At 34.4% G+C, this 72,089-nt stretch overlaps 3 protein-coding genes across 6 annotated transcripts; 2 read left to right on the forward strand and 1 right to left on the reverse strand.

Moving 5' to 3' along the window:
- Positions 1–34,878: 34,878 nt before the first annotated feature.
- LOC112743008 (translocase of chloroplast 120, chloroplastic) lies at positions 34,879–41,457 on the forward strand. Of its 2 annotated transcripts, none has more exons than XM_025792244.3 (3): positions 34,879–35,199; positions 36,158–39,810; positions 41,061–41,457. In XM_025792244.3, exon 2 carries the CDS (start codon positions 36,186–36,188, stop codon positions 39,762–39,764), a length of 3,579 nt encoding a protein of 1,192 aa, XP_025648029.1. In that variant the 5' UTR covers positions 34,879–35,199; positions 36,158–36,185; the 3' UTR covers positions 39,765–39,810; positions 41,061–41,457. The 2 variants fall into 2 exon arrangements, with proteins under 2 accessions (XP_025648029.1, XP_025648037.1); XM_025792252.3 differs by having other exon boundaries at positions 35,046–35,246.
- Positions 41,458–50,137: 8,680 nt separating this feature from the next.
- LOC112743020 (uncharacterized) lies at positions 50,138–53,904 on the forward strand. 3 transcript variants are annotated; one of them, XR_011873341.1, is made up of 5 exons: positions 50,138–51,023; positions 51,225–52,378; positions 52,488–52,675; positions 53,103–53,332; positions 53,422–53,680. XR_011873341.1 is itself a non-coding variant. In XM_025792257.3 (5 exons), the coding sequence occupies exons 1-5, from the start codon at positions 50,405–50,407 to the stop codon at positions 53,470–53,472; spliced, it is 2,079 nt and encodes a 692-aa protein (XP_025648042.1). In that variant the 5' UTR covers positions 50,138–50,404; the 3' UTR covers positions 53,473–53,904. The 3 variants fall into 3 exon arrangements, 2 of the variants coding, with proteins under 2 accessions (XP_025648042.1, XP_072075052.1); XM_025792257.3 differs by having other exon boundaries at positions 53,266–53,332; positions 53,422–53,904; XM_072218951.1 differs by having other exon boundaries at positions 50,212–50,849; positions 53,266–53,332; positions 53,422–53,904.
- Positions 53,905–67,828: 13,924 nt separating this feature from the next.
- On the reverse strand, positions 67,829–68,353 carry LOC112723887 (uncharacterized). The gene has a single exon (XM_025775258.1). The coding sequence runs from the start codon at positions 68,351–68,353 to the stop codon at positions 67,829–67,831; it is 525 nt and encodes a 174-aa protein (XP_025631043.1).
- Between the last annotated feature and the right edge of the window lie 3,736 nt (positions 68,354–72,089).

Raw genomic sequence — 72,089 nt, forward strand, 5'->3', positions numbered from 1 at the left:
ATTTTTGTTAATGTTTAAAAGAAAATATGGGTATCTCAATACCGCAATTGTAACGTCAAATAATATTAAAAGGAATAAAAGCAACAAATAAACATATAAATACAAGGTGTCGGTGGCAAAATAAATTGCAGAAATTGAAACAAACAGGAAATTAAAAAGAATATGAAAGAAGAAACATGAACGTAAAAGAGAAGAAGACGTAAAAGTAGAGAAATTTTATTAATAAAACTGGGAAAAAGCAAAGTACAAGTGTTTGAGTTCAGAGGAATTACTTAAGATTCCCAATTTTACTCTGTGATGCCAAGGGACTAAGAGCGTTTTGATTTTCCAAGTGTTTTCTAAGAAGAACTGAACTGCCTACAATATTTTTCTAAAGCTCTATTTATAGACAAACCTAATGTCAGCTAACAGTTACCATTTGTACACTACTTGTGGAAAATTTGAATTTCTTGTAACCGTTCCCGCACCTCTTGTGAATTTCAAAAATTAAATAGATAGCCAACTGTCAAATGATCTAATTTAATTTAAAATAGATATAAATATTATATATAGAAACATTATCAAGTAACTAATTATTTTTTTTATAATTTTCTTATAAAAGTTATATTTTTTCTAACATTATTATAATCAAAATAGTTCTTGAAAGTCAATACGTAAGTCATTTTCATCCCTAAAATTTTAAAAATTAATCAAACTAGTCCTTAATTATTATTATTGTATATGCTAAACGAATTGCTTTTTAAGCGTAATACGTGCAAAGATCATAATAAACTTTTGTGTGTTTCATATGTTTGAGATAGATTATATAATTTTTCTTATAATTTCACAAATCAATGAGATAAAATAAAATAGAAAATATTATACCTATGCATAACACAGGCTACTCTGTACTAGTACATTATATAAATAGATATGTTTCGTATTAAAATAAAATTCCTTGTGTTTTAAATGAAATATTTAAAAAATTATATTAGAATATCAAGATTCAAAAAGTGATTCCACAAATCAGTTTTTCAATTATTGAGTTTTACTATATGAATTAAACATTAATAAAAATTATGATTTTAAAAAATTTAAAAGATTTAAAATTTAAAATAATTACTATATTATTTAGTAAAATTTAAAATATAAAATTTTTAAATATATAATCAACAATAATTTGATAAACTCATTTAAATAAAAAAATTCTCATTAAAAATTACAATTTGAAAATATAAAATTTTAAAATACAAATGACAAAATAATTTTATAAAAATTTAATTATTTTTATTCTTTTATGTAAAGAGAATTTTGTTTATTAAGGTTTAAAAAATAATATTAAAATTAGTAGTATCAAAAAAATTTTAAATTTAATATTATAAAAAATTCTATAAAGACTAGTTTGATTAATTTTTAAAATTTTAGGGATGAAAATGACTTACATTTGGACTTTCAAGGACTATTTTGATTATAAAAAACTTTCTTACATGTCAAGTGACACGCCACGTGTCACTGTCCTGACACGTCAACCAATCATCTTGTGCCACGTGACACTTAACGTGACATGTCATCATGCCACGTGGCACTTAACGTGACACGTCATCATCCAACTAACGGAAGGACTAATTTGACTTATATTTTATCTTTCAGGGACTAATATGACTAAAAAAATCATTTGAGGACTAATTTGAAGATTGAGTGATCTTTCCAGGACGAATTTGAGTATTAACCCATTAACCCAGTTCGGATTATGGAAACCTCCCGGGTCACTGGTTTTGCTTAAATTCGAACGGACCAAACTGGTGTTTTGCAGATCTGATGTTTAAGCGGTTTAAAAAGTGGCTCGAGTCGATCAGATGACCGAATTTTTGGTCAAACTGGCCAAATCTGATAACTAACTATGAAAGTTGAAGAAAATGATGAGTATAAAAGTACAATATTCATAGGTGTGGGTAATTCGATTATCCGTCCAAAATTGATCCGATCCCATTCTGTTAGTTCTGAACCTACTAATCGGGTCAGACTCGATCAAACACAACTAGAAAATTGCTTAATACAGACGAATTTGATTTTTATTACAGACAGATTTTTGATTACCGACGGATGTTGTCCCTCTGCAAAAGTCTCATCACAAATTATTTACCGACAAATTTTTTTCCATCGATAATTTACCGATAGATTTTTACCAGTTACTGATAGATTTTTCCTCGGTAAATCCTCCCCTCCATTTCCCTGGAACATCGAACTTTCCGATGAATTTTCTGTCGATAATTAGAGACAGATTTTCTGTTGGTAATTAGAGATAGATTTTCTGACGAATTTTTCATCGATAATTGGCAACAGATTTTCGGACAGATTTTCCGGCTGTAATTGGAACCTTGGAAAACCATCCCAAATTCTGAATACAGGCAGAAAATCCATATATAAATCCGTCAGTAAGGTAAAATAAACTTTTTTTAGATTTTTCCATTGCAAAATAAACCTGTTTTCATACAAAATAAATATAAATTTAATAAATAATAAATTGTTTTGACAATCAGCATGCAATCTGTAACACCCTACCACACAGAGCTTTGCACCTAGGATGTAAAACAGAAGTGGCGAGGCGCTACGACCTCTAAAATAAAAATATATATAGTATAATAATTGGAAGGATATAACATATGAGGAGCCTTGAAAATGGGTAAACAAAAATCGCAAAATAAAAAGCGCAACGCTCAGGGAATATAGTTACTTACGTGCTAAGAAACCTAATAAGAAACGATAAAGATAAGCAAGAGAGTAAATGATAGCCAAAGAAACAGCGTATCTAGCTCCTGACTCAGCCTGCGAAGCGAAGGCTGGCCGGAGAATATATATATATATATATATATATATATATATATATATATATATATATATATATATATATATATATATCCCAAAATACTCAAAACTCAAAATAAGGTCCTAGCTCTCCCTTAACCTCTATGAGGAACAAAATAAACAAGTTTCTTGGAGAGCAAGCTAACTATATATATACATATATACAAACAGAAATCCAAAATGAACCCAGGAATTACTTCGCTTCAAAGAATCCAGACGCCTAGTGAGGAGCCTCTCGACCTGCATCTGAAAACAAAAACATAGTACGGAATGAGAACTGGAGATTCTCAGCATGGTAAAAGTGCCACGCGTATAATAAATAAGGTCCTGGGAATGTAGAGGCAATGCTAGAACTTTGTCATAAAATTACAAAACTTAATTTCTAAACAAAAGCCATAATTAGGGGTAGGTACTATAAGCTATTCCTAAACTTACGCAAATTCAAACCTAACATAACCACCAACCCTTTTCACCCTTCCTCCGTTCCTCCGCCAACCATAAATCATGCAAAGACAAGCAACCAGACAAGTTCACGCACAAGTAAGAGGCAGATACTGCAAATAGCAAGAATAGCAGGTAGCAGGATATATAGATTCAATTAGGCAATCTCAAATAATGTATAGTAATCAAAACAAACAAATGCACATGATGCATGCCTGTCTTATGGCTGATGAGGCTCATCTGTCGGTTACCCAGCCAACCCGACAAGTCCGAAAACCTTAGACTGTCCCCCGTCACGCATTCCTAAGAGTCTATGCATAAATTTCAAACTTATTCATCATATAATGACTCAATGGGGGCAATTCATACCCGGGAATTTATACATGTCCGGTCACCCTTATGACGTAGGGTCAACAGAATATCGAGATTCAACCTGGAACACGTGGTGGCAAGCCACGGTTCTTACCCAGGGAAGCTCGTATCTCAGATATCATCATTAACATTTCATAATCATTCATTACTTAGTCATCATGTCATTGCACCTTTATACATAACTCATCATAATCCGGAGCAAGTGGGGCAGAACCACAATTCTTACGTCTACCCGGGGAGACTCTATACTAACTAACCTAGAGCAATTGGGGCGGAACCAGGTACGTTCTCATATGCCCAAGAGGAATAAAGGAAGAAAATGGAGGTTTAGAAGTGAAAATTGGGTTTAAAACACCAAAAATCTAGTTTTGCAGCAAACAGAGGTCACACGTGCGCGTGGCCCCAAGCGAACAGCAAGGCACGTGCACGCATGGCTTCTCACACATGCATCTTCAAAATGTCACGCCACGCGTATGCGTGGATGGGCGTTTTCCAAAAAATTGGCAGAATGCCCAGAAAGCTGCATAACCAGTTTTTAAACCTGCATAACACAGTTTTATGCACCATCATCCATAACTTTTTCTACAAAATTCCTTTTTTCACAAAATTATTATCATTTAAAAGCTTGTAAAACCATCTTCCATTTAAAACAAACCACATTTCCATTCAAAATTTGGGGAGTAAGTTATGGACTTCCAAAGTTCATCAAAATTCACTTTTTACCAAATTATAACCAAACCCCATTTTCACCAATTCATGTTCCTTACCATCAAAACCTGCACTTCCATCATATATCGAGTTTCATGTTATTAATACTATCCACTAACACATTAATATCCACACCAAATCATCAAACCCATACATTATTCAAAGAATCCCCCCTTTCCAACCATAACTTTCATATTAAAATTCATAAATCCATTACCTTCACTCATTAATACCAAATCATAATTCACCTTCACTAATTAAACAAGTCATAACCAGCAAGTTCATTTAACTCATATCAACATCATCATCAATCCAACATTAATAAATTATAATCACACATATTCAACACTCATGCTCATAATTCCAATACTAGCTCAATCACAAGAAACACATATTCAATAACATCAACAACTCATAAATTCCAATATAAGTTCAACCATAAATCCATCCAACAACTTCACAGGACTAATCATTAAATGCATCTAACCAATTCAACTTAACCTATAGTTTTCTAGCCTGTGTTTTCACAACACCTTAAATGTGAAACACGCAAAACCTAAACCATACTTTGGCCGATCACTTTATTCAGTCCAAGGCAGCCACAAGAACACAATCACAGCCCCTCACAAGCTTGAGAAACCAACCCAAGTCTTGACTCCAATCACCAACAAGCTTCCAAATGCTCCAATTTAATTCCAATGCATATATATCCACTTAATCTACACCTATTTCATATACATGTTCCAAATTCAGTTTTCTCATAATAAATGCAAGATTGAGCTAGATTTAGGTTGTCCTTACCGTACCCATACGCCTAATAGCTCAAGCCCAATAAGCTCCGAAAGCTAACTCAAACCTAAAACACCAAATTGGGCAAGATTTCACTATAGGGTTTCAATTTCACCATAAGAAAGGGGGTAGATATTTTGAAACAAAAATGAAGTTTACCGATGAAATTGATCTGGCAGAAATGTAGAACTTGACGCGCTGGACGCGTGGCCGCAAACGGTGTGCCGATCAGAGTTCGAACGGAAAAGTTATGGAAGTGAGAAGATTTGGTGAGGGTTAGGGAAGTTCCTTCTCCTCCCCTTTCTGTTTGGCATCAAGTGCATGTAATGGGGAAGAAGAAGCTGCTGCTTCTTTTAAATTATGGGTTCGATTGGACCCACGGGCCCGGTTTGGGCCCCAGTTCAACCAGTTCGGCTCATCCGGTCCAACTTTGGGCCAAATTTTCGAAATTGGTATAAAAATTCTCGTTTTGACGAGCTCTATCCTATTTTGATATTAGTTTTGAATTTTTAATTTTTCTAATCAAAATTCAATTTATTAACTTATTATTTATCGATTTTGGAAGGATTTATATCCTACCCACCTAATTAGAAATTTTGCCCTCAAAATTCAGACTCAGTTGTCTGAGAAGAGGTGTGGGCAATCCTTTGGCATATTCAGAGTTTCTTGAAGCTGACCCCTTTGATCGAAAAATCCTTCTCCGTTCATTTAGACTGGCTTAGGTTGTAAGACATGAATTTGTCTTAGAAGCATGTTTCAGAATTTACGAAAGTTACGACAGAAAAGTATTTAGCACGCCTCTAACCATCAATACTCTCCAAAAATTAAAATGGGCTAACTTAGCGGGTCTTAACTTCTTAGTTTTTGATTGCTCATCCGATTCTAGTTCGTTGAAGTAATCTTCAGAGATAGGTATCTTCTTCCTTCCAACCTGAGCAGTCTTCTTCTTAGTTCTGCCTAGCTTTTTTGTCGGCTTTCATCTTGAGAATCTCAACTCAAATTTGTGTAACTTTTTCTTCGTTGTCTCGGCTATCAAATTTAGGAACTAAGATGTTTGATGTTCCAGTTTTTTATTAATACAGAGGTGTTTAGCATACTGTGAAATCTCATCTTCTCCCTGATGTATAGCCTTATTAATATCCCCAATAAGTAGTTTGCTCCGATGGCAAAATAAACTTTGTCACTTGATCCACGATTTCCTAGCAGCATCACCTTTTGTCATAGACCTCGACAATTTATTACAGAATCGATAGCTATTCTCTTTTACCTTTGATAAAAAACCTTTGGCGGTTGTAGCAGTGGTTGTATCATTTCGAACGGCTTTTGATGGTCTCTCTTTTCTTTCTCATGTGTTAAACATGTAATCGCACAGATTGCCACTTCGTTCTTTACTTCTGGCTACTCAAGATATCATCTTGGATTCGTGGTACATTTTATTACATTCAGGGCCAATTCGAAAATCCTCTCTTGTAAGATTCGGACAATAGTTTCTCGTCTCAACTTTTCGATTTCGACATATAACTCTCTCTTGGTATTTTCTTGATTCAACAGACTTTAATATTCTTAGTAGCTCCCTAAGTCCTCGACTCTATGATCTCTATTTCGGCATCAGACATGTAAATCTTTTCTTAATTCCCTTTTATTCACCAGACTTCGATACCTTTGGTGGCTCCTTATTGTCTCGTTACGCGTCCCGTACTTCATCGAACCCACGTTGTAACCTAACAATGGATTTAGACCAACACTTCCAACTTAGAACTTTAACTCATCTAATATTTCCTCCTTTGGAAGTAATGTCCAAGAATCTCTTAGAAACTTCTTGCTTAGGGCGTCTACCACAACCTCACGATGTTGCATCAGCACACATTTTAAGTCCTCCAATAATACATCATAGTCATTTCCTAAATGGTTCTTTAGGCTTAAGAGATACGAGCATTGGCAGAAAGATCAATCTTCTTTCCATGGCTTGAAGGCTTCATTGCATCTATTCAGTCATGAACGATACGATCAGCGAGGATTAAGGCTCTAAATTCCCTAGTAATATCGCTGGTTCATTTTCATGTTTAATAGACTTGCCTTAAAGAATCGACACTCTAATAATTGCATCTAAGAATTATGCGCGACGCAAAATCCAATACGATTTTATTTTTCAAAGAAATGTTACGTTCAAAGGAACGAACGAGTAACACGAATGGTGTTTACGAGAATTAAAAAGGGAGTCCTGCATACCGTTAGCTAAAGTTGTACAGAACTAATGGGATGCACGAGAAGAGAAACCTAGTTGCATCTCAGGGGAGAAGTTCAATTCAAAGCTTGAATAGAAAGAATAAGGCATATTGGATTAAATGGGTACTATTTGGCTTTAAAGGAATGCGAGCTTCCACAAGAGGGCAACTCCCGGCACCGCAGGTCTCCAGAATTCAAAGATTAGGTGATTATATTAGGACGAGTTCAAGCTTATTCCAAAAGAGGCAAGCTCTATACGAGGCAAGCTCTATAAGAGCTTTCAATGTAAGTTATAAGAGAAAGGTTAGATTAAGTCGTGAGGATTAGTTCGCACGCTCTTGCAAAGAAACACTTAGATTCTCTCTTCCAGTACTCCCTTCAACTTGGTCTTGAGTCTTACTAACTATAATAATGTCTTCACTTGTGGTGCAATCAACGCTGATCTGGCTTTTGGGTACTAGGTTTGTCGCAACTCACGTTCTCTCTCTCTAAGGTAGGAATTTGGGTACATCTTCAAGAATGGTCTCGAAAACTCTTTCTCTCATATAGGAATTTGGTCTCACTTTGACTCGACTCTTAATCCGTTAGCAACTAAAGGTTGAATTTACTCTAGTCCTCTTCCTCGAAGTCTTAATGTCACTGGATTTCAAATGGTAACTCCGCATAGCTCTCAATGATTCTAATTCCTTAGGTATAATCTACCCTGCTTCCACTGCGTCGGTCTGGCTCTTATCCTTCAGGAACCAAGCCACTCCTCTAAATTAGCTAAATATCGCTCCATCTCAATAATTAATAGTCTTCGACTAATCATCGACTTGGACTTTACGATTATTAACGCTCGTCATACAATACATTACGAATGAATATCACATATTAATGATATACAAGGAAGTTTGAAATTCAACTGCTAGTTCATGGTTACCTCGAGTCTGAGAATCAGATTTGGTTGCATCCCAGCCTTTCCTGTGTGGACAATTTCGAGATACATGTCCTGGCTTCCCGCACTTATAACATACGCCTAATCCGGCCCTGCATGGTCTATTTAGATGGTACTTCTTGCATCTTGGGCACCTTAAGTCATCTAGTTGAGTACTAGTTTGCCCTTCAGAATTCAAATCCAGACGGTTGTAGTTCCTTCGGTCATTGTTTTGGCGTTGAGAGCGTGAAGTAACAGAACGACCCCTCTTAAAGCTTTGGCTCCTAGGTGTAATCCTTGTCTTCTTTTCCTTTTTCTCTATAAAATACTCCTGGCGATTATTCCTTGCCACCCCAGTTCTTCTTGAGCTTTCTCCCGTTGCTTGACCTACGTTAGTTAACTCTGGATAACTCATTATCTCCACTGGTACCACTGCATTTGGAGCATTATTCCTGCCTTACATTCATTTTCCACCATCATTGCCAATTCTAGCTTGTGGCCCCATCCTATCCATCGCTCGACTGGTCACAACAGCAACAGCACCAATGGCAGTAGCAGTACTCATCATTGCGGTCACAAAATTGGTCAAACTGTCCACCGGTATAGTTATCTCATTACCTCTCCGTCCTCGACCTCGATTACGCCCACGACCGCGCCCACGAGACACCATTTGATTCCTGTTCACACCAAACAAGTGATATCAAGGTGATCAGTCCCAATATCGCAAGTCTAGTGTCTCAAAGTCCCAAGTGCATGCTCATGAACATTCATGCCACATATATCAGTTAGATATCCTAATCAGTATGTATAGACACTCAGAGTATGCCCAAAAGCATAATCAGTCCATCCCTCAGGCTCTATAGGAACGAACTACTCTGATACACTGAAGTATATCCTACCACGCAGAGCTTTACACCTAGGATGTAAAACAGAGGTGGCAAAGCGATACGACCTCTAAAATAAAAATATATATAGTATAATAATTGGAAGGATATAACATATGAGGAGCCTTGAAAAATGGGTAAACAAAAATCGTAAAATAAAAAGTGCAATGCTCAGGGAATATAGTTACTTGCGTGCTAAGAAACCTAATAGGAAATGATAAAGATAAGCAAGAGAGTAAAGGATAGCCAAGGAAACAACGTATCTAGCTCCTGACTCAGCCTGCGAAGCCAAGGCTAGCCGGAGAATATATATAAGGTAACTTGGAGGTGAAGTAACTTCGAAAAGGTGGTATATATATATATATATATATATATATATATATACCACCTTTTCGACTTTACTTCACCTCCAAGTTACCTTATTTTCCTAGCTTCAACTAGCTTCTGGACTTAACACTATACCTTGAGTCTAAAGGAAGAAAATGGAGGTTTAGAAGTGAAAATTGGGTTTAAAACACCAAAAACTCAGTTTTGCAGCAAACAGAGGCCACGCGAACGCATGGCTTCTCGCACATACATCGTCAAAATGCCACGCCACACGAACGTGTGGATGGGAGTTCTCCAAAAATTGCAGAATGCCCAGAAAGCTGCATAACCAGTTTTTAAACTTGCATAACACAATTTTATGCACCAATTTTCCATCGTCCGTAACTTTCTCTACAAAATTTTGTTTTTCACAAATTTATTATCGTTTAAAAGCTTGTAAAATCATCTTTCATTTAAAACAAACCACATTTCCATTCAAAATTTGGAGAGTAAGTTATGGACTTCCAAAGTTCACTAAAATTCACTTTTTACCAAATTATAATCAAACCCCATTTTCACCAATTCATGTTCCTTACCTCAAAACCTGCCCCTCCATCATATATCGAGTTTCATGTTATTAATCTATCCACTAACACATTAATATCCACACCAAATCATCAAACCCACACATTATTCAAAGAATCCTCCCTTTCCAACCATAACTTTCATATTAAAATTCATCAATCTATTACCTTCACTCATTAATACCAAATCATAATTCACCTTCACTAATTAAACAAGCCATAGCCAGCAAGTTCATTTAACTCATATCAACATCATCATCAATCCAACATTAATAAATTATAATCACATATATTCAACACTCATGCTCATAATTCCAATACTAGCTCAATTACAAGAAACACATATTCAATAACATCAACAACTCATAAATTCCAATATAAGTTCAACCATAAATCCATCTAATAACTTCACAAGACTAATCATTAAATGCATCTAACCAATTCAACTTAACATATGATTTTCTAGCCTAAGTTTTCACAACACCTTTAATGTTAAACACGCAAAACCTAAACCATACTTTGGCCGATCACTTTATTCAATCCAAGGCAGCCACAAGAACACAATCACAGCCCCTCACAAGCTTGAGAAACCAACCCAAGTCTTGACTCCAATCACCAACAAGCTTCCAAATGCTCCCAATTTAATTCCAATGCATATATATCCACTTAATCTACACCTAATTCATATACATGTTTCAAATTCAGTTTTCTCATAATAAATGCAAGATTGAGCTAGGTTTAGGTTGTCCTTACCATACCCATATGCCTAATAGCTCAAGCCCAATAAGCTCCGGAAGCTAACTCAAACCTAAAACACCAAATTGGGCAAGATATTACTTTAGGGTTTCAATTTCACCATAAGAAAGGGGGTAGAGATTCAAAAACAAAAATAAAGCTTACCAGTAAAATTGATCCGACAGAAATGTAGAACTCGACGCGCTAGATGCGTGGCCACAAACGGCGGCGATCGGAGCTCGAACGGAAAAGTTATGGAAGTGAGAAAATTTGGTGAGGGTTAGGGAAGTTCCTTCTCCTCCCCTTTCTGTTTGGCGTCAAGTGCATGTAATGGGGAAGAAGAAGCTGCTGCTTCTTTTAAATTATGGGTCCGGTTCGACCCACAGGCCCGGTTTGAGCCTCGTTTCAACCAGTTCGGTCCATCCGGGCTAACTTTATGCCAAATTTTTAAAATTGATCAAAATTCTCATTTTGACGAGCTCTATCCTATTTTGATATTAGTTTTGTATTTTTAATTTTTTTAATCAAATTTCAATTTATTAACTAATTATTTACCGATTTTGGTGGGGTTTACACAATCCTATCCAATTCATTCAACTATTGATTTATAATAGTGTTAGTTGCAAAGGGATGGATCAAGAAATTCTCAAAATCATATTGTGACTGCTTTTACAAGATCAACTAGTATTACTCTGCAAAAAAAGATATAGAAAAGAAAAATCTATAAAGCTGATATACAATAACAGGAATACTATGATACAGGATAACAGGAATAGAAGGCTAAATCGAATTACAAGTTGAAAATGTTAATAGACCTAATACAAGCTGAAGTAAACTAAATTATTATCTAATAATTATTGCCTTTTTCCCACACCATATATTTCCTTAACAAGACCCTGCTCAATCATATTGTACCTGTGACAAGAAAGTGCCTTGTAAATGACAAAGATTAAACAAAAATGTTAGCAAAATATTCGATCAAAAGTTTAGATATGGATAGATATCATAGTGGAACTGCTTTTCCAACTACTATCTCTTAGAATCCAAGTCCAACCAAACCATCAAACTTAGCTGCTACAAATGTAACTCCAGGCTCTTTAGTTGCTTAAATGAATTCCTAAAAGGACCAAAACATGATTTATCTCAATTGATTTATCAATATATCATGAAAGAAGCCAATTTAACTGACACCATCATTCTTTGAGGTAAAGGAAAAGATTAAATAAAAAGGTATTGACAATCAATTTTACCTAGTTCTTTATAATTATGACACCAACTTTGACATCATCATAGCTAAAGAATCCAGAAATTGATCCAATACCATATTGAATAGCAGCAGAAGTCCCTAAATAATATATAGAAAGGTAAATTATAAAGGAAAAATGAAAGGACACCATCCTAGTGTAGTCTTCATCAACGTTCAATTGTTTGTATTGATCAAGTAAAGTGCAGACAAAGTAAGAAAGGACCCCAAACAACTCATAAAAAAATTACGAAGCAACATAAATCATGGAATTTATCATAAAGAAATTTCAAATCTCAATCAAAGAAAAGTAACAAACTATTTTCCTTATATGTACTTGATTTGCTAGACTTGTACTTATTATGTAGGTAGCAAGCAACCTGCACAATAATTGGAAATGTTTATGAACAAACCAGCATAAGAAACCACATATTAGAGGTAACAGTATCAAAAATAACAGTGAACTTCTGGGAAGGGGTATCGATGCTTATTTCACCATAGTATCTAGCATCGAAGTAATTCTTTAACGCAACAATATCAGCGTCCCTGGGAGCTTACCATCTCTATCTTTGTAATAAAACCCTATAGATGTTCTCGAGTTATTTTTCAGAAAAATGAATAATAATAATTATCATTAAGATAAAGTTTGCAGGTTTACGCCACACTATAGAAGACAAAATATTGAACTCCAAAGGCTCTTTCCGATATCCCCTTAAGTGAAAATAAATGAAATTCTGATCATAGAACTTACCAATCATGATAAACTCCTATAAGATCTCTGTCAAAGACCAATTTGAAGTAGCTGCAAAACAAAATTGTTTAGAACCAATTGTTTTTCAGGCAGATGTTTAGTGTATAATGGTGTGTTTTAAGTTTTAACATCACAAGACTCAATATATAGGTAAAGGCAGAGGAAGTAGGAACTACCCAAGATGACAGCAACAAAGACAAAGAGAATTCAAGGTACTCACATGATTTGCTAAATTCCACTCCTAAGAGGGACATGAGCTTCAAGAATGATTCAACCCCCTTTTCATCTAAAACAATTCTTTTCTTTTCTTTTCTTTTCTTTTGCTTGAGGACAAACAAAGTATTAAGTTTGGTGTTCTGATGCGTTTGCATTTTTAGTATTTTTCTCGTAGAATTCCATTCAATAAACTAAGAATTATTACAAAATAAGTGATGATTTCATGGTTAATTAAGCAATACTTTGAGTTACTGTGCATTCATTGATTACAGGAGAATTTAGAAAAAAAATTGGTGAAGATTAAAGAAAAAGGAGGCCAGAAATCACTTTGAGCAGGAAAGACCAAGAATAGAAATACAAACAGAAAGCTCTTTGGACTAAACAGAGAGCTCCCTGTGTTGAAATCAAGCTTCATGTGCAACGTGGGAGGGAAAAGTGTACCACGCCAACCAATTATACCCTCCCAGGGGCACTAGGTCCTTCAACGTGCAACGTGGGAGCATTGGCGTCCAATGTCAAAACGGAAGCCATGCGTACGCATGACCCATGCCTATGCACAAGTGGCACAATATGCTCATTCATACGTATGCATGACTCCCATTTCAATGTGGGACGTGAAAGCATCAACATGGGACGTGAAGACATCAACGTGGCATGTGGACTATCATGTGTACGTATGACTCATGTGTACGCACAACAAGAGAATTTTGAGGCATCATGCGTATGCATGATGCTTACATACGCACAACATCTGGTTCATGTCCCATGTGAGATTTTTGACGTGCAACGTGTAGGAGCAAACAGAGGACATAATTGAAGGAAATTAAAGTCACGTTCAATGTGGGTAAGACAGAGAGTGAATTAAATTGAAATTGAGCTTCACGTTGCACATAGATTCTTCACGTGCGATGTGAAATTATGAACACTCTCTAGGGGACTCAAACTAAGCCACTAAGTCTTCAATTGTTTATCACTTGTGTGGTTAATCAAAGGCTCAACTTAGACCCACCAATCACAGCATTAATTGAGAATTTTCAAGAAGAAAAGATTGAAAGATTGGCTGGAGAAAAACATTAATTAGTTAGATTTGATTATATTTTAGTTTGAATTTGAATTCCTTTTAGAGTTAGTATTTAAGAGAAGAAGTGAGACGTTTTGAAGGTTCTCTCTTCTCTCTTCTTTTTTGGCACTTTTAGTTTTCATAATATTAGGTTTTCTCTAAAAACATGAGAAAATAATTCTCCTTGGTTAAGGTTATGAGCTCTTATGATTCCTATGGACTCATATTCTAGCTTTTTCTACCTTTGATTAGTATATTGATATCTTCTTAAGAAAATATTTTCGTTCTTCATCCAAAAGTATTTGAATGTGTTGGGAAATAACTCTTTTCTGACTTGAATTCTTTTAACTTCTTGGAAAAGTTGATTAATTGAATTAAGCTTGAAAATTAATTCTCACAACTCTTAAATTTTGAGACTAAACTTGATAAGTGACATCGAATCAACTAAGGGAGATTCTTAGGAGTTGTGTGGTTTATAAATCAGTGAACATGCTTAACTCTTTTCTTAAATAATGGACTAAAGGATTAGAAATTATTTAAGCTAAAGAGAAATTAAATCACCAAGGGATTGGGATTTGATTATTGATGATTTGCCATGGATGTATCTTTGCATGATCAAGGTAAAAAGTTAAAAGTATTTGATCCTGAAGTTTCAACATCTCTAAAATCTTAACTCTTTTAATCATATTATCTTTCAACACTTACTGTTAGCCTTCGTTTAATTCATTGTTATTGTTAAAGTTTTCTAAAAACCTGTTTTTGATTGTCTGACTAGAATAATCGATTGACTATTGCTTGCTTAATCCGTTAATCCTCGTGGGATCAACACTCATTCACCGTGAGTTTATTACTTAATACAACTCGGTGCACTTGCCAGTAGTTTGTGGTTTGAAAATCCGCATCACCGTTCCATATTTACGGGCATCCTCGCACAATCATTCACATACACAGCCCATGGCTTGTTAACATTTATCCTTTGGCACCATAACCATATTTACCGTCACCCTTTTGTGACCTTCTCATAATTGCACGTATCGATTTATCTTCTCTCTTTTTCTTTAGTATTTTACTTATGTATCTTTAATAGCTCCAACTATCTTCACATTATCCTCTTGCCTTCCACTAAGTATTTTATGGAAAGAAAATCATAAGATTCTTAAATTTATTTTGTATCTCTAAATCTTTTAAGCGAGTACTTCTTTTTATTATATTCTATATTATCATTAATAATATCGATAATAATATTTTTACTAAATAATATTTTTAATAATAATAATTTTTTTAATACAAATAAAATAATTTAAGTAATAAATAAATAGTGTTTATAACTTTCTTGAAGACTTAACTCTTTTAAGTTTTATTTCTAAACTTTTATCAATTACGTTTTAAATCTCAAACTTTTAGTTATTTTATTTTTAACTCAATATTTCATAAAATTATATTTAAAACATCATTTATTTAAATATTTCTAAAGAAACCCTAAAATTTTATAAAATATCCATTTTATCTCTATACTTTATTTATTACCCAAAACACTCAAAAACTTATATAATTACAAATTTTATATCGATCTGTTTATTAAAATACAATTTTACCCTTTAAACTAAAACTCAAACGCTAGTCTCTCTTCTTTCCCAAAATCGAAACCCTTATTCCTTTTCCTTTAAAAATATTTACTTGAAAATTAATCCGTTTCCAAGATTTACGGTTATCAATTTTTCACAACTTTTAATTTAATCTCTCGATCCATTAACCATACAAATTTTACTCAATTTTCAACATAATCACAGCCCCAAATTCTTCAAAATAATTCGGTTCTTGACTGCACTAACACTGGCCAAACCATCATCATCATCATCATTATCAAATAATCAATATATCACAAAAATTTTACATAAATTCAACTAAACTCAAACAATAATCAATCACAACATCAATTCACTTATCCAATGCAGATTTAATCAGTAAAAATTTATCAAAATTATATCTCCTTATGAAATTAAAATAACGAACATTCTAGAAAAGCTTTATAACCAAACAACTGAAGAAGAAAACATCAAAAATCGACTACTCTGTCTAGTTACACCTTTGACCGAACCACAAAGAAGGAAAAATAATTTTACTGTCAACTTTTTTCAAACAAAAGTGACGTCAACATATAGAGGAAAAAGATACAAACACTTTAATGAGATTAGTTTTTTTATTGGAGTTACAAAACTCAAAAAATTAAATGCCAAAGGTCACGGTTTCATGAAGTTCACGTCTTCTTTCTCTTTCGGTCCTCTCTTTTCTTTTTCCCCAAAATTCAGTTTGGTGGTGATGATGATTCGTGATGGTAAACGGTGATTTAAGTGGGTAATAGACACATAGGAGTTAGGTGTCAAAGGGCGATAGATGTTGCATTTTTAGACTGCTAAGTCAGTGATTCAAGTTATAAATATATTAAATGAAATTTATGAAAATGGAGTATATTAAAATACAAGTAATAATATATATAGGATTAAATATATATGAGTTACTAATATAAATGGTATTAGTAACTTAATAAAAAAAATGTATATGATGAATCATTAGCAACTCTAAACTCATCAAAGAGTATCGAAATTTATTTATATCGGCGAATATCGAACTTGATAAGGATAATAATAAAATAATACTATTATCTAAATCTTATTATAACTATGACATATAAAATAAGTAAATAACATAATAATAAAATTATATTATCATTTATTTTATTTACAATGTTCGAAAATGACTAAATAAAATTAATTACTGAAAGATCAAAACATCATTTAATTACGAAAAATCAAGACGTTACACAGCACAACTTAAGAACTTTTGATATTCTATTAGTCTTCTCAAACATGTCTCAGAATAGATACCCACCAATATAAGAATGTTAAATATATTATAAAATAACTAAATAAATAAGGAAGAAGTAACAAATAAAATATGGAAATATAATTAGATAACCCAAGTAGTAATATTTACTAGAATTACTATCTCAATATAATAGAGATGATTAATATATTTACTAATATTAAATATAAAAGTAAGAGAAAAGAGTACTTAAAATACTTGTAAAGAGAGAGAATATAAAAGAGAGAGAGAACGTTGTTATTATTGATTGTGTGTTGTGTGAAATGCATCAGATGATGCCTTCTATTTATACATGTAAAATGTATTCATTTTCAACCTTCATTTAATTAAGTAATCCTTGGTAAAGAGAGGTTCTTTGAAAATGGGCATCCAACTCATCCCTTATCACAACACTCCCCCTTGGATGACTATTTAGGATTATTGCCTCGTTAAAACCTTCCTAAAGAAAAACCCAGTGGGAAAAAACCTTAGTGAAGGAAAAAGAGTACAATATCCTTTAGTAATGGGGACTGCCTCATTAAAAACCTTGTCAAGAAAAATCCAATGGGAAAAGCCCTGACCAAGGAAAAAAGAGTACAGTCTCCCCCTCTTGCCGACATTATTTTATATCTCGAAATCGGCGCATCCCAATCTGATGTATCAATCTTTCAAAAGAAGATTTTGGGAGTGACTTTGTGAATAAATCTGCCAGATTATCACTTGAGTGGATCTGTCGGACATCAATTGTTCCTTGATTTTGAAGATCATGAGTGAAGAAGAATTTGGGAGAAATATGCTTTGTTCTATCACTTTTGATATATCCGCCTTTAAGTTGAGCAATGCATGCTGTATTATCTTCAAACAGGACAGTTGGAGCTATCTTATGATCAATCAGTCCACATGATGACAAAATATATTGAATCAGACTCCTCAGCCAAAAACACTTGCGACTAGCTTCATGAATCGCCAGTATTTCAGCATGATTGGAGGAGGTTGCTGCTATCGTTTGTTTCGTGGACCTCCATGATATAGTTGTTCCACCATATGTAAACAGATATCCTGTTTGAGATCTCCCTTTATGTAGATCAGACAAGTAGCCAGTATCTGCATAGCCAACTAGTTGTGACTTGGATCCATAGGGATAAAGCAATCCCATATCAACCGTTCCATGAAGATATCGAAAGATTTGCTTGATTCCACTCCAATGTCTTCTGGTTGGAGAGGAACTATACCTTGCTAGTAAATTCACCGCGAATGATATGTCAGGTCGCGTATTATTAGCAAGATACATTAGCGCTCTAATTGCACTAAGATATGGTACTTCAGGACCAAGGATATCTTCATTCTCTTCTTTAGGATGAAATTGATCCTTCTCCACATCCAAAGATCTTACGATCATTGGGGTACTTAATGGATGTGATTTATCCATATAAAATCTTTTCAAGATCTTCTCTGTGTATGTCACTTGATGAATAAAGATCTCATTTTTTGTATGCTCGATCTGCAGGCCGAGACAAAATTTAGTCCTTCCAAGATCTTTCATCTCAAACTCTTCTTTCAGAGTTTTTATAATTGTTGGAATCTCTTCAGAAGTCCCAATGATATTTAAATCATCAACTTACACAGCAATTATAATGAATCCAAATGCGATTTTCTTTATGAAAACACATGGACAGATATCATCATTCTTGAATCCATTTTTGGCTAGATACTCAGTAAGACGATTATACCACATTCGTCCAGATTACTTTAGGCCATATAAAGATCTTTGCAATTTGACTGAGTATAACCCTTGCGAATATTCATTGGATGGTTTAGATATCTTTAATCCTTCAGGGACTTTCATATAGATATCCCTATCTAATGAGCCGTATAAATAGGCTATTACCACATCCATTAAATGCATATGTAGTTTATGATATGCAGATAAACTGACCAAATAACGCAATGTTATCGCATCCACTACAGGGGAATACGTTTCTTCATAATCTATACCGGGCCTTTGTGAAAAACCTTGTGCCACAAGTCGGGCTTTATAGCGCACAACTTCATTTTTCTCATTTCGTTTTCTCACAAATACCCATCGGTATCCAACAGGTTTTACATCTTCAAGTGTACGGACTACATGTCCAAAGACTTCACGTTTTGCAAGTGAGTCTAATTCAGCCTTCATGGCTTCTTTCCATTTTGGCCAATCATTCCTTTGTCGACATTCTTTGACTGATCTTGGCTCAAGATCCTTACTTTCATGCATGATATTTAATGCCACATTATATGCAAATATTTCATTGACAATTGTCTTATTTCGGTCCCATTTCTCTCTTGTAAAGACATAATTTATCGAGATCTCGTCATTTTCACAATTTTCAAGTACCTGAACGTCTTCTGGCGTTAACATTATATCAGAATTTTGGGCAACTGCAGGTGTCTCTACTATGTCTTTTTCAACAGGAATAGTATTTACCTCTTTTCGCTTTCGAGAATTTTTATCTTTGGAACCGACAGGCCTGCCACGCTTCTGGCGTGAATTTGCTTCAGTGGCTACTTGTCCTACTGGGACATCAATTCGAATTGGGGCATTTTTCACTGGTATATAAGATTTGGTTATCCTCTTCGTATCGAAAAATACGCCAGGCAATTCATTTGCTATTCTTTGCAAATGTATAATCTTTTGAACTTCTAGTTCACATTGCCCTGATCGAGGATCTAAATGCATTAACGATGATGCATTCCAATTAAGTTCCTTTTCAGGAATCTTATTCTCTCCCCCTAATGCTGGAAATTTTGATTCATCAAAATGACAATCCGCAAACCGAGTTTTAAATACATCTCCAGTTTGTATCTCAAGATACCTCACTATAGAGGGAGAATCATATCCAACATATATCCCCAATTTTCTTTGGGGTCCCATTTTGGTGCGATTAGATGGTGTAATGGGAACATATATCGCACACCCAAATATTCTTAAATGGGAAATATTTGGCTGCTGGCCAAAAGCTAATTGCATAGGAGAGAACTAATGGTAACTCGTTGGCCTCAAACGAATAAGTGCTGCGACATGTAAAACAGCATGCCCCCAAACCGAAGTTGGGAGATTTGTTCTCATAAGTAAAGGTCTAGCAATTAATTGGAGGCGCTTAATAAGTGATTTTGCTAACTCATTTTGTGTGTGAACATAAGCTACTAGATGTTCAACACTTATTCCATTAGCTATACAATAAGCATCAAAAGCTTGGGAAGTAAATTCACCAGCATTATCAAGGCGAATTGCTTTGATTAGATTTTCTGGAAATTGTGCTTTTAATCGAATAATTTGAGCCAGTAATCTCGCAAACGCCAGGTTGTGAGAAGATAATAAGCACACATGTGACCATCTCGAAGATGCATCTATCAACACCATAAAATATCTAAAAGATCCACATGGTGGATAAATAGGTCCACATATATCACCTTGAATCCTTTCTAGGAATTCAGGGGACTCAAATCCAATCTTTACTGGTGATGACTTTAAAATTAACTTCCCTCGAGAACATGCAGCACAACAAAATTCACTAGATTTAAGAATCTTCTGGTTCTTTAGTGAATGTCCATGAGAGTTTTCAATAATTCTCCTCATCATGGTTGTTCCCGGATGACCCAATCTATCATGCCAAGTTATGAATTCATTTGGGCTGGTAAACTTCTGGTTTACAATGGCATGTGATTCAATTGCACTAATCTTGGTATAATACAACCCAGATAAAAGTGGGGGTAACTTTTCTAATATAATCTTTTTATTTAAATCATGAGTTGTGATACATAAATACTCGTGATTTTCCTCATTCATTATTTCAATATGATATCCATTTCGGCGAATATCTTTGAAACTCAACAAGTTCCTCAGAGACTTAGTAGATAATAGTGCATTATTTATTATAAATTTTGTTCCTCCAGGAAACAAAATTATAGCTCTTCCGGAGCCTTCTATCACATTGCCTGAGCCAATAATAGTATTAACATATTCTTCTTTTGGCACAAGATGGGTAAAATATATATCACTTTTAAGAATAGTGTGCGAACTTGCACTATCCGCAAGGCAAATATCTTCAAAATATGTCATTGCCATTTTTCTTCAAAAACAAATGATAATAATAATAAAATGAGTAGAAGTACATGCACGTTAAAATTATTCATATGAATACTTAGCAAACACACATATATATATCAAACTATTCCATCATTGGTCAAATAGTCAATATTTCCTTTAGAATCCTTAAAGAAATTAGATAAATCATAATGAGTGGTGGAATTTTCATCATTTGAAACAAAATTTGTTTCATTTCCTTTGTCATTCTTTTTCAAGGATGCTTGATAAAGATCAACTAGATGCCTTGGGGTACAACAGGTACGTGACCAATGACCCTTTCCACCACAACGGAAGCATTTATCCTCAATTGATATACTTTGCCCATCATTTCTTTATTTATCCCACTTCTGGTGAGATCTTTCTTGTGATCATAATTTTTTTTCCTTCCATAATTTTTCTTATTATCAAAATCTTGCCATTTACCTCTTCTGGGATTAATTGCCGCATTTACTTCAGGAAATGGGGCGGCACCAACTGGGCGTGCTTCATGATTCCTTAAAAGTAACTCATTGTTGCGTTCAGCAATAAGAAAGCAATAAATTAAATCAGAATATTTTTAAATTCTTTTTCTCGATACTGCTGCTGCAGGAGCACATTCGAGACATGGAAGGTCAAGAAAGTTTTCTCTAACATATTGGGCTTGAGGAAGTATCACATGATTGTACATTTCTTCAAAGTCTTTCCACAGATCTGCAGGATCTATTAATGTGGGATATTCATTTTTCAATCACACGTCAAGATGACAATGAAAGAAAATTATGGCTTTGACTTTATCCTTCTGGATATATTATTTTCAGCCTCAATGGTATTTTCAAGATCCATTGAATCAAGATGGATTTCAACATATATATCCATGATAAATAATTATTTCCAAATATATCAAAAGCATTATATTCAAGATGAAAGAGTTTCGACATAATAAAAAATTTGTTACCTGAAGTCTTCCTAAAAATTTGATCAGAGTCTCGTGCTGATAACGTGTTATAAAATAACTAAATAAATAAGGAAGAAGTAACAAATAAAATATGGAAATATAATTAGATAACCCAAGTAGTAATATTTACTAGAATTACTATCTCAATATAATAGAGATGATTAATATATTTACTAATATTAAATATAAAAGTAAGAGAAAAGAGTACTTAAAATACTTGTAAGGAGAGAAAATATAAAAGAGAAAGAGAACGTTGTTATTATTGATTGTGTGTTGTGTGAAATGCATCAGATGATGCCTTCTATTTATACATGTAAAATGTATTCATTTTCAACCTTCATTTAATTAAGTCATCCTTGGTAAAGAGAGGTTCTTTAAAAATGGGCATCCAACTCATCTCTTATCACAACAAAATAGTATTTTCTCAAGCTTTTTTAGAGTTATGAATTGAGTTTATTGGATACTTCACCAACTAAAAACTTTAGATATTCAATTGACCTTCTCAAGACAAGACTTAGATTGAATATCTACCAACTGATGTTAGATTTTATTTTCTTAGGCCTTCTCAGACTAAGAGGTGGCTCCATTGGATATTCCTCCAATTAAGAACCTTTCGATATTTTACTGACTTTTTTAGGCAAGACTCAGATCAAACTACAATTTGACCTAAGAACTCTAGATATTCTTTTTTTAAGCCTTTTTCTAAGAATCACTACTATATCAAGTTTCAATAAGAAATTGTAGAGTTCAAAAAATTGCACTATAAACTTACCGAAAAGACTTTTTCAACTTCTACAATAGAGTCCAAGAATTTTTTTCAGATTCCCTGAGACTATTTAAAAATGTTTTAAATGAACATAAATAAGTTTAAGAATTACAAAAATATAATTTGGTTTAAGATGTAGAATTTTGATCTGCTAATATTACAACTTAAAGAAATGAGATTTCTTTTAAGATAGAAGAACGAAGATGAGAATAAATAGGAACAAATAAAATATGAAACAAAAGAGCAGCATTTCATTCTCTATGGTCGTTCTTATTCTTCAAGGGTTTGGATGACGAAAGATGATAAAAATTAACACTTTTAGCTTGTGTCAGCATCTTTTTCCAAAAATGAAAGCTTCGTATTGTACTATATATTTCATTAAGAGAATAGAAAAAGCTTTTTTTCTAATGATTTAACATTTTGAATATGCTTTAAATTTGAATGTTAAAAGCAAAGATACTTTTTTTTTTTTAAATAAGTAATTTTTCGCTTTCAATTATTTTGTAAGTGAAAGTAAAATAGTTAAATTTTTGAGGTGTGCAATCTCACTTTAAAGCTAGTTAGTCAATTTTTGAGATAGTCAAATACTCAACTTAGCTTTTGATGAAGTTGTTTTCATTTAAATTTTGGTTTTCTCAAGTTAAGAAGACATTTAGTTTATTTTTATTACTTAAGAAAAATTTCTTAATATATCAACACAATTAACTAAATATTAGATATAACATTAATAAAATTATTAAATTATATTTAAATTTGTTAATCGTCAAATATATTCTAAAACATCATAGAACTAATACTTCTTTTGAGCAACATCTTTTTTTCCTTTTTATTCTTCTTCTTAAATTTGGCAAATTGAAAATTAGAAACATTGAGCATTTTGACTTTTGAATTTGAATTGGGTAAAGGTAGCATTGGGTTTGTCGTCATACTCATATTTATAGATCAAGAGAAAGAGAACGGGATGAAGAATTCAGGAGAAAATTTTGAAAAGAAAAAAGGAATGGAGTTTTTTGAGAAACAAGAAAATAATACCAAAAAAAATGTAGAATTTGTGTGTTGCTGTATCTTTTAACTAATTTTTTTTTATGTTGTTTTCGTAGAATTTCTTTTTTATTTTGTCAGAATTTTTGCATTATTTTACTAGAATTTCTATGTTGATTTGAAAATATTTTATATTATTTTAAAAACATATAATATATATATATATATATATATATATTATTTTTTGTGTTAAAAGAAACAGATGAAAAAAGAAAAAAGAAAAGCTTTTTTCCATCTAGTTAAAAATTTGGTTAAAGATTATTTATACCCCTAATAACCTTTCTCTTAAAGAGAATATGCATATGTTAATTTCAAGAATTAATACGAAGATAGTATAATTTTGTCAAATTTATAAATAGATTCTTATATTTTATAAATTTATAATTCAGTTTCATATTTTATAGCGGTTAAAAGGAAGTTAAAAGAAATAAAATATTTCTAGATGTATATTTATAGGGATTAATTTAAAAAAGATTGCAAATAATATTAATGGCTTGATTGTAAACTAGACTTATTGTCATCATATATCAAAGTTTCTTTTTTAAATTAAAGAAAGCTCTAATTGTTTGGTTTTTGTGATAGATTATAAAAAGTATATAAAAGACAATTGTTTTCTTTTTGAGCATAAATTTTTGAAACAGTAAAATATGAATAAAAAATTTTAAAATTTTGAAATTAAGAGGATAGTTTCAAATTTCTAATTATTTTTCTTAAATATATCAATGACCTAAATAAAGTTAATGCATCAATTTTAAAACTTTTATAAGATTAAGCATATTATCTTTTATGTATTATGTTATTTATTCGACACTATGAAAAAGGACAAGTAAATGAAAATTTGTTATTTTTTATATAATTGTAATTTGTTTTTATTTGTAATTAAGTCTTTATTATTTATAAGTTTTTTTTAATTAATTCCTTATAAGAATATATCTAAAAATGATATTTTATTTTTTAACATTATTTTTGTTATAGCAAAGACTTAATATGAACATTCAATTATTTTGTTATAGCAAAGACTTAATAATAAATTATTCTTGCAGTGTGAAAATCTACTTTTCGAGCCTACTTGGTAAGTGTTTGGGCTGAACTTGAGTAGAGCCACGAGCTAATGCTCCCTTTTAGGCGTCCAACGCCAGTTTTAAACCCCTGAATGGGCGTTGGACGCCAGCTACTCCTCTATGGGCATTGAACGCCAGGAATCACTATTACATAATTGACTTTTACTAACATTTAAAAAATGTTATCAAATTATATTAAAATGTTATCTATGTATATTAGTAACATTTTAACAAATGTTAAATATACCCTATGTTACTAAAGAGTTTTACTAACATTTTTCTAAAGATTTAATAACATTTAGTAAAAATGTTACAATAGATAGTTTTTGTAACACTTAAAATAATGTTACCATAGATATTTTTTGTAACACTTAAAAAATATTACAATAGATATTTTATATAACTTTTAGAAAAATATTACCATAGATATTTTTTGTAACACTTAGAAAAATGTTACCATAAATATTTTTTGTAACACTTAAAAAATGTTATAAAAGATCTTTAGTAATATTTTTTTAGTTATATTATACTATTTTTTATTTTATATTATACACAATATAAATATACTAAAATTAATTACTATAACATAAAATATTTCATTAAATTCACAAATTCACAAAATAAAATTTTTATACTCTTTTATTAATCAATAATCATTGTACAAGTTTACTTCGTGATGCAAATAAGATGAGAAAAAAATACTTATAACACTTAAACTCTATTTCCATTGCGAATATCGCATTTGATAACAACTGACAAGTCTCCTACGCGCTCTTCATGCAGAATTGAACTTGGAGAATTTGATTCGTTCTTTATATTGGATTCCATGACATGCTGTATTGCCTTGATGGCCATGAATATCGAGGTATCAACAAATTGATTGTGCAGCAGGAAAGCTTTTCTATCTCTGACCACTCTCTCCTCTTCAGTTTTGCAGGGAAGAGAAGCCAATATTGCAAAATCTAAAGTCCATTGTCTAAACTCATATTCACCATTTCTACCTTGACCACCACCATTACCACCCCACCAGCTTTCGTCCTCAGCAGGAAGGACAGAAAAGTTTGAAGGTGACTCGGCAATAGATGGAGGGACAAGTCAGGTATTTGCTTGGAATCCATATGGAAGATTGCCAAACTGAACAAGATAAATTGTTAGGAAAAGAAAAACACTTTTATTTAAAAAAATAAAATCAGTTGGTATAAATATTACCTTGTTATGTTCAGACGTCAGAAAAAACTTTCATTAAAGATTCATATACCTGCACCAATCAAAAAATTATTTAAAAGGATTTCATTAAAGATTTTAACCTGCATGCCCCAGCACCATTTTCAGCTTCAAAATTACTATTATTGTATGAAATGACAGTTTAATTTCTATGCTAATTGCATCTGAAATATCTGAAATATCAAATTATTGTCAATGTCAGACAACCAAGTAGCCTCCTTTTTCAACTTGTTAAGGAAAATGACTACCTGCGATTCCCCTCTAGCAAGAGCTGGTTTTAATATGTTTGCAGCATCAATCGCCCCTTCAGCTACTCCTACTCCAATTAGAGTGTAGACTTCATCAGTAAATAGTATTATCTCATCACTCTGTTTGATTTCCTCCATTAGTTTCTTCAGCCTCTCTTCAAATTCTCCATGATATTTAGTCCCAGCTACAAGCAGTCCCATATCAAGGGTTATAACCTAAATCATGCAGAACAGAGGGCTGCTCAATAGTGTAAAAATGAAAAGACATATATGGGTAACTAGCACAAGTGACAGTATAACATGTGATCAATTATAAAACGGATCACCATTTACATTCTAAACAAGGCAAAGGATCTTTATCATATTTTGGAGTCTTCTGGATATTATCTTTTAGTACTCTCACTTTTGTATTTTATTTGCCTTAACTTTGAGAGAAATGATGTATATGCTATTTTAGCTTTCAGAACTCTGTATGTCTTTATATAACTAGTCGGCCTAAACTCCACTGGCTGCGGCTAGTACTCTATAACTATTATACTCATATATCTATATATACTTTGCTATTTTGTATCTATATCTTGTGCCTTATTGCTTTTAGCTTCGTGTGAATGATTGCGCTTTTATAACTCTGTTTTTGAGTTTATTTCTTCATCAGGCTTCTAGAATTACTATCTCTTTCTATATATGTATTATTATATAAGCCTTAGAATTGTCGTGACCTTTAATTATCCTTTGCTTTACAACATGAGATAAGATTTAGGGTAATTAGGGTGTTACATAGTGTACTATTGATTGTTTATGATTCCAATTAGAGGAAAGAGTACCACAGTTGCAACAAGCAGAGTGATTGGTTGTTGGAAAATATTTTTTGATAAGGGATTGCAACTGAATTTCAACTTATGACTATGACTATGTATAGGGATTGTTTCTTTTTTTTTATTTGTGTTTTTTGTTCTATTTTTATATGGTTATCGTTATTAGTAGTTGCTATATATTAATGACATATAGTTGAAGAAAACTTAGTCTACTTACCAATTATTTCTTGTATGTATCTTCACTACTAAGAGAACTTTTGAAGTGCTTTCATCCTAAATAGTTATTTGTTCTACCAAGGCTATAACTCTATATAGCATTTCAAGGTATTTGTCAATTTTCAAACCCTAAAAAAAAGAATGTGGTGGCTTAAGTAGTTACTTTTATGTATGTTTCAATTATGTGCTTGCTAAAATATTTTTTTTCATTATTGCGGGACCTAATTAAAGTAGCCTTGCCATTTTCATTTTTAATGAATTTGGTTTTAGAATTGAATTTTTCGGACTTAATTAAAGTAGCCTTTATAACATGCAGTAACTTCTGATTATTTAAAATTCTGCAGGACAGTGGTAAAAATAATGGAGCTCATAATGAATGATCACACTACTCATGAAATTTGATACTTTGTAACTAAGTATAAGAAAATAGATATGTGACACTTGGAATTGTAATTTTTATTTTCTTGTTATGACTTTGATTTTTGGTACTTTGTGATCAAAGTCTACTTTTATGGGAAAGTTTATATATATGTTGGATTGGTTGATATATACATAATTATTTTGGTCTATGATTTTAAAATTATGTATGAATTTTGCACGAAATATTAGGAAGATTAATAATGAAAAAAAAATTTCTGACCTAATTTATGACAATGCTTAAAAAGTGTGGCTATATGTTACTATTGGCCTCAATATGCACGCTTAATAAATGTGGCTATAACCTGGAAATTGGCACGCTTGAAAAGTGTACCCATGTTCTCATTTATTGGCACGCTTCATAATCGTATCCGTATCTTTCTGTAGTCATAAATAGCATAGCCATACATGATCCTATTAGAACGTTTAAAAAGTGTAGCCATATCTTACCCTATCGTCACGTTTTAAAAGCGTAACCAAAACAAACAATCTGGGACGCTTTAGAAGCATGGTGATATGTAAACTTTTTCGGTATGCTTTTAAAGCGTAGCTATAGGTTAACACCTATGACCACACTTTTAAACGTGGAAAAAAAGAAAGCGTGCCGATAGATCCACAAAAGTGTTGCGATAGAGCAACTAGCACGCTTGCGGATGTGACCCTTTCAAAAGCATACCGATAGTTCAAAAAGCATGGTGAAAAGCTATCGGTACACTTTTTAACACTTTTCGACACATTTTAAAAGCGTGTCAGAAAGCTTATTTTCATATAGTGTTATAAATAGATTCTTATATTTTATAAATTTATAATTAAGTTTCATATTTTATAGCGGTTAAAAGGAAGTTAAAAGAAATAAAATATTTCTAGATGTATATTTATAGGGATTAATTTAAAAAAAATTACAAATAATAATGGCTTAATTGTAAACTAGACTATATTGTCATATATCAAAGTTTCTTTTTTAAATTAAAGAAAGCTCTAACTATTTTAGTTTTTGTGATAGATTATAAAAAGTATATAAAAAACAATTGTGATGGTTATCAGTGGCTAAGAGAAGGGGAATTGAACCTTAGCCCTCTTTTTCTAAATGTTACTTTCTGCTTTTTAGAATAACTCCAGGAGATATTTTTACTTTTTGTCTCATAACTAGTCAAGAGACATTTTCTTTTTGTCTCGTAACCGATTAGGAGATATTTTTCAATTTTGTCTCCCACGAATAGAAATAGTAAAGGAGTAGAAGAGAAAGAGAGAATCACACCCAAAAGTATCCTGGTTCAGCTGCTAAGTGCAATGCAGCCTACATCCAGTCTCCATCACAACAGTGACAGAATTTCACTATAATCAACTTGATTACAGACACCAATTCTTCCCTAGGAACTACCCATTACTATTTGGGACAAGTCCAGAATCTATCCCTAAAACTGAACTTGACTTGGTCACCTACCAAGCTTTCGACTACAAAGTGCTAACCCAACTTGCAAGGGAACAAGTCCAGATTCTACCCCAACCCGAACTTGACTAAACCTCAATCTAGCTTTCAACCGCAAAGTGCTAACCTAACTTGCAAGAAAATTCCCTCAGGATCATGACAACAAAACAGAAATACATACAAAGAATTTCTAAGATAATAATGACTTTTTCTTTTAACTCTCTGCCTTTTTTCCACTAATTGGCTTTTTCTTACAAAACTTCACATTTTGACTTTTACCAATGAAACACAGACAGACTCACTGAGAAAAAGAAATATTTAATGAAAGCCATAAAGGAGAAGAATAAACAGCTCAAAGAGTTATAGGAACCCAAATGTGTGCTCTCACTCCTTGTCTCAAGCCTTGGCTGTTCACCCTTATTATAGAAGGGGAAGCTTCCAAGGTTGAAACGGTTCAACCGAGTCAACTTCTTCTTCTTCAATATCAAAACCGGTTCGGACAGAGAGAGGAGAGAGAGAAACCGAAAGCAAAACCAACATGCATGTACCTCTCTTTCATCCCTTCTAATCAAGCTTTATCAATCTGAGTCTTCTATTTTGACTTTGTCCCCAAACAAGAATTCTGATTCTTGATGAACCATTGATCCTTGACAGCTTCATCTGTTCTCTTTTTGCTTTTTCCTCCACGAGCTACAGTAGCTACCTTCTGTGATGGATGAACAAAAAGTAAAAACGAGCTTCACCTAAGGGATCTTTTTCTCTGACCGAAATGGATTGCTACCATTTTTAGCATGGTGATCTTGAAGCTTCTTCTTCATATCTTGCCTTTAATGGAAAAGAACTCAGCCATGCCATGCCTTGGATCTTCTTTTTGCTGCAAAGGCCATTACCCTAGCCTTTTGCTTCTTCCTAGCTTCTCTGCAATTTCTCTGATAACTTCTTCTTCTTCTTTCTTTCATCTTCTTTTCTAATGGATATGACAAACAAAATAAGAGAGAGAAGAGAAAGTAGAAACAAAGCATTGTTAGATTAAATGAAATTGAAATTCCACTAACAATCTCCAATGCATAAAGTAACGTGTGGAACAATTAATGCCATCAAATCAATTTTAATTTTCCTTTTCTGTTACCAATGTATAAATTTAATTCAAGTAAAATTTGAATTCTCCTTCTCAATTGGGAGTAGGTAACTGAACCATGCTTCAACAAAATTTGACCCATTTGTTTGTAATTGCCATATGGTTTCCTTGGGTCATTTCCTTCATTATTTGTTTTATCAACATGGGTATGATATTTGGGCTTTTTTTCATTTTAAATTTCAGCCCCTAATATTTGAATTAATTTTATCCAAGACTGAATTTGTTCAATGATCAAATTGGACTTGTTTAATTTTTAGCTCAATATAGAATTAAATTGCTTGCGTGCAAACTTGAACAAAAATCATCAAACAACCTATTAAAAATTATTAAATAAAATACTTAATAATAATTTAAATAATTTTTTAATTTATATTTTAATAATATTTGATTATTATTATATTTTTTCAAACTCAACAAATTTTTTTTAACATAAATTTTTGAAACAGATGTTTTCACTTAAAAATATGAATAAAAAATATTAAAATTTTGAAATTAAAAGAATAGTTTTAAATTTCTAATTATTTTTCTTAAATATATAAATGATCTAAACAAAGTTAATGCATCAATTTTAAAACTTTTATAAGATTAAACATAAGTCTTTATAGTTATAAGTTTTTTAATAAATTTCTTATAATAATATATCTAGAAATAATATTTATTTTTTAACATTATTTTTATTATAGCAAAGACTTAATATGAAAATTCAATTATTACAAAATATTAAAATATAGAGATTTAGTTACAAATCCAATAAAATTATAGAAACTTGATGTTAGCTAAACTTTTTAAGGAATATATAATTGATGATGGGAGCAAATATAGGGATGGCAAAAATGGGCTAGTCAGTCAGTCCTATTTTGTATTATTCTGTATTATGTCTCATTTCGCTTAATAAAGTGGTTCCAAATTTTTATTCTATTTTATTTAATAGCGAGTTGTTAGGTTGGCATACTAATTCCGCTATTCTTTCTCTTAAATTATTAAACCATTAAATATTTAAAATAATATAATTTACAAATATTTTAATAAACTTATAATTTCTAAAAGTACAAAAAAATTACAATTTCTAAATCCCAAGCACTAAAGTTTTTATAATTCTAAATATCTAATAAACATAATTATCAACTAAGTTTTTTGAAACAAAATAATAAAATCAATATTGTCCAAAATATATAATTAAATATTATTTAAGTCTTTAAATAATCGAACATAGTCTAAATTATAACTTAAAGTAAAACGAACAAATATTCTAAATTCAAGTACAAAAGTAATATTCTAAATTCAATTATTATCATCTTAAAACTAAAAGCTCACTAGACAAACCCGTCCTGTGTCGTTAAAACCCGCTAAAACTCATAGACTAAATAGTGTGAGTTAAAAAGATATTTAATTATAACAGTCTCAAATTTCTAACTCAATCGACTTAAATATACAAAATAAATTTAAACTTTTTGAAAAAAATTATTAATAAAAAATTAACCATTATTAAATTTATAATTTTTATTATATGTAAATTTTATTATTTTAATTTAAAAATAATTAATCTTTAACTTTATTACTTTATCAAGTGCCTCACTTTAAAAGAGATTGATTCATATTAGCCATTATTTGAATATTAAATATTAAATTTCATCTCTTTGTAGAACACATCAAGGATTAAGTGAGCGCTAGGTTATCTTTATCCATTTTTCCGCGAGACACCGAACTAATAGTCAATGGCAATATTTCTTGTGCAAATAAACTAGCCAATAAGAAATACAATGTAAAACGCCAACCAATTGCGGTAAAGAACTTGCATAATGCTGAAAATAGGCATTCTTAAATTTTTTATTGTTAACGTAAAGTGTGATTTTATATTATACGCGTTAAAAATAATTATTTTAGTTTAATGTTTTTTATAGTTATTCATTAATCCTTAAAGAAAGCGTTAGTGATATGTTTAACGGTGAATAATTGTACCAAAATTGTATTAAAAAAATTGTTTCAAAATGCTTGTTAAGGCCAAAATGAATTTCTTCATATTATTTTTATTATTGTCATTTATTTTTAAAGGTCAATAAATACTAAGTATTGATAAAAACATTAAAAAGAAATATAATTATTAGCTGCCAAAAAGTGCGCTATAATATAGAGATATTGAAATAGCTAGTAGAAATAAAAAAGAAAAAAAAAAGTACTAAGAACTGTTTATGTACCTATCTTATTATAGCTCTACAATCAAATTCATATTACTCAATCTTATCTTCTTTAACAGTGTTTTAACACAGACTTAGTTACTACCTACTACACTTGAGGTATACGCTTTGGAAAAAAAAATCTTAGGAATTGGTCCGACTTATCACCTTCATATGATTGAGTGTAATATTCATTAATCAATAATAACCATATCTTATAAATTGATAGTCAAACAAGTAGCTAATAAAACCTTGATCTACACCTTAACCAGCTGACTTTGATTAATTCACATTACCAACCATGGATAAAAAAAAAGATGTCACGTGTAATTACAGGATTGGTTCATAAATACTATAAAGAGGAAGGACATTATTGCTCATTTTATTTGCACCACCATACAAACAAACACACACAACAATCTAAGAGCAAAATCAAACATGTCTCCTAAAGTGTCACTCTATCTTGTAGTATTAGGCTTGGTGCTTCTAGTAGCATCAGCTACTACCAGGGCTGATCATTATCATGATCATGATCATGATCACTACCATCACCACTATCCACCAAAGAAACACTGGCCTCCAACCACCACACATGTGACGGACAAGGAAACACCACAAAGCAGTGAAGCACAGGAGGATACCTACTACCATCACAACCCTCCTTATCATCACAAACCACCTTACCATCACAAGCCTCCAACCAAAAATTAATAATATTTATGTGAAGCTACTTATTCCGTGCACTCTGTGGAGCATGGACTATATGATATGATATGATATGATCATATGATAAGACTTGAAGTCGTGAAAATAATAGCTTCATTATTCGTTCTACGTTATTCATGTTTATCTTTTGCTGTTGTGTGTATCTGAACTTTGGTTATATATGTATGTCCAAAAGAAATAAAGCTGTAGCATGTGCTACTTGTATGCATGTGATATGATTGGATCGGATTTCGAATTTCCATTTCTTTCCCTTTATGTAAACTTCTTCTGTAATCCTTGATATTATTTATGAAATATAATAATAAATAGTGTTTTCATTGTTGTTGTTCTGGATATGATCAATCTTGTGCATACAAAATATTACCAATACGGTAATATTAATATGGACTATGGTATGTGTGCTACTAAAATTAACTAGTAATATAAAATACATATATATTAAAATATAAATTTATATTAAAAATAAATTAAATTATATATATATATATAAATACATTAATTACTGATTTTTATAATTAATTTTGGTTTACGAACAATATTTTTATAACAATATATGTTAAAATGATATACAAGAAAATTAGGTCCATATATCCCATCCCATATGCGGATAACGCGGTTAAGATTATTAATGTATTTACAAGAATGTCATCAATATGAAAAAGTTTTTATACGAGCAACATCGTCTTTAAAAATGTTTCCAATGGAACTGTGACGATGTTATTAGCAGCAGATATCAAGTATCAACATAGCTTTAGAAGATTAAATCATGTGGCTAAGCCAAGTGTATCATCTTTTAATATGAACTTATAATTATAATGATTAAGTCATAAGTTCGTACTAATTCAAATATCATATGATCTAAAGAATCAAACTCCTACATATTATTATAACCAAATTAGTTTGATTTAGTGATTAGCTTCCTACTTCGTTTAAGTAAGTGTCAATATTCAAATCTTACCTTATGCATGCAGTAACTATTGATCAATAACAAACTCTTAAGTAGTGTTTAAATCCAAGACAGATTAATCTTTTGACTTGTTCTAAATATCATAAAAACCAAATTTCTATATATCGTATATTTTTATTTATTGATTTAACAATTATATATAAAACTTTGTCAAAGTTAAGTTCATCCAACTCAAAATTAAATTTGGTACAAATTTAAAACATATTTTGTGATCATCTTTGAATTTGTCATTTTTAATTGATATAATTTTCGAATAGAATTTAGGTCATGTTTTGAGTAGACCTACTCTAGTGCGAAATTGTATTTTATATTTAAATATAATAAATTATTATATTTTTATTTCAATCAATATATGTTATTGTTTTTGTTTTAAAATAATTTATTTTATTATAAATATTAGATAACATTTATTGTATTTAATCTTTAAAACTTAAATTATATTAATTTATTAGATAATATTTATAAAATTATATACATTAATATATATCAGATGAATCCTCTTTAATTTATTTTATTTCGAATTAATTTTAAATTGAATTAAAGTTTTTAAAATAAATCTAATAAAATATTACCAATTTACCACTGAGTCTGATAAACCCTTTCGGTCCAATCCATGTGCATCCTACTTGATATCTTCATCTTTTTCTTTTTGGTTGTTTGACAGAATTGGTATATATGAACTTATGAATAGGCCTTAGAGAGAACCCTATAGTAGGCCAGTCCCTCAATTTAGGAAAAGAGTCCGGTCCACGAAAGAGTATTATGGCCCATAGATTATCCCACTAGATTTTACTATTATCGACTCTCACCGAAAATAAAAAATAAAAAATAAAGAAAATGCAAATCCCAATTTTTTATTTTTATGTGAAATAAGCGAAATCTTACGATACCCTAGTTTATCCAGGAAATTCCTAATACGCTTCACACTATCGCTCATTCGCTCTTTGCATCTGAAGAGCGAGGAGCTCTTGAATCCCAAGGTTCGCTTCTCCTAACTAACACCGCCTCCCTTCTGGTTTCGATAGCGGTAGCGATTCTGAATTTTGCCGTTCAGGATATTCCTCTTTCTGATCTTGCGTTCCGCTCTTAAACTCTTTTGTTCGCATCTGTTTTATGTGGTTATGTGGATTTGCATTGTTATTTGGTTTAAATTTCTGCTTTACATTTCACTCTTTAATCAATGTTGTATTTTGATATGTCCATTTAACTAAACTGAATGTGTTATAGTGATTCTGTGGTTTTACTATGCCCCCTTCTCCCCTCTTTTTTTTTTTTTGGTTGGGGGGGGGGGTGGGGTCTTACTGTATTTTGACAATCTTCTAACTGTTTTGGGTAGATTAGGAACTACTTTCTGGCATTATGGCATCCCATAGAGAATATTGACACATAAATAACTTACCATCATCAATAGCATCACTACTGTTGTATGAGTTTTGCCATGAGTAGAACATGGATACACATAAAAGAGCAATCTAAATAATTGGATTTTAGAGTAGGAAGAAACTTTAAACAGGGTGTTAGCACTTACTTATGAAGGTATAATAATAAATGTATGAAAGGGGTGTCTTTACTACGATTATGCATAAATAAGAAGGTTTGTGTTTCTGCTATTGTTTGTGTAAGTTTATTATTAAACATTTTATTTCATTGTTTCTTTTTCGTTTTGCTTGGTTACGTAAACCCTAATCGAAATGAATACAAAGCCTCTCATTTGATCATCGTAGGGATTTACTTCTTTTCCCGTGGACCATTCTATCTATTAATTGCTACGCTGCATAAGATTCCTTTTATTGTTGATTGTATGATATTGGATCCTCAATTTGTATACCATATCATGTGTGTCTAGTTATATACAAGGTTTCTTTTCTGCCTTTCTCAATTCCCCAGAGTTATTTGTTTAAGATTTTCGGTTTCTGATTATTTTCTTTCCAAATCTAGGATTTTGAAGCGAAGCTGAAGATTTGATATGGAGGAGGTTGAAGTTTTCCAGGAGGCAATGGAGCCAAAAGATCATTTGGATGATCAGGAAGTAAAGGACAATCATGGAGATGCTGTTGTTGATAAAGGAGATGATGCTGCCACAGTTAATGCTTCCCCTTTAACTGTGCTTGATGAAGCTCCTAGTGCTGCACAGAATACGGATAAATTTGAGGAGTCTATTGGGGTTGCTGAGGAATCTGCCCAAGACAATGAGAAGGTTGAACTAGTTGCTAGCGATGAGGTGGGCAAAGTTGGGCAGGAACCACCTGATAGTGTTCATCTAGATGGAGTTGATTCTGGAGGAACTGGAAGAGAAGTATCTTGTGATGAATCTTCCAATATCATTGATGATGGTTTACAAAGGAGTGAGTTAAATGGCGTACAGGAGCAGTCTGACTTAAATACTGACGAAGAGACAGTTGCTCAGGAGAATGGTGCCATGGTGGATGTAGACTCTGGTTTAGTCAGTGAGAAGTCTGAAGATGAGGATTCTGGATTCGTGACCCCAAGAGAAAATGGTGGTGTAATCTGGGAAAACAGGAGCACAGAGAAGGTAGATGATGTTGTTCCTGAGCCCAATACAGAATCTGAATTCAATAAGATGTCAAACCAGGATTTTGATGCTGGGGATTTGAAGGAGAGTAACTTTGATCCTGAATTCAGAGGCAACAACACAAAAGAACAGTTGAATGCTTCAGCTATGCCTTATAGCGAATCTCAAGATAATGCAGGTGAAGAAGTACATGAAAATTCAGCACTTAGAAATTCTGAACTTCCAGAGGAAGTGATTACAGATTTGAAGGATAATACCCTTGACATCGATATAAACAATGAGGGTACAGCTGGTGATGAAATTAGTTCATCTTTTGGTCAGAGTACCAAATGCAAAGATTACAACAATGTTGATGCTAATGATAGTAAAGCTGGATCAGATTCAGAGGACCAGGAAGCAGTTGGTGAAATAGGAGGAACTTCTCCCGACATACATGACGCCATGGAGGATAGGGAACTGATACAAGCTACTGGAAGCTCATCCTCATTGCAAAATTCTACTGCTGATGAGATACCAGTTCAGATTACTGCAGCTGATTTAAAAGGTCTTAAGGATGACCGATCTCAGGTTTCTGCTGTAGATAATCATGGAGATCAAGGATTATCATCTGTGGCCGGGGAGCATGAAAAGATACAGGAGATCAATGCAAAAGAGAAGGAAACCACTCAGGCCACTAGAGACCAAAACAGTGAGGTTGCCTCCTCATCTGGAAAGCCTGTTGCTGCTAGCAACCCTCCAGTTCGTCCAGCTGGCCTTGGTCGTACAGCACCATTATTGGAACCTACCCCAAGGACAGTGCCACAGCCTCGTACAAATGGCACTGTATCTAATACACAGTCCCGACAAACAGAAGATTCCTCAAACGGTGAGACTGAGGAGTATGACGAGACTCGTGAGAAGCTTCAGATGATTAGGGTAAAATTTTTACGGTTGGCTCATAGGCTTGGGCAGACACCCCATAATGTTGTTGTAGCACAGGTTTTATATAGACTGGGCCTGGCTGAGCAACTCAGGGGGCGGAATGGTGGTCGAGTTGGTGCATTTAGTTTTGATCGTGCAAGTGCAATGGCTGAGCAACTTGAAGCAGCAGGTCAGGAGCCACTTGATTTCTCTTGTACAATAATGGTTCTTGGAAAGACAGGAGTTGGTAAGAGTGCAACAATCAATTCTATATTTGATGAGGTTAAATTTAATACTGATGCTTTTCAAACTGGAACAAAAAAGGTTCAGGATGTTGTGGGAACAGTGCAGGGCATTAAGGTACGTGTGATAGATACACCAGGACTTTTACCTTCCTGGTCTGACCAACGACATAATGAGAAGATTCTGCACTCTGTCAAGCGCTTTATTAATAAAACACCACCAGATATTGTGCTCTATCTTGATAGGTTAGACATGCAGAGCCGTGATTTTAGTGATATGCCACTATTGCGCACAATTACTGAGATGTTTGGACCTTCAATATGGTTCAATGCTATTGTTGTTCTGACTCATGCAGCATCTGCTCCTCCTGATGGCCCAAATGGTACTGCTTCCAGTTATGACATGTTTGTCACACAGCGCTCTCATGTTGTGCAGCAAGCCATTCGTCAAGCAGCTGGAGATATGCGTCTAATGAATCCTGTAGCATTGGTGGAGAACCACTCTGCATGCAGAATAAATAGGGCTGGCCAGAGAGTGTTGCCTAATGGCCAGATTTGGAAGCCTCATCTGTTACTCTTGTCTTTTGCCTCAAAAATTCTGGCTGAAGCAAATGCCCTTCTAAAGTTACAAGATAGTCCACCTGGAAAGCCTTACACTGCTCGAGCAAGAGCACCACCTTTACCATTTCTTTTGTCATCCCTTCTTCAGTCAAGGCCACAATTAAAGTTGCCAGAGGAGCAGTTTGGTGATGAGGACAGTCTTGATGACGACCTTGATGAGTCATCTGATTCTGATGATGAAACAGAACCTGATGACTTGCCACCATTTAAACGTTTGACGAAGGCCCAGGTGGGACAATTGTCTAGAGCTCAGAAAAAGGCATATTTTGATGAGTTGGAGTACCGAGAAAAAATTTTTATGAAGAAACAATTGAAGGAAGAGAAAAAGCAACGGAGGATGTTGAAGAAAATGGCAGAATCAACAAAGGAGCTGCCAAGTGATCCTAACGAAAATGTTGAAGATGAAAGTGGTGGTGCAGCTTCTGTTCCTGTTCCCATGCCAGATTTGGCCTTGCCGGCTTCTTTCGATTCTGATAATCCCACTCATCGGTATCGGTATCTTGATTCATCCAATCAGTGGCTTGTAAGACCTGTCCTAGAAACTCATGGATGGGATCATGATGTGGGTTATGAAGGATTAAATGTAGAAAGATTGTTTGTTCTTAAAGAGAAGATGCCATTATCTTTCAGTGGTCAGGTTACCAAGGATAAAAAGGATGCTAATGTTCAAATGGAAGTTGCCACTTCTCTTAAGTATGGAGAAGGGAAAGCAACTTCGTTAGGCTTTGATATGCAGACTGTTGGGAAGGACTTAGCTTATACATTGCGAAGTGAGACAAAATTTAGTAACTTCAGGAGAAATATGGCTACTGCTGGTCTCTCATTTTCTCTCCTGGGTGATGCCCTGTCAGCTGGAGTTAAAGTTGAAGACAAATTTGTTGCCAGTAAACGATTCAAGGTGGTTATTGCTGGTGGTGCAATGGCAGGGCGTGGTGATGTTGCTTATGGTGGCAGTTTGGAGGCCCATTTGAGAGATAAAGATTATCCTCTTGGGAGGTCTTTGTCAACACTGGGGCTTTCTGTTATGGACTGGCATGGTGATCTTGCTGTTGGTTGCAATTTACAATCACAAATCCCAGTTGGTCGGTATACAAACCTTGTTGCCAGGGCCAATTTGAACAACCGAGGTGCAGGACAAGTCAGCATTAGGTTAAATAGTTCAGAGCAGCTTCAAATTGCTTTGATTGGTCTCATCCCTCTACTTAAGAAGATGGTTGGTTATCCTCAACAATTGCAGTTTGGACAATGATGATGATGATGATAATGTTAGGGTTCTCAAGCTGCACGACTTGCAGGTAATGAGTAGCTGCTTTAAGATGCATTCCCTGCTACTGCCACGAGATGAGACTGATACTAAATGTGTTTTTCATGTTATGTTTGCTGTTTTCTATACCTGAAAGTATCTATCATTTGCTTGCAGTAATTGTAGTTTACCATGTTAGATATTCTCTTGGTATTATTTGCTATATTATGCTGCTGTACTCCAAATAATTTATGCCTACTTTTTCCTACTCTCTCTCTCTCTCTCTCTCTCTCTCTCTCTCTCTCTCTCTCTCTCTCTCTCTCTCTCTCTATTTTAATTTAATTTTTTATGTAAGGCCATGTAGGCGTGTCAATTCTTGGAATGTTATGTCTTGCCCTTTTCAACCTTTAGTAATCATTTCCTCTCTTTTCCTTTGTCAATTTGGCAAATTTTACTCCTGATTTAAATTGAATGACGGACCTCCAAGAAGCAATTACACTTTGTTTAGAGATTATACATTGATTTTCTAGTAATGTCTACACTCTTTGTTTACATGTCCCATAGGTGTGTTAAGGGTTCCCCATTTTTCTTTATGTTTGCCAATTGTAGATTGAAAGTGTTTGTTTGTTCTGTTTATGATGGGATGATGTTTTGCAATTGAATTGTTTGAGTATATCTGGCATTTACACCCAAAACATGTTGACTAGATTAGTAGATTATGCTGCATTGATGCCGTGCTGATGCTTGGGAATATGTTTTGGTCGTTTAGTTTTCAACCACATGTATGTTGAGGTAGTGTTGGTCGCAATGGATTTGGTTGCAATGGAATATGTTTTGGTCGTTTAGTTTTCAACCATAAAATATCATCCTTGTGGTGGTGTCTAAGGTACCTTGCTAGCGTATAGTGCATGAGTCAATTACATGGAGAGATGTCTACATGGGGTGGTTCTTTAATATAACATTTGGTGATTTGAAATAGTGTTCTTGTTGAAGTTGCCTACATGGGTTTAGGGTTTAGGGTCATGGTGTGCTGGCACCCATTGGGGATATACTTCAGGGTGATCTTGATGCTAATATGATAAAGGTTTAGATGGCATTGATAGTACCCTTGCGGTGCTGTTTTAATTCGTATGTTATTTGTTGTTCACAACAGTTTTTCTTTGGGGTTAGGCATGGTAATAATTTGTTTGTTGTCGTCGTTGGTACTTGTTTTTATGCTTCATGCTCGCTGTTTTTCTCATTCTTCCTGTTTTGATAAAGCTGAATTGGTGGTTGTTACGGTTAATGTTTCATGGGATGCAGGATAACATCAACTCTTCTGTGGTGGCTTGTGTTTCACGCGGTTGTTGCAGTCTTACAATATATCTCTTCCTAGTGAAGATTTTAATTTTTAAATATTGCTGGGCAGAGGATTATGCAAGAAGTACTGGGTGTGATGGATTGTGCTCATGTTAAGGTTGTTGGTGCAAGCGATATCGCACATTAGAGTTAGCTGTGTTCCTTATAGCTCTATGATGTATTAAGCAAATATGTTTTGATCGTATCTTAAATTAGAAGTCGCTGGTTTTGTAAGATTTTTTGCTCGTGTTTATAGCTATGCAGGAAGTATGTTGTCGATGCAAAGATTCGCTATATAAATTATGCTTTGATCGAATGGCATATGTGCAAATCCATGATAATAAATGAGATGTTCAGAGTATGGTTGTGTTATTCTTGTTTGGTGATTTGTCTTTATTCATGGTGGTGTTGACCATTTTATAACGAAACGGTGACATTAGCCACGTAATTTTCGTTCAATTTAGTATTTCCCTACTAATATTGAGCTTCTAATGTTTTTTTTTTAAAAAATAAATAAAAAATAAATTATCATTTCTATTTATAAAAATTGAAAATGCTGACATTTATTTATAGCATTTATTTATAGCAGATGGAAATTATTATTTATATCCATAAAAAATGATTTTTGTAAGTAAAATTATAACCTTAAAAAATTAAATAAAATTCTTACACTATCTTTTTCTCCACTACTACCACTATTGTTTCCTTCCTCTTTCTCCCATCTTTCTCTCAATGTTCTCTCTTCCTCTTTCTCCCATCTTTCTCTCAATGTTCTCTCTCGTTTCTGCGAAATCGGTTGAGTGAAATTGGTTAAAAGGTGAATGGAGTAGAGCGAAATAGCACTTTGGATCTAACTCCGAGAAAATTGATGAGGTAGTTGGATTTCATAGCACGCCTGAAATTGCCGTTGACTCTGCTGTCGTAGTCGCTGGCATAGGCGATTTCGCGAACGCCATAACAATCATCGTTGCAATTGCAATTGACTCTACATTTGCTAGGGCAACAACAATAATAATAACAACAGCAGCAACAACCGTAGCCGTGATTGTTTTCGCAGGGACAGCAGCTGAGAGCGCCGCCGCAGTCGCTACGGTGCGGCAGCAAAAGCTTTTACCGTTTTCTCGAATTTTGTTATACTGTACAGAAGCTTTCGGTAAAGGTGTTCAAAGTATCGTAGATCTGAAATTCTGTGAGAAAATACTCAAAAAAGCCTTCAAGAGAACCTTCATTGACAATCCTCTCTTCTTTTTCACATCGTAGATCTGAAATTCACAATTTGAATGGAATTGAAGAAGGACTCAACTGGTTTGTTCTCAGACACCATTTTTCGATCAACTCTTGAAAAAGTTACAACTTTTGAGTGTGTGTGCAGAGAAAATCCAATACGATTCTCCAGAACCCGATTCGACGCCTATGGAGGAGTATGCGGCAAAGGGGTTAGGGTGACAGTTGAGGAAGAGGGTGAGGCGGTGGTACTAAGCGGCGATGTGGTTGATGTTGGGATTGGATCACTGAGAACATTGAGAGAGCGAGGGGGCAGGGAGGAGACGATAGTGGTAGTGGTAGAATGAAGGGTAGTTTAAAATTTTTATTTAATTTTTTAGGGTTTGGATAATTTTGCTTGCAAAAGCTATTTTTTATGAGTATAAATGGTAATTTTCGTCTGCTATGGATAAATATGTCAGCGTTTTCACTTTTATGAGTAGAAATGGTAGTTTACTCAAAATAAAATAATATTTTTGAATCCAAAAAGCATTTCTTTTACTCTATTTTAGTGCAGAAGTCTCAATTGTTTTGAAGAAACAACAGTTAGCCTTCGTTTGGATCAATAAAAAATGGATGAAAGGAAAAAAATGGATAGAATATGTTATTTTTCTCGAGTTGATTGACGTAAAAAATTGAAGGAAGAAAAATTTTTAAGGTAGGATTCATATAAAAAGTTCTTTCCTCTCCTTAGCCGAAAAAAGCCACTTTTTCAAGCTTCTCTTCAAATCTTAAAAGTGGAATTTGCGAGATTTTTTTCTTATTTTCTTTTTTTTTCTAACTAAATAAAATATATATATATTTTTTATTCATTTTTTTCTTCTTATTTTTTTTTTACACCCAAACAAAAAGTTAGAGAATTTTTGCAAGGTCACTGTATAAAATTGTTAGTAATAATTTATTTGATCTTTCTAATTATTTATTTTTAAAATTATTATACTTTCATAGCATCATTCTCATTGTCTTTTCCAATACTTTTTCATATGTCTTTTTCAATATTTAGTAAAATTAATTTAATTTTAAAATTTTATTAAAAATTTAAAAATATTTTAAATTAATCTAAAATATATTTTTAAATAATAAAATTCATATTAGTTTGATAAGAACATAACTAAATTTTGGGTTAAGTACGATTTTAGTCTCTAAGGTATAGACCGAAATTTTTTTCATCCTCAATCTTTTTTTGCATACAAAATCGTTCCTAAAGTTCAACATCTTTTTAAAATCATCCTTAGGACCAAAATACACTTTTCTTCTTCATCATCACAACATCTCTTCTTCTTCATCAGAAGCAAAAACATAAGCAGAAAAAACGCAGAAACAGAAGCAGAGAGCCAATGATTCCTCTTATCCCATATCCAAAAAATAGAAGCAGAAACAAACGCAGAAACTAAAATAGAAACAAATGCCTCATCATACTCATAGTTTCCTCCATAGTCCTCATCGTTGTCATCAGTGCCGCTGTCCTAGGCACCGTCTTACACCGCCGTCGTTCCTCCTCCTCTTCATTTGGCCCCTCAAAGGAGCTATCCTCGCAAAAGCAAACGCAGAAATAGAAGCAGAAACGCAGAAATAGCCACTCATGGACGTGTAATAAGATCAAAGAAATAGAATCTGAATCAGAAGCACGAGAACAATGAAATCAAAATCAGAATCAAAATCATAAGAACAATAAAATCAGAATCAAAAGCAGAAGATCGAATCAGAAGTAGAAGAAATTAAAAGAAGAAGCAGAACGAATTAGAAACAGAATTCTGGAGAAGACCAGCGGCGAGGAGCAGGAGCACTAGCAGCAGTGGAGGCAGTGGAGGATGCGAAGCAGCGGAGGAGCTTCGGCGACGACATTGGGTTCAACGGACGACAGCGGTGGCAGCTGGCACAATAGCAGTAACACTCTTCCTCTCTCTTTAGCTCGCGCATCCCCTCTCTCTCTTCGCGGTCAGCAATGGTGGCGAATCTAGCGATGACAGAGCAGCTCAGAACGGCGATGACGACGTGGCTCAACGGCAGCGACGAGCCCAGTACAATGACGGCGGCCTCCCTTCCCTCCGTGTGATTGCCTTCTCCCCACCTTCCCTTCCCCTTTCCTCTTCCCTCCCCCGCACGATCCCTTCCCCATTTAACCCGTTTTCTTTCTTTTTTTTATTTTATAATTTTTTTAGTTAGGAATAATTTAGTAATAAAAATTAAAATTTTGGTAAAAAGGATGATTTTAAAACTAAGTTAAACTTTAGAAATGATTTTGTATGTAAAAAAAAAGGTTAAGAACGAAAAAAATTTTCGACCTATATTTTAGAAACTAAAATCGTACTTAACCTTTAAATTTTGAAAACATGTTTTTAGACTTATTTTAAAAAAAAATTAGAGTTCATAGCTTTGAATTAAATCAATTTTATATTGTCAAAGTTTGAAAACCGAATATTTTTTTAGAAGCAGTGTTATGACGTGACAAAGTAGATTTTATAACCAAATCCAAATAAACTATCTAAAATTAAGAGCGTCATTTTTCTTTTCATTATTTCTCTTATCTTATTTTCTAATAACATGTTGGTTTTTTTTTTCTTCTCTTCTATTTCTTTCTTTTCTTCTTATAAGGTCATTATTTTTTTCATTCTCTTTTCTTTCATCTTTTCTTTTCCTTAGTTCTTTTATTTAGTTAATTTTCTTCTTTTTTTTTCTTTTTATTTCTTATTCTCAAGTACTTTCTCCCTTTCAAATATTCATATCATTCAATTATTTTGGTTCAGTTTAAATTCGCCGTTAATGGAAGATTAGATTTTTTTTTTTGGTGACTAATGGAAGATTAGATTACATTCAAACAAATCAATTTTCAGGTGAATTGTATAGAAATATAATATGTAGAAAAAAATACATAAATTTTAGTCAAAAATAAAAAATAGTTCAAAAACACCTATATTGTTTTTTGAAGTAGGTTCACACTCACATACAGATTCAAAAGGTACATAGCATACATAGTAAGTACAAAAAAAAAAAAAGAAAAAAGAAAAAAGAGAAGGGGTTCAATATAATATTTACTCTCTCTCTCTCACAAAAATGTAAGTTGAATAACACAAGAAAAGTACAAATTTTTTTTTATTAATAATACAAATATAACTTGAATATTGAATTTTAGTGTTTATCGTTGTAAATTTATGAGTTTATTATAAAAATTCTTGTGTTTATTTCCTATGCTTCTCTTCAAAAGTTTATATGTTTATCTTTAAAAATTTACTATGTTTATGGTAAAAAAATTCCAATATTTGCTTCCTGTGTTTTTTCTTTAAAAGTTTGTGTATTTACCTTTCGAAAAATTCATGTATTTATCGTTATAAAATTTATGTGTTTATCATAAAAGTGTTTGTTTTCCTCTTATGTTTCTCTTAAACATTTAGTATATAAAAGGTGTAATGAAGTATACGTAGCGATTTATCAAGCACCTATTGATGCTTATTATATAGTGAAAAATTTGACACCTTTGTGAAAAAGATTAGATATGGTAAAGTGGTTATAATGAACTAGAATAAAATCCAAGTTTAAAATCTCTCTTTTTTAAATTCTTTAAAATTCATTGCAAATAATATATTATGAAAAAGACAATTTCAAGGTGTTTTGTAGAACTGACCTTTTTGAGGATTTGAAGTTGAATAGATATTAGTAAAGATTCCATTGGTGAATCAAATGCTCGTTGCTGTAGTAGTTTGTAATGGTTTAATTTTTAGTTTGGATACCTTTTTTCTTTATAAATGCAGATAAAATTTTGTTCACAAATTCACGTTTATAAGAAGCAAAGATTATTAGTTTTTGTTTTTACTAACGAGTGATCAGTCATTAACTCCAAAACCTTTAATTTCTTCTTACCAATCCTACTCATCATATATGTAACATGTTATTATTTTATTTATAAATTTTTTATTATTTTTTTTATATAAATTCTCTTTTTTTTATTATTTATTATTTTTATTTTTTGTTAATTTTGATTTGGTTTGACATTGTATATTTTTATAATTGTGATTTTTATGTAATGAAAACAAGAAATTAAATCTAAATTTAAGAAGAAATTAACTTAATAACCCTAATTTTAGAGAGAAGAGGGAGCTTCTCTCTCTAGAAAACTATCTACAACATGATTCCTATCCTAATCTAATTGCTCCTCCATTGACCCATTTTAAATTCTGCATGAAATAACCTTAGAAATGAATTGGATTTAGCATGGAAAGCTCAGAAATCACCCTCAGCGTTATGCCTTTAATGAGGTCACGTGATCAGCGTCACGCGTGCGCGTCACTGGCAAATTTCCTCCTCACGCGTACGCGTGGGTGACGCATGTGCATGGTCTTCAATTCTCCAAATGCTCATTTCTTCATGAATTCTCCACTTTGCATGCTTTTCTCTTCACCTCTTCCATCCAATACTTGCCTTATAAATCTGAAATCACTCAACAAACATATCAAGGCATCGAATGGAATTAAAGCGAATTAAATTTAGCTATTTTAAGGTCCAAAAAGCATGTTTTCACTTTTAAGCACAAAATCAGGGAGAATTACAAAACCATGCTATTTCATTGAATAAATATGAGACAAGTTGATAAAACCCTCTAAATTAAGCACAAGATAAACCACAAAATTGGAGTTTATCACCAGGCTGGCATATCCAAACCTTATCTTTCGCCTATGTCAAGAGGCTAAAGTCCTGCTTCACATAGACACATTTATCCCAGTGGAAAGCCCAATCACCAAACTTATGATGGAAAGCGCTAGGGTACCAGAGGATCATCCCAAAAGGAAGGCATCTGAGCCTCCATAAGAGATCCCTCCAATTGAATATTGGACTCAGTTGGAAGCATATGTGATTCAACTGCAAACCACCTTGGATCAACTAAGAGAGGAGCAGAAGGATCAAACTAGCATGATTTGCAAACTGGTCAAAGAGCAAGAGAAGCAAAGGCGTGAATTAGAAGCTTTGAAGCGCCAGAAACTCTCCCCTGAAGAATCCAACGCTTCCCATGATTAAGGTGGTTGAGTTCCACCTCCCCTATTTTTGTTATTCTAATTTCTGTTTCTATATTTAGGTTTACATAATCACTAGTAGTGTTTAAGTTTCTATTTTATTTTTCTGTCTTTTAATTTAAAGAATTGCATAAGCATTAATAATAATTTAGTTTTTATTTTCGTCAATTAGTTATAAAATATTCCTCTTATCATCATCAAACTTGAATAAAATAGTGAATTTTTTTAGAAGAATTAGAGATGCATGAATTTTCGAGTTTTATCTTAAGAATAGTCCAATTATCTTGATGTAGTGGCATTATTTTTGTTTTCTGAATGTATGAATGAACTGTGCATATTTGAAATTGGAGATTAAGAATGTTGGCTCTTGAAAGAATAATGAAAAAGGAAAAGTATGATTTATAATTTGAAAAATAAAAAAATTGATTTTTGAAGCAAGAAAAAGCAGCAAAAAGCAAAGATGCAACAAAACGAAAAACAATTGTATGCGAAAAAAAGAAAAAAAAAAAAGAAAAAAGCCAATAGCTCTTTAAACCAAAAGGCAAGAACATGGATCCAAGACTTTGAACATCAATGATTAGGAGGGCCTTAAAGAAACAAAATCTTGGCCTAAGCACTCCAAAGAAACAGTGTCTCTAACTATAGGCTTGTGGTGTGAAGGTGACAAGTAAAAAGTTTGAGACTGAGCAGTTAAAGTCGTGATCCAAAGAAAAAAAGAGTGTGCTTAAGAATTTTGAACACCTCTATCTGGCGATTCTAGCAAAGCTGAATCACAATCCGAAAGGGTCCATCCAGTTAAGTGTTTGTGGGTGGTAATACTAGAAAACAAAGTGTTTAGGGTCACGACCAAGACTCTAAAGAAGCTGTGTTCAAGAATAAAAAAGAAATAAATTAGGAGAGTCAATAATATCATCTGGATTCTAAGTTCCTAAAGAGACCAACATTTCTGAGTTTCAATGGATAATGAGATGCAAAAACTATTCAGAAGCAAAAAGCTACTAAAAAAATTAGGGTAGGGTGCGGGTAGGGTTCTCGTGCGGGTAGGGTAGGGTGCGGGTTGAGCCTCAACCCTACCCGACCAAACCGCACTCTATATATTATATACTTATATAAAAATATGTTTTAAGTGGATATTAAACCAAAGACCTCTCACTAAATGCGAAAGATCCTTAGCCACTAAAAAAAATATTAATTGCTAATTTAATATTTTTTTTACATAAAAGTCAGTTCAATTTTGAATTATCATCAAGTTATATAATAATAGTGTATCTTTTCTATAACTCGTGAGTAGGGTCAGGTACTCGCGGGTTAAGAGTGGGTAGGGATAGGGTTAGGGTTGAGATATTCTCAACCAGCGGGTAGGGTATGGTTGAGTTTATATAAAAATCTCAAGCCGCGGGTAGGGTTAGGGTTGAATCCAAACCCTACCCTACCCTACCCATTGCCACCCCTATATATACTTAAATTATGTGACTTATTTTTTAAAATAAAGATGATTCTATTGATAAATATTAGTTTGAATAATTTTGTTAAAGTTAAAAATAAAAAAATAATAAAAAAATTTATATTATAATTTGACTATTTTTATTTGTATTTAATTTTTTAATTATTATTTTTTGTTTAACTTTAATGAATTTTATTTTTTTAAAAAAAAGAGTCAAGCGGTTAGTCCGTCGTCCTACCAATTCATCATAAAGTAGGGCAGGCTAGCATTTTAAACCCACTTTAATTGGTGGGGCGGGCTGGTTCGCCCCGTTTATGGTACGAGCCTAGGCGGGTCAGGGCAGGTTGGAGTGGGCTGGCCCGCTTTGCCACCCCTATCAGGAGGAGCATTTGCGGTTCACTGGTTTTTATCATGTTTTTGAGATTGAAATAGTTCAATGCCAGAAATAACTGGTAAATGCTCTAGTTGAGAGGTGGCACCAAAACACATACACATTTCACCTTTCGGTTGGTGAGTGTGCTGTGACACTGGAAGATGTGGCTTTGATTTTTGATCTTCCGACAAACGGTCTTCCAGTGATAAGAGTGACTATAAGTAGTCACGAAACTTTAGAGGCTGAGTGTTTGCACCATTTTGGGATTATACCTAGAAAGCCTGACCGAAGAGGAAGTTGCATTAAATTGACGTGGCTTCGGAATTTAAAAGAACGTTTACAGTGCGATGACGAAAATAGTATTAAGAGGTATGTGAAGTACCCCACAGCTATATATTTACATATAAACATAACAAATAGTACCAATCGATTTCTATTTGTCCGTTGAAATAATATATTTTATTATCAAATCGGACAGTCCAATTTAAATTTCTCGAAACAAAAAAAAAATTAATCCCTACTAAAATTGGATGGTCCGAATACTGTTGCCAAATTTTAAAATTTTCCCCCCACACAAATCAGACCGTCCAATTTGTGACATTAATTTCCTTAACAAAGAAATTGGACAGTCCGATTTCGTCATACTACTGTTTAGATAAAGCTGCCCTACACTTCTGTATAGCATCCTATAGTTCCATAGCCAATAAGAACAATAAAAAAAGTTATATTTTTTTATAAAATGATAAATTCTTTTTAAAGTTGAAGGTTTTAGTCTCTAAATTTTAAAATACATATAACAATTTTTAATATTTATTTTCATTAGATAATATAATTTTTTTAATTTAATTTAAAAAATAAAGTATAAAATAGTCTTTAGAAAAGTATAAAAAATTTCAAAACACACTGAAAAATTTTAAAAATTTCAAATAATTATTTGAATTAAAGAGATTAGATTGGGGATTTTAAACGTTAGAACTGTTTCGGTAATTTGCCCTACTATAAATTTCTTCTATCAATTAACTTAGAAATATCATCCAAAACCCCATCAGAAAAATTGAGCCGATAGGTTTACAGCTGTAAAAGCGTAAAACCACCCTCACCCCACCGTCCTTGGTCCTGCTTTCCTCCCGTTTGCTTGTGTTGTCTTCCAGCACTCCGTCAGGAGTCCGGCGCATTTTTACTGTAACTGAAGAGAAGAGAGTTGTGTCCCTCAGATAGCAAAATGGGAACCGAAATCACTGCTCTTAAACGAATTTACGTTTACCGCTGCATGAAGGGCTCTCTCCTCAACCTCCTCATAGAGGAGTTGCGTCACACTGCTCTCATTCATGAAGACATGCTCCATAAACTCGAAGTTCTCGAAGAACTCGATTATCGCTTAGGCTCTCCCGTTTCCGCTTCCTTCTCCGCTGCCTATTGTGCCGTCGCTGTGGAATGCACGCTCAAGTACCTTGGCACCTGCTCTTCACGTGACGTCATCTCCAACAAATCTGCATATGTAAACGCCATAAACGGGATCTGGCGTGGTCACATTCCGTGTATGGAATCCTCCTCCTCCTCCGGCGTCGGGTGCCGACTGTACACGGCGGAGCTGAAGCGGTGGAGGGATGACATTGAGGCTTCGCTTTCGGATCCCAAGGTTTTGAAGAGGTTGGAAAGCTATAATGGTAGGGAAGATGCCATTTGGAAGCTTAAGCTTTATTTGCTTGAAGCCTCAGCAAACTTGGCTCCTTATTTTGATGAAATAGCATTATTCGCTGCTTTATACTGTAACAACTGTCAAACCCATGTGCTTGATGGCGATAAACAGGAACCTAGTGCGCTTGCTTTCCTCCAAAGAGGTTTTAATTTGAACATTGCTCCTTTGCTGTTTGCACTTGCTTTGATTTCTTCTTTAAATCGTGATATCTTTGTATTTTTGGCATGTTAAGTATTACTTGCTTCCTCGCTTCGGTTTGAATCCTGAAACCGTTTTTGCAACTTATAAGAAGATGAATGTATCCTTTATCTAATGCATTGCATTTGCATATTGAGATTTGCAGTGAACAATAGGAATGTGGGGGAGCTTCCTATTGAAAAACAAACTGCAGAAGCACCGAAAGAAAATTTGGATACAGAAGCAACTTTTGGTAATCAGAGCACAGAACCACCAAATGAAGAAAATGAGATCACAGAAGAAGCACGAAATGAAAATCAAACTAAGGAAGCTCCATCAGAAATTCAGACTACTGAATCACGGGTCGAAAATATGATCACTGAAGAAGCACCAAGTGAAATTCAGACTGAGGAAGCCCTAATTGAAAATCAGACTTCTGAAGCACTGATTGAAAATCAGATAACAAAAGAAGCATCGAATGAAAATCAAACTAAGGAAGCCCTAATTGAAAACCAGATTTCTGAAGCATTGATTGAAAATATGATCACTGAAGAAACACCAAGTGAAATTCAGACTGAGGAAGCCCTAATTGAAAATCAGACTTCTGAAGCACTGATTGAAGATATGATCACTGAAGAAGCACCAAGTGAAATTCAGACTGAGGAAGCTTCGATTGAAAATCAGACTACTGAAGCACTGATTGAAAATCAGATAACAAAAGAAGCATCGGATGAAAATCAAACTAAGGAAGCCCTAATTGAAAACCAGACTACTGAACTGATTGAAAATCAGGTTACAGAAGAAGTGCCAAATGAAAATCGGCCTGAGGAATCCCCAATTGAAAATCAGATCATAGAAGAGGCACTGGATGAAAATCAAACTAAAGAATCCCCAAGTGAAAATCAGACTACTGAAGCACTGATTGAAAATCAGATAACAATAGAAGCATCGGATGAAAATCAAACTAAGGAAGCCCTAATTGAAAACCAGACTACTGAACTGATTGAAAATCAGGTTACAGAAGAAGTGCCAAATGAAAATCCGACTGAGGAATCCCCAATTGAAAATCTGATCATAGAAGAAGCATTGGATGAAAATCAAACTAAAGAATCCCCAAGTGAAAATCAGACTACTGAAGCACTGATTGTAAACCAGATCACAGAAGAAGCACCAAATGAAAATCAGACTAAGGAGGTGCCAATTCATAAGATTGCAGATGCACTTAATGAAAATCAGATTGCAGGTGCACCAACTGGAAATGTGGGTGCAGATACAGGTTTATGTGATCAACATGGTTTTGCAAATGCTTCTGCTGAAGAGGTACTCATTCTGCAATTATTATTATTTTGTAGTGGTTGTTCTTTATTTGATTTATGATGAACCTTGCCATAGTTGCATTCTTGTATCATTTATTGATTCTTCCATGCAGTGTAATGAATCAGAACAGAGTTTGGATGAAGGAGCATCAGATCATGTCACCAAGTTTCATTTGCCTAGCCCCAAGAAATGGAAAATCTCTCCATTGAGAAAATATGAACCACAAGACATAATAATAAGGAGGAAAAAGAAAAGATGGAGTGAGTTCGAAGAAATAACACTGAGGGCTGCTGTGAATCAGTAAGTGCTTGTTTGAAACTAGTAAAACCATAAGTTTTCATTTCGTTTTTCATTACAATAGTTAGACAGATATAGTTCATAGGGTAAACATTCTTAAATTTATCAAACTATTCTCAAGAATAATAGAATCATTTGTAATATATTACTGTAATATGATAATATGACTTGCAATGATACTGCTGTACAACTAGAGTGCTTTTGGATAAACTTCTGAAAATAGTAATTAAAAAAATTCATTTTAAGTTTTGGAGATTATTTTTGGAAAGAGAGAGAGGGGGGAGGGGGGAGGGGGATTATGTTTGGATGTAACTAATTATGAAGAAAAGTATGGATAGAGAATAACTAATGGGAGAACATAATTGACCGAGTGAGCGGAGCTACAGCAGTGATTCTTGCTCATGAGGAACTTTCATTTCTACTTGTCCAGCCTAGGCTACCGGCAACAAGTCCTCACTGCTGTCTTTTCTGCCTGAAAAAAAAGAGAATCGGAAACAAGCGATCACTTAGGTTTCAAAATAGGTATCACACTTAATAATTTTCCAGGTATTAGAAATTCATATTCTCATTCACCCTGTTTTTCTCCTATGCAGGTATGGTGAAGGAAACTGGAAGTTAATCCTTAGTACTCACATGGATGTATTTGAAGAGAGAACTGATGTGAGTACTGAGTACCCTTTAAGCACTTGAAAACTGTGGATATTTTCTTCTATTAATCTTATGCTTTCTGAATTGTGGCTATTTTGAAGGTTGATTTGAAGGATAAATGGAGAAACCTCAAGCATCATCGAGCTAATTAGGGAAGGCAATTTGGTGCACTAAGATAAAAGTATTTTGATATGGAGCTGAATAGGATGCTAAATTTACTGCTCTAGATAAAATTGTTTTGACGGATCAAAATAGGGATGATCTTTTTGCTGGTATGATGGATAAACTTTACATGTCCTGTAGATAATGTGCTGTGTTAAACTTTTAGAAAGAAAGCTATGTGCATCATTTTGGAGTTAACTTTATAGTTCCTTTATTGTCATAGTATCAAATTATTAGAAAAATATCACTTGACATTGTTCCCTCCCTTATTAGAACTATTGGTTTGATGAGATGAAAGGTTTATGCCTTTAATAGGATGGACGGAAAATTCTTCCTAATTTAACAATTTCTAATCCTTGTAACAGAATGACACAATGAAATGATTAGGTGGAAAATTAGTGACTTCTGTCATCTCCTTGTTCCTATCTTCTTTTGATACTTATTATTATTGCAAAATTCTAAATATTTGCAGAGAAGTGTAAAATTGTGGTATTTCTTTTTTCAACTCTCCTATACGTTGTCACCAAACATGAGTGTGCAGCTCGGTGCGTACGCACAGCATGCAGGAAATAGAAGTTTTGTGTGCACGCACAGATCCCTGTTTTTCCAGATTTTTTTTCAATTCTAAGGGACAACTTTAGCTCTATCAAAATCTCAATCCCAAAACAGACAAACATTCAAATATTTATGACCCACAAGCAAATTAACCTATCTAACTAAAAAATTAAACCAATCCTAAGTGAATCGACATATCCAAAAGAAAGCAATTAAGCCTAAGAATTATAAACAAAAGGAGAAGGGTTAGAATAATGTTAATTGCACTTTGGTTTAAAGTCCTAAGTTGCACTTGAATAAGTTAATTGATTATTTGGAACCTCTTCAAGGAGGAAAATCTCCAACTCCTTGGCATGCTTGGGTTGTGCGTGGTAAGGTTTCACCCTATGATCGTTGATTTTGAATGTAGTTCCATTGATAGGTTGCACCACTTCAACCACCCCATAAGGCTTGACATCCACCACCTTGAATGGACCATCCCATCTAAATCTCAACTTTCCGGGCATCAACCGCAACCTTGAGTTGTCTAGAAGCACCTCATCACCTATCTTAAAGCTCTTCCTCCTAATATTTTGGTCATGGAATGTCTTGGCCTTTTCCTTATAAAATTTAGAATTCTCATATGCTTCTAGCCTAAGACATTCTAACTCCTCCAATTGGAGCTTGTATTCCATTCCCGCTCCCTTTAAATCCGGATTGCAATGCTTCACCGCCCAATACGCCTTGTGTTGGATTTCAACTGGAAGATGACAAGGCTTCCCAAAGACAATGCGGAAGGGGCTCATTCTAATTGGGGTCTCATAGGCAGTCCTATATGCCCATAATGCATCTCCTAATCTGGAACTCCAACCCTTTCTTTGTGGGTTGACCACTTTCTCCAAGATTCTTTTGATCTCCTTGTTGGATTCCGCTTGCCCATTAGTTTGGGGGTGATAGGCTGTGGAAACTTTGTGAAGAACCTCATACTTTTTCATCAACACCTCAATTTTTCTATTGCAAAAATGGATTCCTTGGTCGCTCACAATTGCTCGTGGCGACCCAAATTTACAAATGATATTGTTTTTTAAAAATGAAGCAACGGTATTAGCGTCATCACAACGGGTAGGAATTGCTTCTACCCATTTTGAGACGTAATCCACAGCTAGAAAAATGTAGACAAACCCATTGGAATTTGAAAATGGTCCCATGAATTCTATGTCCCAAACATAAAAAATTTCACAAAAAATCATCGGTTGTTGGGGCATTTCATCTCTTTGTGGTGTATTTTCAGATTTCTGGCATTTATGACAAGATTTGCAAAATTGGTTGGCATCCCTAAATAAAGCGGGGCACCAGAATCCACAGTCTAGCACCTTCCTTGTTGTTCGCTGCGGGCCAAAGTGACCCCCACTCTCAGATGAGTGGCAAAATTGAAGGATAGACTGAAACTTGGATTTCGGCACACACTTCTTAATTACTTGGTCCGTCCCACACCTCCACAGATGTGGATCATCCCAAAGGTAATACTTAGCATCACTCTTTAATTTATCCTTTTTGATGCTTCAAAAATTGTGGGGAAAAAACGCGAGCAACCAAATAATTAGCAATCGGGAAAAACCAAGGAGCACTTTGGGATATTGCTTGCAAGGTGTCTAAGGGGAATGAGTCATTGATAGGAGTAGGGTCCAAGGTTAAATGTTCAAGCCGACTCAAATGGTCCACTACTAAATTTTGGGACCCACTTTCATCCTTGATCTTCAAGTCAAATTCTTGCAAAAGTAATATCCACCTAATTAGCCTAGGCTTTGACTCTTTTTTCTCAGCAAATGTTTCAAAGTGGCATAGTCTGAATACACCACTACTTTAATGCCTAGCAAATAAGGTCAAAACTTATCTAGTGCAAACATAATGGCTAGTAAAACCATAAGTTTTCTTTTCATTTTTCATTACAATAGTTAGACAGATATAGTTCATAGGGTAAACATTCTTAAATTTATCAAACTATTCTCAAGAATAATAGAATCATTTGTAATATATTACTGTAATATGATAATATGGCTTGCAATGATACTGCTGTACAACTAGAGTGCTTTTGGATAAACTTCTGAAAATAGTAATTAAAAAAAATTTTCATTTTAAGTTTTGGAGATTTTTTTTTGGTAAGATAGAAGGGGGGAGGGGGATTATGTTTGGATGTAACCAATTATGAAGAAAAGTATGGATAGAGAATAACTAATGGGAGAACATAATTTACCGAGTGAGCGGAGCTACAGCAGTGGGTCTTGCTCATGAGGAACTTTCATTTCTACTTGTCCAGCCTAGGCTACTGGTAACAAGTCCTCACTACTGTCCTTTCTGCCAGAAAAAAAAGAGAATCGAAAACAAGCGATCACTTAGATTTCAAAATAGGTATCACACTTAATAATTTTCTAGGTATTAGAAATTCATATTCTCATTCACCCTGTTTTTCTCCTATGCAGGTATGGGGAAGGAAACTGGAAGTTAATCCTTTGTACTCACATAGATGTATTTGAAGAGAGAACTGATGTGAGTATTGAATACCCTTTAAGCACTTGAAAACTGTGGATATTTTCTTCTGTTAATCTTATGCTTTCTGAATTTTGGCTATTTTAAAGATTGATTTGAATGATAAATGTAGAAACCTCAAGCATCATCGAGCTAATTAGGGAAGGCAATTTGGTGCATTAAGATAAAAGTATTTTGATATGGAGCTGAATAGGATGCTAAATTTACTGCTCTAGATAAAATTGTTTTGACGGATCAAAATAGGGATGATCTTTTTGCTGGTATGATGGATAAAACTTTGCATGTCCTGTAGATAATGTGCTGTGTTAAACTTTTAGAAAGAAAGCTATGTGCATAATTTTGGAGTTAAGTTTATAGTTCCTTTATTATCATAGTATCAAATTATTAGAAAAATATCACTTGACATTGTTCCCTCCCTTATTAGAGCTATTGGTTTGATGAGATGAAAAGTTTATGCCTTTAATAGGACGGACGGAAAATTCTTCCTAATTTAACAATTTCTGATCCTTTTAATAGAATGACACAATGAAATGATTAGATGGAAAATTAGTGACTTCTGTCATCTCCTTGTCCCTCTCTTCTTTTGATACTTATCACTATTATTGCCAAATTCTAAATATTTGCAGAGAAGTGTAAATTGTGGTATTTCTTCTTTCAACTCTCCTATACATTGTCACGAAAAAATTGTGAAAATGAAGATTTATTAACATTTTTCCTTGGGTGAATTCATTGAGATCCCACCCGCAACATTTTTCTCTTTTCAGTCCATCCATCCATTCCAATCCCGTATTTCTTTGCATTCTTCATTTCCGAAATCTCAGTTTTCTTTATTCCTGCCTAAACCATGTTTTGTTGTGCCTTTAATTCTTTATTTTACATTTTGTTTCTGTAAAAAATTCCTTCTTTCAAGGAGGATTAACGTTTTTTGCCGATTCAATGGGTTTGCAATTATACACATTATTTGAATTTGAATTTAACTGTTGTGATACAATAAAACCATATATCACATTTTATCATTTGTTTCATGTTCTTTTGCAGAGTTAGGGTTTATATTTAAACATAACTTTTTTGTGGTAGACTTAGGGTTTATATCCTATTACAGGGTTTCAAATAATTGTGATTGTTAATTTGTTTGCTCCAATATTAATTGTAAAAATTATTCTGATTATCTTTACATCAAGGTTGCGAGAACCGGACCGGTCAATAAACCGGTAAGGCCACTAGTTCAATGGTCCAATGGTTCAACTGGAGTTCAACCGGGGTTTAACCGGTTTAATTTAATATTAAATAAAATTATTAAAAAACTTATATATAATTTTGAATATATAAATTTAATAATTTCTAGTTTAATAAAATTTAAAATTTTACAATTTCATACCGTAAATTATCCATAATTTAATATTAAAAGTTCACAAATGACTTCAAACATCGAAGTTCATAATGAAAAACAACCAAAACACATAAACACATAATGTTCTATCACAAGAAACATTAACAAACAAGTTTTCAACTAATCAAGGTATCTTATAAAAAATTATAATTATCATTTATTTGTTATTTCTGATATATGTAATGATTGATGTTGCAATAAAAGGTAAATTGAATCAAAGCACGAAATGACATATGCAAAGAAAAGAAACAATGACAAAGAAAAAGAAAAAGACACCAAATGGTGAAATTGGGTAATAGAAACAGGTTTGTGTTGGGGATGAAAGGAAAATACCACAAAACATGGATAAATGAATGAAATGAACTAGAATACAGACTGACAACAACACCAACAACAAATTTGGACAGCTAAAACACTAAAATTAAGAATAATTAAGGTTCAACACAATGGTCCCAGAAGCCATATCTCCCACAAACCAAATCACTATTCAACACACAGAAAATCAGAAATAACAAATAAATGATAAATCAACAGACAATAACTTCAGAAAATCCAATTGATCGTGCTAAATGCCTAAACACTAAACCAGCAAGTAGACGTCGAGGAGATGGCTAATCAATGCTTACCGGTTAACACAGAGAAGGCGAGGTCAGCGAGGAGGAACGCGAGCGATGGAGGACGCGACACCGGCGAATAGCTGAAGACAGAGAAGGCGAGGTCGGCGATTACAGAGACACGATGGGGCCTGTTGGGCTGCAGTACTCAAAACTGTCGCTGCGGTGGCTTCTATGGTTCACTTTCAGTCTTCAAAGAAGAGAGGAGAGATGGGTTTACCGTTTACACTTATGGGAGGATAACATGAAAGGCAAGCAACGGCGACGACAGAAGACGCGACATCGGCGAACACACAGAAGGGGAGCTTGGCGATGTGCGACGCGGTGGGGGCTGCGGTGGCGGCGGGATACTGTGGCAGTGAGATGCAGTGGCGTACTGACGATTAGATTTTTGACGGTTTAGAATTTCTCAAATAAAATCTCGTCGAAGTATAGTCTCTAAACCAACAATAATCCTTTCATACAAAAAGTTGTTTGTCACTAGTACAAACCCCTAAAATTTATAAACCGAAGTATTGGACCTCGGGTCGTTCTCCCTAGGAATTGTAATGAAGTGTCTTGTTATTGGTTGTGAGTTATTTTGGGGTTTTGGATAAGAAGCATGAAAAGTAAATGGCAATGAAAATAAAATAACAACTATAAAAGGCTCTTAGCAAGATATGAGAACTAGAAGTCCTATCCTAGTTATCCTTCTCAATTGTGATGAGAATTGTTCATTGCTACCACTTAGTTAACCCTTGCTAATAAAGGAAAGTCAAGTGGATGAATTGACTTGAGCCACAAGTCCTAGCCAACTCCCAAGGAAAGACTAGCTTTAGTGCACTCCAAACCAATTAGCAATCTCTCCAATCATCAATCAACAAAGGAATTAGATAACTCAAGTGTCACTAATTACTCTACCTAGGCCAAGAGGAACAAAATCTACACTAAAACTAAAAGAGACATTTCAACAAACACATAAAGTGCAATGGAAGTAAACATTATTAAATGCAAGAATTAAAGAGAGATCTAACTACAAAAGCAAGAGATCAACAATAGAAAAGCAAAGAAGAACAATTATTATGAATTACCTCTTATTGAATTGAAAGAAAATGGAAGGAACAATAGTAGATCTACAACAAAGTATAAGAACAACATAAAGGAAATTACAATAAAAGAATAGAAGAAGATGAATGTAGCAACAAAGAATTGAGATGTAGAAGTAGAAGAAAGCAAAGATTAAAACCTAGATCTAAGAACTAATCCTAATCCTAATCCTAATTCTAGAGAGAAGTGAGAGCTTCTCTCTTTAGAAACTACTTCTAAAACTAAACTATGACTAATGGTAACTAGATATCTCATCCCTCTTCAATCCTTGACTTAAATAGCATCAGAAATGAGTTGGATTGGGCCCACAAGGCTCCTAAAACCGCTGGGGGCGATTTCATTAAAGTGGGCCACGGACAGAATCGGCGCGCGCGCGCGCCCCTGAACGCGAAGCAACATATGGCAAAATTTATATCATTTCGAAGCCCCGGATGTTAGCTTTCCAACCCAACTGAAACCGCATCATTTGGACCTCTGTAGCTCAAGTTATGGTCGTTTAAGTGCGAAGAGGTCGGCTTGACAGCTTTCCGGTTCTTTCATTTCTTCATGAGTTCTCCAACTTTTCATGCTTCTTTCTTCATTCCCTTGATCCAATCTTTGCCTCCTAAACCTTAAACCACTTAACAAACATATCAAGGCATCTAATGGAATCAAGGTGAATTAGATTTAGCTATTTTAAGTCCTAAAAAGCATGTTTTCACTCTTAAGCACAATTAAGGGAGAAGTTATAAAACCATGCTATTTCATTGAATAAATGTGGGTAAAAGGTGATAAAATCCCCTAAAATCAATACAAGATAAACCATCAAATTGGGGTTTGTCAACCTCCCCACACTTAAACCTTAGCATGTCCTCATGCTAAACCAAGAATGAAATAAGGGTATGGCATTTATTCAATGGAAACTAACTAAATGCAATCTACCTATATGCAACTATCTAAATGAATGCAATTGCTTAGTCAAAATAAATTAATTCCCAAGAAGCATATATATAAGCACAAGGGCTAAGGACTAGCAAGTCTAATCCACAATTGAATTGAGTTATTAAATATTTTTACAAACTTGCATGAGAAGAGATGATCATAGGTGGAAACATGTAATTGAGCATCAAACCCTCACCGGATGTGTTTGCACTCTATTCGCTCAAGTGTTTAGGGTTGATTCTCTCAATTCTCCCCTAATCATGCTTTCCAAGATTTGTTTTTCTTCTAACAATCAACAAATATTTCATGCATGCATACATATATCATGAGGTCTTTTCATCGGTTGTAATGGGGCTAGGGTCAAGGTAGGGTGCATATTTGGTTAAGTGAGCTTGGAATTTGAATCTTTGATAAGCTTAAACTTTCCACCTAGCCTATGACATCCTATACAATTAAGTTCTAATCTAACTACCCATTTTTCACTTTTTCACATACTCATGTATTCCTTTTCATTTCACAACACTTATGCATTGATTTTATTGGACTATACTTTGATTTGGGGCATTTTGTCCCCTTTTTATTTCTTTCTTTTTCTTCTGTTCTTTCTTTTTCTATTTTTTTCTTTTCTTTTTTTCTTTTGTTTTTTTTTTCTCATTTTTTTCTTTCTATATACAAGAGCATCAATGCATAAGGTCTATACATTTGATCAATACATGAGTATGTACCAAATTCCCAATATTTCCAATAATAATACAAAACTACCCTTTTATTCACCCAATGTCCCAAGGTTCCCACACTTGAATGATACTCACACACACTAGCCTAAGCTAATCAAAGATCCAAATAAGGACATTTATTGTTTTCCGCTTTAGGCTTGTAATGTGCTAAATTAAGAACAAGTGGGTTAAGCGTAGGCTCAAATTGGCTAACAAAGGAATATAAAAGGTAAGGCTTTTTGGGTAAGTGAGCTAAATGAAATGATGGCCTCAATCATATAAATGCATGAATACATAAAATAATGGAAATAAAGAATCAAACAAAGCAAAGATTACAATCATAGAAAGAGAATAATGCACACAAGAATGGAAAATAAGTGGTTATAAGATGTAACCACACCATTAGGCTCAAATTTCACTTGCTTATGTTCTTAGCTCAAAAACATGATCCACAATATATATATTTCAAGCAAGTTCTATGAAGAGTTTTCACTCAAATCAATTGAGGTGCCCTATAGATAGAAATCTTGAAAATTTCATTATTTTGACTAAGCTTATTATGTATACATATGCAAAATTTAAGAGAATGCAAGTAAAAATCCTAAAATCCTAGAATGAAATACAAAAGTGTTAGGATTAGAAATTTGTCACCCAAAATCGCCGAACGGTCGGACGACCTCCCCACACTTAAAAGTTTGCACCGTCCTCGGTGCACTCAAAGATGAGCAAGGGGGTACGGCGACTCTCCGGATTGCTACGTGTTCTTAGTCTTGCTTCCGTTATTGCTCGTGGTGCATTCATCATGAAAAACAAAAATATAACACCATAAGGTAGGGTAATACAAAAGCAAGGAAGCATAATTGTTGGAATGAGGTAAATCACTAGAATTGAGTGAGTGAATTAGTGTGACATTAAGAAATATTAGGTGTGTGAATTCTAAATTGTGGGGTTTAGAACACACGTTAGCATAAAAAGCTATGTCACCAAAGAAGCATGCACTTTACTCATTCTAGTATGCTTGAGATGCTTTAAGTAAACTTGTAAGGTAAAACAAGCATTAAAGAAGCATGAAAGCATTCAAGTCAAACACATATGGATGCATATGATCATGAAATACCATGCATTAAGGTAAATTCACATCATCATCTATCATCAAGAGGTTGCCTAATCACAAAATAAGGCTCAAATCACATGGTGGCCAAATCATGTAATTCAAGAAGAGTTACAAGCTTGAAGGCAATTCTTATCACTTGGTATTTTTCAAAAGATAAGCATGAAAAAATCAAGACCAAGTAGCAAAATATAACCTCAATCATAGGATCCAACAAAGATTATCTAAAAACATTAATGCTAAATTAGCATTTAGGCAATAAGGGGGAAGCAATGCATAGTAAACAAAGTCAATAATCCAACACTTATGATGAAAAGAGAGAAAATAAAATGGAAACTAAACTAAAACTAACTAACAAACTAACCGACTAACTAATTAACTAACTAAAATAAATGGTTATCCATGGTGTTTGGAAGTGTTGGATGAAGGATTGGAGGAGGGAAGAAGAAAGGAGAAGGAAAGAAATAGAAAGAGGAGAAGAAAGGAAATGTGGTGTAGGAAGGGCATCCGCGCGTACGCACGCATGGCGCGCGCGCGCGGATGGTTTATTTCGAGAGTGGCGCGTACGCGTCATGTGCGCGTACGCGCAAGTGGGGTTGTGCCAAAGGCACAACGCGCGCACAGTGCGGGCCTAACTCTCGGGTTAATGCATGGAAGGTGGAACTTCTCAACCCACGCGTACGCGTGCATGGCGCGCTTGCGTGGATGGTCGAAAATGCTCAATGTACGCGTACGCGTGGATGGTGCTCTGTTTTTCAAAAATTTTTTGGTATATTTTTACACCAATCCAAGCATTCCAAACCTCCAAACAGCTACCAAAACACCATAAACCTTATTCAACATACTAAACTACCAAATATACTCAACAAACTATCAAAACATGAAATTAAACTAATTTTTTTTTACCAATATTTACAAAAAGGGAAAATGAAAAGAAGTTACCATGGTGGGTTGTCTCCCACCTAGCACTTTTGTTTATTGTCCTTAAGTTGGACTTATGGGGAGCTCCTCATCAAGGTGGCTTGTGCTTGTATTCATCTTGGAACTCCCACCAATGCTTGGTTCTCCATTGTGCCCCAAGATTCTTTATGGATCGAGCCAAGTCTTGATGGAGTTCTTCACAAGCTTGGGGCTCCCAAAGTTGATCCTTTTCTTGTAATCCGGGATCCCACACTTTGTTTTCACACCCGTCTTGAGGTTGATCATCATTATTAGTCCAACCGGGTGGTGAGTAAGGCGAATTCTCTATGAAGTGTCCAACAATCCTTCTAGACCCATCTATTTGTGCACTATTCCAACCTTTGTATTCAACTCTTGAAGTATTAACCAAAATGAGCCTTGATTTGCAACGCCAACCACGAAACATCTTTCGCTTACGCTTCATCCCACAAAGCATCCTAAGTTGACCATCCGTTTCAAGCAAGCCATACTCAAGTGGGACAATAAAGCTAATAGAAATGAACTTTACCCACTCAAGTGAGGGAGTAGATGGCAACCTAGGTAAAGAAGCTTCCAAAGATCTTGACAAAGCATATTCCACTCCCATCCTTCTATTTCTAAGGACTTCCACCTCTTCACAAGATCTCTTAATCTCAATCCTTTGTTCAACAATTTTATCTAAACCTTTTCCTTTAATCAAATCATAATAGGGAGGGTGAGAGAAATTTACATCCTCAATGCTTTCAAATCCAACCGGAGAAGGTTCTTCAAGTTCAAAGGATTCTCCACCACTAAGACTTAATGCTTGCTCTTCATCACCAAGGGAACTCAATTCTTTCTCTATCCCATCCAAGTCTTCATATGGAGTATGTCTTGGAAGGTGTGCACTTTCCTCCCTAGCATCAATTTCAATCATCTTGGAGGGGTTTTCTTCAACTCTATGTTCCCATGGAGGCTCCGCATCTCCTAAGTCTTCTACCACTTCTTCCTTGTCTTCAACAATTAAAGCTTCCTCCAATTGTTCCAATACAAAGCAACTTCCCTCATTTCCCACCGGAGTTTCCAATCTCTCCTTCATGCTATGTTCTTCATTTGATTCTCTACATGTAGCCATGGGAGTTCCTTGAATGTTCAAGCATTGGGAGGCTAATTGATTTGTTACCACATCCAAGGCGGCCATGAAATTTTGCACATCCCTTTTCATCTCTTCTTGCCCTTGAACAAGAACACCAAGGGTTTCATCCATTAGAGGTTGGGGTGGATGGAAGAATTCATCATTTTTGGGGAGGGGTTCATAGTAGGAAGATGGTTCTTCTTGGTAGAGTTGTGGTGGTTCAATATTCTCCACTCTTTCCACTTGTTGCACAACACGCTCCATGGTCGCTTGAAATTGATCCAATGCTTCCTTGAGATGATCCCTTGACTCTTGTTCCTCTTGGATAATATGATTAGGATCATGTGGCTTTTGGATCAATGGATATGAGTATTCTTCCATGGGAGGTTGTGGTGGAAAGTAGTATTCATCTTGTGGTTGAAGATTTTTGTATATTGGAGGTGGTTCATCTTGGTAATAATGTGGAGGAGGTGGCTCTTGAAAGGGTTGATATTGTGGTGGTTCTATATATGGCTCATATGGCTCAAAAGTTGGTTGGTGTGATGGATATGGGTTAGGGTCATATGAAGGTGGTTAGTAAGAAGGGGCTTGTGAGTATGGTTGAGAGTTATGTTGAGGGTATAGATCATAGGCATATGGTGGTGGTTCTTGAAAGTCACAAGGAGATTCACCATAGCCATTTGATTGGTATGCATCATAGAATGGCTCTTCTTCATAGTGCATTGGTGGAGGTTGTTGCCATGAGGATTGATCATAAGCATATGGCTCCTCCCACCTTTGATTGTCCCATCTTTGATACATTTCTTCATTGTAATCTCCACTTCCTACAACATAGTTGTAATCACACTCATAGCCAAAATGAGAATTCATGATAGCAAGAGGAAAATGAAAACAAAATCAAATAAGAAGCAAGAAAATTAAATCCTAAAACTAGCAAGAGCTAACAAAAGCAAACATATTCACACTATTCACATATATACAATAACCAATAACATAACACCATTGCAATTCCCCGGCAACGGCGCCATTTTGACGATTAGATTTTTGACGGTTTAGAATTTCTCAAATAAAATCTCGTCGAAGTATAGTCTCTAAACCAACAATAATCCTTTCATACAAAAAGTTGTTTGTCACTAGTACAAACCCCTAAAATTTACAAACCGAAGTATTGGACCTCGGGTCGTTCTCCCTAGGAATTGTAATGAAGTGTCTTGTTATTGGTTGTGAGTTATTTTGGGGTTTTGGATAAGAAGCATGAAAAGTAAATGGCAATGAAAATAAAATAACAACTATAAAAGGCTCTTGGCAAGATATGAGAACTAGAAGTCCTATCCTAGTTATCCTTCTCAATTGTGATGAGAATTGTTCATTGCTACCACTTAGTTAACCCTTGCTAATAAAGGAAAGTCAAGTGGATGAATTGACTTGAGCCACAAGTCCTAGCCAACTCCCAAGGAAAGACTAGCTTTAGTGCACTCCAAACCAATTAGCAATCTCTCCAATTATCAATCAACAAAGGAATTAGATAACTCAAGTGTCACTAATTACTCTACCTAGGCCAAGAGGAACAAAATCTACACTAAAACTAAAAGAGACATTTCAACAAACACATAAAGTGCAATGGAAGTAAACATTATTAAATGCAAGAATTAAAGAGAGATCTAACTACAAAAGCAAGAGATCAACAATAGAAAAGCAAAGAAGAACAATTATTATGAATTACCTCTTATTGAATTGAAAGAAAATGGAAGGAACAATAGTAGATCTACAACAAAGTATAAGAACAACATAAAGGAAATTACAATAAAAGAATAGAAGAAGATGAATGTAGCAACAAAGAATTGAGATGTAGAAGTAGAAGAAAACAAAGATTAAAACCTAGATCTAAGAACTAATCCTAATCCTAATCCTAATTCTAGAGAGAAGTGAGAGCTTCTCTCTTTAGAAACTACTTCTAAAACTAAACTATGACTAATGGTAACTAGATATCTCATCCCTCTTCAATACTTGACTTAAATAGCATCAGAAATGAGTTGGATTGGGCCCACAAGGCTCCTAAAACCGCTGGGGGCGATTTCATTAAAGTGGGCCACGGACGGAATCGGCGCGCGCGCGCAAAGTGCGCGTGCGCGCCCCTGAACGCGAAGCAACATATGGCAAAATTTATATTATTTCGAAGCCCCGGATGTTAGCTTTCCAACCCAGCTGGAACCGTATCATTTGGACCTCTGTAGCTCAAGTTATGGTCGTTTAAGTGCGAAGAGGTCGGCTTGACAGCTTTCCGGTTCTTTCATTTCTTCATGAGTTCTCCAACTTTTCATGCTTCTTTCTTCATTCCCTTGATCCAATCTTTGCCTCCTAAACCTTAAACCACTTAACAAACATATCAAGGCATCTAATGGAATCAAGGTGAATTAGATTTAGCTATTTTAAGTCCTAAAAAGCATGTTTTCACTCTTAAGCACAATTAAGGGAGAAGTTATAAAACCATGCTATTTCATTGAATAAATGTGGGTAAAAGGTGATAAAATCTCCTAAAATCAATACAAGATAAACCATCAAATTGGGGTTTGTCACGTACTTCTGGGTGGCTTTAATGGTTCTCAGAGAAGAGAAGAGAGATGAGTTTGGGAAAAGATGGGTTACGGGGATTGATTTAGGGAATTAGGGTTCAGCTTCGTTTAGTTTAGCCTTTCTTTTTTTTAAGGAGACAAAATGACGTCGTTTATGGGTATTACTTTCAAAACGAAAAACCCGCTAAAAACCCGGACGGCTCTACCGGTTCACTGGTTAATCGCCGGTTCGACCGGTTTTTGCTCAGTTTTTTGCCAAGCGATTTCTGGCCTTACCCGGACCGGCTAAGTGACCGGTTCTCAGTTATTCCGGTTGAACTGGCCAGTCTGATTCAATTTTCAGAACCATGCTTTACATACTTTTAAATTACAGAATGGGTGCAAGCTGGTGTGCGTACGCACAAGCAGATGCACACGCACAGATCATAGGAAACAGGGGAGCGCCCGTACTCAAGCCGTGCGAGCACTGCGAACAGAGGGCACAAGCATGAGTGTGCGCACGCACAGCTCGGTGCGCATGCACATAATGCAGGAAATAGAAGTTTTGTGCGCACACACAGATCCCTGTTTTTCCAATTTTTTTTCTCAATTCTACGCTACAACCTTAGCTCTATCGAAATCTCAACCCCAAATAGACAAACATTCAAATATTCATGACCCACAACAAATTAACCTATCTAACTCAAAAATTAAACCAATCCTAAGTGAATCAACATATCCAAAAGAAAGCAATTAAGTCTAAGAATTATAAACAAAAGGAGAAGGGTTAGAATAATGTTACTATGGTGGAGTGTCTCCTACCTAACACTTTGGTTTAAAGTCCCAAGTTGCACTTGCATGAGTTAATTGATTATTTGGAACCTCTCTAAGGAGGAAAATCTCAAACTCCTTGGTATGCTTGGGTTGTGCGTGGTAAGTTTTCACCCTATGATCGTTGATTTTGAATGTAGTTCTATTGATAGGGTGCACCACTTCAACCACCCCATAAGGCTTGACATCCACCACCTTGAATGGATCATCCCATTTAGATCTCAAGTTTCCAGGCATCAACCGCAACCTTGATTTGCATAGAAGCACCTCATCACCTATCTTAAAGCTCTTCCTCCTAATATTTTGGTCATGGAATGTCTTTGCCTTTTCCTTATAAAACTTAGAATTCTCATATGCTTCTAGCCTAAGACATTCTAACTCCTCCAATTGGAGCTTGCGTTCCATTCCCGCTCCCTTTAAATCCGGATTGCAATGCTTCACCGCCCAATACGCCTTGTGTTGGATTTCAACTGGAAGATGACAAGGCTTCCCAAAGACAATGCGGAAGGGGCTCATTCTAATTGGGGTCTTGTAGGCAGTCCAATAAGCCCATAATGCATCTCCTAATTTGGAACTCCAACCCTTTCTTTGTGGGTTGACCACTTTCTCTAAGATTCTTTTGATCTCTCTATTGGAGACTTCCGCTTGCCCATTGGTTTGGGGGTGATAGATGTGGAAACTTTGTGAAGAACCTCATGCTTTTTCATCAACACCTCAATTTTTCTATTGCAAAAATGGATTCCTTGGTCGCTCACGATTGCTCGTGGCGACCCAAATTTACAAATGATATTGTTTCTTAGAAATGAAGCAACGGTATTAGCGTCCTCACAACGGGTAGGAATTGCTTCCATCCATTTTGAGACGTAATCCACATCTAGAAAAATGTAGACTAACCTATTGGAATTTTAAAATGGCCCCATGAAATCTATGCCCCAAACATAAAAAATTTTACAAAAAATTATAGGTTGTTGGGGCATTTAATCTCTTTGTGGTGTATTTTCAGATTTTTGGCATTGATGACAAGATTTGAAAAATTGGTTGGCATCCCTAAATAAAGTGGGGCACCTGAATCTACAGTCTAGCACCTTTCTTGCCGTTCGCTGCGGGCCAAAGTGATCCCCACTCTCAGATGAGTGGCAAAATTGAAGGATAGACTGAAACTTGGATTCCGGCACACACTTTCTAATTACTTGGTCCGTCCCACACCTCCACCGATGTGGATCATCCCAAAGGTAATACTTAGCATCATTCTTTAATTTATCCTTTTTGATGCTTCAAAAATTGTGGGGGAAAAATGCGAGCGACCAAATAATTAGCAATCGGGGCAAACCAAGGAGCACTTTGGGACATTGCTTGCAAGGTGTCTAAGGGGAACGAGTCATTGATAGGAGTAGGGACCAAGGTTAAATGTTCAAGCCGACTCAAATGGTCTGCTACTAAATTTTGGGACCCACTTCCATCCTTGATCTTCAAGTCAAATTCTTGCAAAAGCAATATCCACCTAATTAGCCTAGGCTTTGACTCTTTTTTCTCAGCAAATATTTCAAAGTGGCATAGTCTGAATACACCGCTACTTTAGTGCCTAGCAAATAAGGTCAAAACTTATCTAGTGCAAAAATAATGGCTAGTAAAACCATAAGTTTTCATTTCGTTTTTCATTACAATAGTTATACAGATATAGTTGATAGGGTAAACATTCTTAAATTTATCAAACTATTCTCAAGAATAATAGAATCATTTGTAGTATATTACTGTAATATGATAATATGACTTACAATGATTCTACTGTACAACTAGAGTACTTTTGGATAAACTGCTAAAAATAGTAATTAAAAAATTCATTTTAAGTTTTGGAAATTGTTTTTGGAAAGAGAGAAGGGTGGGGATTATGTTTGGATGTAACTAATTATGAAGAAAAGTATGGATAGAGAATAACTAATGGGAGAACATAATTGACCGAGTGAGCGGAGCTACAGCAGTGGGTCTTTGATAAACTACTATTTTATGGTTTATCTTGTGCTCAATTGAGTGGTTTTTATCAAGCCTTTGCCCACTTATTCATATGATTTGCATGGTTTTACATTCTCCTTCCCGATTTTGTGCTATGATTGAAAATATGCTTCTTTGGCTTTTATTTTCTTTTATCTAATCCTCTCTTATTACCATTAGATGCCTTGATATGTGTGTTAAGTGATTTCAGGAATTACAGGGCAGGAATGGCTTAGAGGATGGAAATGAAGCATGCAAAAGTGGAAGGAATACAAGAAGTTGAAGGAACTGAAAAGCTGTTAGCCTCACCCTCTCGCATTAAAACAATCATAACTTGAGCTACAGTAGTCCAAATGATGCGATTCTACTTGCATTGGAAAGCTAACGTCCGGGGCTTCGATTTGATATATAATTGTCATAGTGGCCGTACAGATAGGTGACGCGAACGCGCGCTCCACGCGGACGCGTCGCATTTGCGAATCTCATTCCACGCAAACGCCTGGATGACGCCTCCGCGTCACCTTGCCACGACCTGTGCGGACCAGATTTCACAATCAGCAATTTCTGAGCTGTTTCGGACCCAGTTTTTGGCCTAGAGAACACAGATTAGAGGCTATAAAGTGGGGGAATGCATCCATTCATGATTAAGCTTTGATAACTCACAAATTTAGGTTTTAGATATAGTTTTTAGAGAGAGAGGCTCTCTCCTCTCTCTTAGGATTTAGGATTAGGATTTTTAGAAATTAGGATTTATCTCATCTTCATATCAGGTTCAATATTCCTTTATTTTGACTTCTCTTCTACTTTGAGATACTTTAACGCTTTTATTTGTATTTGATTTATGTTGCCCAATTGGCTTATGAACTTTTCCATGTTAGATTTGACTGCTTTGAATGAATGTTATTTGAGGTATTCTGGATATTTATGATTCTTATTTAGCTTTTTATATTATTGGCTTTAATTGATTAACTGGAAGCTCTTGAGTTATCGACTATCCATGATTGATTGTTATGTTGGCTAATTAACTAGAATTTCACTCACTCTAGTCTTTCCTTAGGAGTTGGCTAGGACTTGGAAAATCTAACCAATTGGTTCACTTGACTTTCCCTTGCTTACGCAAAGGTTAACTAAGTGGGATTAACTTCCATTCTTATAAGAGTAACTAGGATAGGACTTCCGAATTTTCATATCTTGCCAACAGTTTATTTTACAGTCATTTATTTATTTTATTTGTCATTTAATTTACTTGTTCCTCATTTTCAAAACCCCCAATTTATAAAACTCATAACCAATAATAAAGAACACACCTCCCTGCAATTCCTTGAGAAGATGACCCGAGGTTTAAATACTCGGTTATCAATTTTAAGGGGTTTGTTACTTGTGACAACCAAAATGTTTGTAAGAAAGGACTTTTGTTGGTTTAGAAACTATACTTGCAACGGGAATTTATTCTGAATTCTAGACCACGCAAAAGTTCTCTCTTCAAAATGGCGCCGTTGCCGGGGAATTGCAAACGTGTGCCTTATTATTGGTTATTGTAAATATTTTTCAAATTTTTTTTTTCAGATTTTAGAATTTTTATCTTATCTTATCATTTTTCAAAAATCATATATTTTCTAAAAATATTTTCTTTTTGTTAGTTTTTGTTTTTATTTTCTCCTACTACTATGAACTCTCACCCCTTTGGCTTTGAGTCTGGTTACGACTATATTGCAGGAAGAGGAAGCTATAACAGGAATATGCATCTAGGTCAGACCAATCAAAGATGGACGGAGCCAAGAGGATCTGATCAACCCTTTAGGCAACAACACCTTCCAAGATATCACAGACAAAGACCATCCTACAATGCATACCAAGCTGATAGATATGGTGGACCGCCTAGTAGCTACCAACAAGCCCCACCATATGCTCAGAGACCATCCTCACAACACAACTTTGAACCACCACACTCACAAGCCCCTCTCCACCATTCACCTCCATATGACCCCAACCCTTGTCCACCACACCAACCACCATATGAGCCATACCCAGAACCACCACCTCAATATACACCATCTCCATATCCTTATCAAGAGGAACCACTTCCGTATTATGAACCTTTTCTCCCAACAAATGAACCCTCATATCAACCCCAAACCTCCATGGAAAGCAAACTTGCCTCTATCACTAGTCTCACCTCTACTCTTCAAGCACTTATATCCCGCATGGGCCAACCCTCTACACCCAATATTCAACCCTCAAGCTCCACTGCACTTCCATCTCA

Source organism: Arachis hypogaea, chromosome 2, assembly GCF_003086295.3.
Source record: "Arachis hypogaea cultivar Tifrunner chromosome 2, arahy.Tifrunner.gnm2.J5K5, whole genome shotgun sequence".
Taxonomy (NCBI): domain Eukaryota; kingdom Viridiplantae; phylum Streptophyta; class Magnoliopsida; order Fabales; family Fabaceae; genus Arachis; species Arachis hypogaea.

Excerpts from the sequence above, each read along its gene's own strand:
- LOC112743008 (XM_025792244.3), top strand. The coding sequence starts at position 36,186 with ATGGAGGAGGTTGAAGTTTTCCAGGAGGCAATGGAGCCAAAAGATCAT.
- LOC112743020 (XM_025792257.3), top strand. The coding sequence starts at position 50,405 with ATGGGAACCGAAATCACTGCTCTTAAACGAATTTACGTTTACCGCTGC. Across the intron at positions 52,676-53,265 it reads CTGAGGGCTGCTGTGAATCA|GTATGGTGAAGGAAACTGGA; the intron begins GTAAGTGCTTGT and ends TCTCCTATGCAG. Across the intron at positions 53,333-53,421 it reads TATTTGAAGAGAGAACTGAT|GTTGATTTGAAGGATAAATG; the intron begins GTGAGTACTGAG and ends GCTATTTTGAAG.
- LOC112723887 (XM_025775258.1), bottom strand. The coding sequence starts at position 68,353 with ATGAGCCCCTTCCGCATTGTCTTTGGGAAGCCTTGTCATCTTCCAGTT.